At 38.0% G+C, this 72089-nt stretch overlaps 2 protein-coding genes and 1 pseudogene across 2 annotated transcripts; 1 reads left to right on the top strand and 2 right to left on the bottom strand.

Moving 5' to 3' along the window:
• Positions 1–29142: 29142 nt before the first annotated feature.
• PDE312 (Nucleic acid-binding, OB-fold-like protein) lies at positions 29143–48391 on the bottom strand. Its single transcript, XM_086565086.1, has 12 exons — positions 47562–48391; positions 44969–45028; positions 44834–44863; positions 43915–43988; positions 43060–43141; positions 42064–42137; positions 41823–41892; positions 32206–32298; positions 31603–31779; positions 31430–31480; positions 29736–29887; positions 29143–29623 (listed from the first exon to the last, which is right to left on the bottom strand). Exons 1-12 carry the CDS (start codon positions 48288–48290, stop codon positions 29182–29184), a joined length of 2034 nt encoding a protein of 677 aa, XP_086421212.1. The 5' UTR covers positions 48291–48391; the 3' UTR covers positions 29143–29181.
• Positions 35023–37603, top strand: LOC147493746 (uncharacterized). Its single transcript, XM_086565287.1, has 2 exons — positions 35023–35790; positions 36058–37603. Exons 1-2 carry the CDS (start codon positions 35173–35175, stop codon positions 36508–36510), a joined length of 1071 nt encoding a protein of 356 aa, XP_086421413.1. The 5' UTR covers positions 35023–35172; the 3' UTR covers positions 36511–37603.
• Positions 48392–65138: 16747 nt separating the features above from the next.
• Positions 65139–65233, bottom strand: LOC147493744 (small nucleolar RNA R71; annotated as a pseudogene).
• Positions 65234–72089: the final 6856 nt, after the last annotated feature.

Below are 72089 nucleotides of genomic sequence, written 5' to 3'. Positions count from 1 at the left end.
AAGGTTATTTCACCTTGTTTCCTACACCTTCTACAAACCCTCAACTCCTTTCAAAACCTTCAATGGCTCTAAGACGAAGAATTCTGCCGGAACAAGCTATTACGGGCGACCACTTTGGGCCATTTTTTCGTGATGAGATGATTAGGAGGAATTGGAATAGGTTGTGGTACTCAACAAATGATTTCTACCACTCCGATTTAGTCGAACAATTCTATAAGAAGAGAGAGTTGGATGGTCGGAAAGTTTTCATGAAGATGGCTTGGGTTAGGAGAGAATTATCGAGAGAGAAGTTGGCTGAGATTTTAGGCATTATGCCTGATCGCCACCTCGACGCCACCGTACAGGAATCCCAGTATACTGGAGTTCTTGCATTGATGAACGACACTCTCATGGAAGGTCAATACAATACGACTTCTCATTGTGCTCGACAATCATCTCTGCGAACCAACCAACTGGCTGTAGCTCAGTGGATTGGTAAAAACGTCATTATGAAGGAGAAAGTGAGCGACATCGGTTTGACATGTCTGCACGTTATCTAGATATTGCAAGAGAAGAGGTATGAATTCTGTATCCTCGAGTTTTTGATAACTATGATTAGAGGAGTTGGGAAGAGTATTGCACCATTCCCTGCTTTAATTACGAAGATAATGCTGTCTTAGGGGGGGGGGCCAAGAACTGAGAGGACTATGTTGAAATTGCATTCAAACAAAATTATTTATACGGAGTGTATCCAAAAGACTTGGATGTTACCAGAGGACAGGATGGTTGATTTGGATGAGGAAAAGGAGGACATAACATGTTTGGATGAAGATGCCTTGGAGAGGTGTACGTCTGATTCAGAACGCATGTCAGTGTTGCATACTAGCGTGCGTTGCATTTATGATATTTGTGAAGATATACGAGATAGGCAGATTAAAATTCGAAGGAAACAAATTAACTTTCAGACGAATTTTAAAATGCTCGACAAGAGCCAGTCAGATCTCCATTATAACATGGAGACAGTCCTACAGCGCCAGGTTGCGCATTATATAGAGATGAAGGCAGAAATGGAAGCACAGCACTTGTTCCGAGTAGAGATTCTACGACACATGCCACCCTTGGAGGTTTCTCTTTCAGATGAGTCTGAGAGGCATGAGCGTCGTCGTCAAAGGATGGATGGCTCGGGCCCTTCTTCATCCCAAGCCCAATCTCCATCTCAAAGTCCATCTTTATCACGTGGCTAGGTTTTCTAAAAATATGTGGTTTTGATGTTATTTAGTTGTTTTTATTGTTTTTCTTAGTTCGGATATTAAGTTGTTTAAATTCAGTAGTTAAATTTAAATTCGGCAGTTAATTGTATTTGAATTTGAATTTTAATATAATTTGGCTCTTTTCAAATTGTCCATTGTTTTATCGTTAATTCCACCTTCCTGAATTGTTTGTGGGTGGTATTATTTATTCTAGCATGATTTGTTATAGGATCCTCCATTTTAGTTGTTGTGTTGGAGTGAGGGTTGAGAATATTGCTGATATGGGCATCATTATGAATAGATATTGTGATAGGATGAAATCTCGATGAATTAGGCAGTATCTATCCTAAATTCAACCTAAAAGATATTAGGTTTGTTTTGGAATAGAGAATATGGGTTGTTTCCATTTTCGATTTTGGAAATTTGTTGTTTTCGGCAATTGCCTTAAAACTTTTTGGTAACTTTCCAATTCGTTTTAGCAATTTAAAATCTATAAAAACTTCATTCATTCTACACTCACAACCCACACTACATCTCACTTTCATCTCTCACCTTTTACTTCCACGATTCCCATCTTCTTATCCATTTTAGCACCTTTAGCACCTCGGAGCGCACCTGCGCCCCAGTGACCTGCACCCTAGGCACCTTCTGACCGAATTTCATCAGAGCGTGACCTGCGCCCTACCAAGCCCTAAGCTGAGCGCGACCTGCGCCCACAACACTGGAATTCCAGTTTTCATCCTGAGCGCACCCCGCGCCCAACCCAGGCACAAAGTGAGCGTGACCTGCGCCCAAGTGCCTGGAACTCGGAAATCACCAAGGCGCACCCCGCGCCCTATCCAGGCATAGGTGGAGGGCACCTCGCGCACAGAACTCTGTGGGCAAGAAAAATTCAAATTTTCTGTGGGTTGTTCCAGGATCATTGCAGCTGTTCTAAACAGTAGGTTTGTGATGACTTCTCCTATAGTAATACCGGAGTAGTCTTTTGAACACTTGTTGGGAAGCGAGACTTATGGACATTGGTTCCGCGAAAGGATCATGCAGTTCGGATGGAGGCATCTTCTGGTAAGTGAAGACGACTTGTATTCACCTAAGCTTACTGAATTTTTTTACAATAATGTTAAGTTCTATTGTAACCAAGATGGAGAACAAGAATTCTCTATCACGGTTGATGACACACCACTTGAATTCAATAAGTATGTAGTAGCATTAGTTTCGGGAATACCAATACCTGATCCTATCCACACGTGGGGATATATGACCGATAATGCATACCTCTATGACTATACATATTTCCATGAGTATTATGGGGGAGGGGTAGTTCGTATAATGGACCAAGGGCGTTACAATATAGCCCTTGGTAGCCTGTCCCGAAATGTAGGCACCACTATGTTATTCATCCTAATGAATATTTTAAGGGATTGGAAGTTTAACTCTGCAAATAGTACCGCTGGTGACGTTTTCCTTGCTTTAGCTGAGGGACGTCACTAATATGACATTCTCCGAGTATTAGTGGCTAGTATTAAGAGAGCCCAAAGCATGCGACATAAGTATCTTCTTATGCCTGTTTTAGTTTGCCGCATCATGCTCAGTTGTCTACCTGAATTATGTACCCATTTCACGGATTGGAAAAGGGTTGAAGTCATGAGACCCACCAATTGGGTAGTTCGCTCATTTCGAGTAATGACTTGGCCGGGATGGCAGGTGCAACCACATTTGGTTGCTCCTTACACCCCATCAGACATAGTAACACTAGACAGGTTAGCACAAGTTGACGACACACGGCGGCGGGCTTGGCAAGTTATCATGGCATGGCAGGATGCGAAGGAACCTACTCTCTTTGGAGAAGGTGAGGAGGAAAATGCTTAAACGGGAGTTAAGGTTAGTTTTTATTTCAGTTAGTGTCTACTTATGTCCCAAACAATCTATTTCTCATTAACCCCATAACGGGTGGAACTCTTATAGAGTTGCATCAGTTTTTCTTTTCTATATTAGTATGTTTAACCTAATTTTGCAGATGCTCCGGAATTTCACGCGTTTCCATGGTATTTCTCTACCCTAGTTATTTAAATACTTTGAGGACAAAGCATGTTTTTTGTTTGGGGGGGGGGCATAGAAACACATGTAATTAAGGCATCTGTTAGGATATAGATATGTATAATATGCACTTGTTTTCTAGTTAAAAAATTCAAAAAAAATTTAAAAATATAAATAAAAAGTAAGCTATACATTTAGGAATATTGGTATTGTTTTCTTTCTCTATGCTCGCAATAATCTAGAATTTTCAAGTAGCTTTTGCATTAGAATAGTTTTTAGAAACTTAAGCTAATATGTAGGCTAGAGTAAGTTCTGAAATCTAGGCTAGAGTACTTATTCTACAAATCCTGTGAGAATATAGCCTAAAGCCTTATATGAGTGAACATTTGAGAAATGACACAAGGGAGAAGTAAAATCCAGATAGAGAAATCACACGTCAACTTGCTTGATTACTATATCATATCCTTAGCGAGAATTTAGGCCCTCTTTTGATCGATATAGCCAGAAATTCCAACCTATGAATTATTTTCCACTAGTCGCCCCTCTGAGTCTTTCTTTAGCCTTTCATAAACCACAAATCCTTTACCCTATTACAAAATAAAACAAAATAAAAAAATCAACCTATCCAATTCTTTGAATAAGTCTGAGAATATAGATGAAGAATAGAAAAGAGAAGAACCTTTGAAATCAAGAATTTGTTAGTCGCTTCAGAAGAGAAAAGTAAGTTTCCGTCCAAATAAAAATAAAAATAAAATAAAAGGAAATAAAGAGTTAGAACTCCAAAAATAGAATCAAGGAGTAAAAAGCCAAAGAAAAAGAAAAAAAAAATGGCTAAGGATGGAAACAAAGTGTAGAAGTGAAAGTAAAGAATATGATTCTCTAGTTACATAATATGAAGACTCTATTATCTCAGACTTGTCCTCTTTGAATATCCATTTTCTTCCTTCTTAAACCATCTCCTAATTCCCGCAACACCTAATAAAGACCTCTAGCTTAATTAGAAATAGGTTAGTGTGATTGTAAGTGGCAGATGTGTTTGATCGACTCCGGCTTCCTTGTGTGTCATTGAGATTATAAGGTAAATTGTGCCCACTGCACACTGGAGTAGTGAAACTTGAGCGAAAAAATTAGAGTGGTTTTTATCTTGACATTTATGTGAGGACCTACTTAAGGACGCTATTCCGAGTTTCCAGAAACGGACCTGCTAGTTCATCTCATAGTATTACTCATTGTATATATGTTTATTCGTAGATGATAGATTATTATGCATATATTAGCTTAGGTTTCGACTTGATTATTTTGTATTCATTGCTAGTGAGATGTATAGATAATTGAGACATAGATAAGGAAACAATAGTTTATTTCTATGTCATTGTATTATATAGATAAAGTTTGTGAGTACCTTCACTGGAAAACTCTCACGAGGCTATAACTCGTCCACTAAGGAATTCCTAGTGGTTTAAGGCCTTGTTGCATATGGTCAATGCAATCGCACTCGGCGAAACGAGATTAGTTGGAACTCCATTTTTTGGTCACTTATGCTAATTTCTCATATTTGCTTGAGGACAAGCAAAATGCTGTTTGGGGGTGGTTTGATAAGAGCTCAAAACTGTAGTTTTAACCCCCTTAATAATATTGTTTTTAGACCAATTATGCTAGTAATAAATAAGAGTTAATGCTACTTACGTGATTTTATGTATTTCAGGCATGGAACTCAATTATATGCAGAAATGTGCCACTTTGGCGATATAAAGGAGTAAAGGGTTGGTTGCTAAGAAGTTATGGGATTAAAGGCCAAGACGGGCAGAAACAGCACACAAAAGTCAACAGAACTTCCGAAGATCGTATATTTGGACTCAAGCCTCTGAATTGGGCGTAACTTATGTCAAAACGACTGGATCGGAAAGTGCTTTCCAATGGTCCAAACTTTGACCCAATCAGAGAAGCAGAAGTAGACGAAAAGCCTGTTGAAGTTGAAGCCAACTGAAACCTGTGGACTGAAGAAATTGGGCTTTGGGCTCGATTTTTCGGCCCAAAACATGGACCCTCAGCCCATGCACGAAAATTTGGATCTGGTCTCCTCCATTTCTACACACAAGACTTAGCTTTTAAGTATCAATTAGCTTAGGGTGGAAAGTAGCTATTGTAGTATCCATTAAACATTAGTTCTAGATCTAATCTTTGAGTTTTGAATTAGTTAATTAATTAGTTTCCATTTTATGTTATTGTTTCATTCCTTATTTTACATTAAGTATTTGAATCATTGTTTATCATTGATTAGATAAATAAAATAGTTAGTTCTTGTTAAATTCGATTTTGTTATTTAATATTATTTAGATCTAATTCCAATTCTTGTTATTCAGTTAATTCTTAGTTGTTAATTTAGATTTCAATTATTGTTTAGTTGAATTTAGTAAAGTTAGAATCTTTATATGATGTCTAGTTTTAATTCAATTGGAAATGATAGTTTGATGAATCAAGGCTAAACCTCCATTAGAGGAATTTGGTGAAGCCTTGATGAAAACTTGATTGTGTAGCGTAGAATCGTTATAAAAGACTATTCCACTCTAGAAGGAAGTTGATTCGCCATGAGAATGGGTGGACTTCCTCACATGCTAGTTATGAATTGATAGAAATGTCATGTATAATTAGGGATTAGAACGACCAATTCTTACCGTGAGAACGTAAGAATTGGATTACAACAATCTATGATAGTTTCTGAAGTTGGATTCCAGGTGGATTCAATTCCCCCCTAATTCTTATTCTAGATTCAAACTTTAGTATTCCGTAGCATTTCGTAGTTGAGTTATTCATATCTTGTTAGTTAAATTTGAATCGTAGTATAATTCGTAATTTTCTCATTGACTTTGGTAGGATTGATAGTCGTAGGAAACTTGAATGCTTAAGAACTAGGAGTGGAACGAATCTTCTATTCCAACTCTACTTCAATGGATTCGAGAGTAGAAAACAAATATCTTTGATAAGTCTAGTATAAGTGAAGTTTGTAGTTTTACTTGCGTTTAGAGTTTCATCGCTTTATTCATTAGTAAAACTATCATTTTTACGATTGATATGACCAAAGTGAAATGCTACAACTATAAGCAGATGGGACACTTCACTGGTGATTGCACTGAGCTGAAGCAGGTATCCATTTCCCCTGACTTGCATTACATAAGTGTATGTACACATGTTTTAGTTGCTGATTCTCTCCCTGAATAGATTGTAGATACAGGAGCAACCAGGCATGTAGCTCGAAAGCGAGTAGGGTTTGTAGATTATCGTTGAATTCCAGCAAACTCCCAGAAGCTTTATATGGGAAATGGCACTAGTGAAGATGCATTAGGAATTGGTACATACCAACTCTCATTATGCACTAGGCACGTACTTCTTCTACATGATGTGCTTTATGTTCCTGGAATTCAGCATAATTTGCTTTCTGTTTTAGCACTTCTTTCTTTTGGATATTCTTTTGATTTTAAGGCTGATAGGTTGGATATTAAGTTGGATGGTATTGTTTTTGGACATGGATTCCTTATGAATAATTTCTTTAAAGTTGAATTGAATGATTCTTTTTCTTTATTATCTTCCATGGCTAGTGCAAGTAAAAATATTGATTCTGTTACTTGGCATGTGATAAGAGCCCAAAACTGTAGTTTTAACCCCTTAACCATCATACTTTTAGACCAATTATGTGAGTAATAATTAAGAGTTAATACTGATTACGTGTTTTTATGCATTTCAGGCTTCAAAGTCCATTATGTGCAGAAATGTGCCACTTTAGCGAGATAAAGGAGAAAAGGTCGGTTGCTAAGGAGTTCTGTGAATAAAGGCCAAGATTCAAGGAGACAAAGCCTTTGTAAAGCCCGGTCAAAAGCTGAAAAGTCAACATGGGCAGAAACAATGCACAAGTCAGCAGAACTTCCGAAGGCCGTATCTTTGGACTCAGACCTCGGAATTGGGAGTATCTTATGTCAAAATGACCGACTCGGAAAGAGCTACCCAATCAGAGGAGCAAAAGTGGATGAAATATTTGTCGAAGCCAACTGCAACTAAAGAGCCCATTTTGGACTAAAGAAATTGGGTTTTGGGCCCGATTTTCTGACCCAAAACATGGCTCCAAGCCCATGCACGATTTTTGGATCTGAAAGTATAAAAACAAAAGCTTGACTCTTTGTTAATGGTATATAGTTAGGTTAGAAAATAAATTATGTTAGGATAAGAAAAGTAGCCATTAAACCTTAGTTCTAGATCTAGTTTTAGATTAATTAATTAGTTTATTTCTTGAGTATTGAATCATTGTTTTTATTGTTCATTAGATTAATAAGTAGTTGTTATTCATTCAATCATATCTTGTTCTTATTGTTCTATTAGATTTATAAAGTTAATTACTTATTTCATAATGACATGTTCTTATTATTATTCTTGTGTTGGGAATGGTAGTATAGAAATTTCACATCAAATCATTACTCTCACCATTGTTCCTTTTGGGTTTGATTAGTTGAATTCAATTTAAGTCTAGACAGTTAAGAGTGGAATGAATCCTTACTCATTATATTGCATGATTATGTTTTGAGAGTAAGAAGAATTGATTTAAACGTAAGAACGGTAGGATTACGTATTAGTGTTTTTAACATTAATATTTAGGATTCTATTATTTTTACGGTTATCAAATGGCGCCGCTGCCATCTTAATCTCGTTCAAGACAAGAATTCAATTGCTTGAATCCAAGGGGCAATCCCCCATTCTCTACCCACCCACTCTTTTAATTTTTCATTCTTATTTCTTGAATTTTCGGAACTGTTCACTGTTTTAGGCATAGGGGCTGCGGATTCACAGAGAAAAACACTGCAGTGAAGATATTTCTTAATTTTCGAAAATTCTGAAAATTTTCAGACATAATATTTAATATGTTGTTGATTTACTGGAATATTTTCAGATTTTTCAAAGTTGGTTTACCTTGTGAAAAAAATACGATCTTTACAGTGCTGCATTTCAGTTTTCACACCGTATGTTCTTGAAAAACAGACGAGTAAGGTTACTTAGGGAGTTCTAAAAATTCTATAATTTTTACAGGAGTATCTATCCTAAGTCAGGAGTTTGTAATAAAAATTTGACGAATTTTTTATTTGTTTTGACCTCCTAAATAGTAGAGTGTTTCCAGTGTGTTTCTGCAGTATTGCAAACACTTAATATCTGGAACACCAGCCAATAAGGAGAGGTTGTAGAACTCCAATTGCTCTAAATTTTTTACAGGAACAAGTAGGATCTGTCAGGAGTCTCCAGTAAAAATTTGGAAATTTTTGGCTTTCTTTTGATAGGTTAAACATTCGGTTGTTTGTATTGTGTCCGAAAACTGTTTTGAAAACTTTTCAGGGCAGTAGAGGGAATTTCATAGGTCCGATTGACCTGAAATTTTACAGGCTACTTTATAGACGTCTTAGCAAATTACTATAAAAATTTCAAATTTTTTGGAGTAAATTAAAAGGTCTAAAACTTGAAAACCCTTAAGCGCGACCTGCGCCCATACCGAGCGCGACCCGCGCTCAAAACACTGGACATCTGAAATTCCTGAAGCGCGACCCGCGCCCTAAGCAAGCACACCTGCGCTCAAAACACTGAAAGTTGAACGCGACCTGCGCCCATACTGAGCGTGACCCGCGCTCAAAACACTGGAACTCGAATTTGCACTGAGCTCACTGCCTAGTGAAGTGAAGCGCACTGCGCCTCTCCAATGATTTTGCCGGATTTCCGCAGGTTTGATTCAAATTTTCAATTTTCAAGTTTTTCAGTGTTCTAACTTGTTATATACACTGAACACGTGTGAACAAAACGCTATTTATAAGCGAAGCAAGGACGCAATCAGGTATTCCCTTCTTCCACTCCTCGTTTCTTTTGTTAGAGGAATTTTAATTCTAGTATAATCAGGCTTGTTTTTCGTAGACATAAATACCACACGCCTATCTAAGAATTTCACACACACCACCTGATATAATAGTTGAAGAAAGAGAGACTCATCTCTCTGACTTCTACAAAGCCTTGAGCGATAGCCCCAAATCTTGCATCGTTCTAGCGACCCGATGGGGGGATTCGAATCCCCAAATATTTTTAATTTGTTACCCGTTTTTCATGGTTTAGACCATGAAAAACCTTATCAGCACATGCGTAGGATTGAACAAGTCCTAACAACATTCCACCATCCCACGGTTGGTGCGAAACAAATTAAACTGAGGGTATTCCCTTTCACCTTAGCCGATAAGGCGGCGTCTTGGTTAACTGTCCAAACGCCAAACTATGTGGACTCATGGGCTCAACTTGTTCAATTGTTCATGGAACAGTTTTACCCACCACTGAAGACAGATGAAATGCTTCACAAGATTCATTTCTTCAGCCAAAATCCTCATGAATCCTTTTCAGAGGCCTGGAATCGTTTCACTAATCTTCTCATTGAATGCCCGCATCATAATCTTGCGAAAGACACGCTTGTTCGTGCTTTTTTCAAGGGGCTTTCACATTATCATAAGGAGGTTCTAGATATCATGACTGGGGGTAGTTTTCTTAGTAAAGGAGCCTTGGAGGCTTATAAATTCTTAGAAGATCAATCTAAGAAGAACAACAATTGGGAGGTAACGATTCCTCCCGGCCTCTCCTTTTCTCTTGAGGTTAAATATGATCCCGAACTTAAAACTTTTATCGATGCCCTCTAAAAGGTAGATGCCATCTCTGTTCAACAACAACCCACTCCAGTCATGAATATTAACTCTACTCGTTGTAATGTCTGTTTGTAGTCTTGAGCATTCCGACTTCTATTGTCCTCTTGTCTATGCACAAACACCACCACAACCATCACACTTCAACCAGTTAACTCAACATCAAGGACAAGGGAACTTAGGTGACCCGAGAATAGAGGTTTAATACCCATAACCCGAACTATCAACATCAAGACATGAACGCCAACAAGCTTTAATTCCAATACAACCATCTACGACAAAGTAGTAGTGACCTTGTTGGAGAAACAAAATCAAATTATGCAACAAAACTCCAACTTGATGAAAGATCAAAGATGATCAAAACTCTAATATGATGAAACAAACGATGCAAATGATGTAGTCTTTGTGCCAAAAGGTTATTGACATGTCTTATAACCAAAATAATAACCAAACCAACAGTTTCCAAGTCAAGCGATTACCTAATCCAAGTCAACAAACACCGCCTTTGAAATAAACGGTATTTACTTGTAATGGTAATACAAACCAGGGGGACTCTACAGGTGATCACTACCGCCCGTTCGGGCGGTAGTTGATAACCAAGTGACTATGCCTAAAGATTACCCGCAAACTAAAAATGATACCATACCAAATACTATAATAGAAACTGAAGACCCTATAACTGTAGAAGTACCAGTTAAACCACAACCAAAAGGGAAAACATTACAAGACCCAATAATAGAAAGTGAAGACCCTACACCTGTAGAGGTTCCAATATGGACACCTAGATGTAAAACAGCTAGAGATAAAGCAAAGACTAATAATACTTTTATCCCTTCTGCTAAAAATAGCGATAAAGCACCATCTCCCCAAAGACTAGTTGTGTTTAAAAAAGACGAGAATTTTGATAAGATTAGGGAAGTGTTTAAAAATTTGACTATAAACCTACCTTTTCTAGAAGCTGTAAAAAGTCTACCTGGACACGCTAAGTTTCTAAAAGAGTTGTGCACCAAGAAGAGGAAAACCAACATACCCCACGAAGCATTCTTAACTGAACAATATCCCTCTTTATCTGGACATAACAAAATTGTTAAGTACAAGGACCCTGGTCGCCCTACTGTACAATGCACCTTAGGTGATACCTTCATAACAACTGCTTTATTAGACACGGGAAAGTGTTAACTGACTCCTTTTATTTATATAAACAACTAGGTCTAACAAAACTTCAACCAACCAAAATGACTTTGTATTTAGCCGATCGTTCTATTAAGTATCCCAAGGGTGTAGTTGAAAATATTCTCATTAAAGTTCAGGATTTTTACTATCCAAAATTTACTTTGTTATTCTTGACACGAAGTTGCTCATGATTCCATTCCCATCATCTTAGGCCCTTTCTTGAAACCCCAATGCCCAAATCAATTGTCGGGATGGCTCAATGACTCTTTCTTTTGGAAATCTTTCTGTAGAAGTTAACATGTTTAAACAAAAACAGGGACAACTAGGTTTGCCTGTAGAAGGGGAAGTGAAGTCCATTGAGAGCTTTGTACCTCACATTAGTGCGGCTGACAATTTAGTCCCCACACTAGTAGATACCCCTCTTATGGAAGAAGACAAGGATCACAATTTCTACTCCCTAGACGTAGATAACATCAAGGAGGATTTCCTTCGACTCTTTTGCAACCCTTTCTTTGCCGCCTCGCATGAAGTTCTCTCCTATTGACATCCATTCATCTCTTGACCATGGCATGACGGAAGAAGAATTTTTCGCCCTATCCCAGTGATTCTTCTTACCCACCTATTGAGTAATGTCTTGCATATCTCAAGGCCTCTGATGATATAGAACTAAGAACACTAGTTGAACACCATTCACCCACCTCACATCCTCATGTCACTAATTCACCTTCCATCACGAATGTTCCTCGCCCTCTACCTTTTCAAAGAACCATTGAGTTTGTACTTGACCTTAGTGTTTCTCCTATGCTTCATAACTATCTAAAACCAACTGGTGAAGAAGTAACACCCAAGGACGAGCCACCTGACACTTTTTCATTTTTTCTATTTTTTCTATTTTTTCCTTCTCAAAATTATCCACATCCCACGTATCTTCCACAACCATCAATTTTCTCACGTTCATTTACTTGGGATCCCCTTCGTAGGAGGACAAAGAAGAAACTGTATACTCGATTAGGTGTTAGATCTATAAGGCTTTGCTCTCATTCCACTAAGCTACGTCATAGGAAATCTTGGTGCTTAATTCTGTTTGATGGTGCATTCCATGTTAATTATTTGTGGAAAGACCCACAACTTTTTCGATTGTTAATATATGGTAAACTGCATTTTAATACATATATATTAGTAAGTCTAGGGAATCTGACTTTAAAAAACCCAAGTTTTCATACAATACCAACTTTCTGGAGTATACGCCAAACAAAATTTTCAAACTTAAAAAGAGTTTTCCAATTTTGTTTGGGGGTGTGATTTTTGGTATTCATTTCAAATCATGTTGCCACCCTAAGCATGTCATGTTTACTCCAAAGAGAGTTTGTGTTTCTTTTAGCGATACCACTTTTAATTGTGCTTCATATTATCATATCATCTTTACAATATTTCATTCTACAGTGCACGCCAATTTTTGCCACGCTTCTATGGTAAATTCTTTCCTTATCTCTTTACACTTTGAGGACAAAGAGTTCGATTGTTTGGGGGTGGGATAGAAACATTTGCAAAAATTAGACACTTTTAGGATGTAAATTATGCACTTTTATTTATAAAATGTTAAAAAGTATAAAAATTAGTTAGTTACATAATTTAATTGTGCTATTGAATTGTTTCATGAACCCCCTTCTCCTAAATTGTTTGGGGGTGGTATAGAAACACGATGTAAATGTTAAGCACATATTAGGTTGTATATTATGTATTATTTGTCTTAAAAATAATAAAAATAAAAAGTTTATGCTATACACTTAGGAATATTGGTATTGTTTCTTTCTCTATGTTCTTAATAATCTAGAAGTCTCACGTAGCTTTTGCATTAGAATAGTTTTTAGAAACTTAGGTTAATATGTAGGTAATAATCTTTGCATCTATCTATAAATATGTTACATGAGTATCTATGATTGTTTGGCAGTAAGTTTCTGAAATCTAGGCTAGAGTACTTATTCTACAAATCCTGTGAGAATATAGCCTAAAGCCTTATATGAGTGAAACATTTGAGAAATGACACAAGGGAGAAGTATATTCCGAATAGAGAAATCACACGTCCACTTGCTTAACCACTATACCATGTCCTAAGAGAGAATTTAGGCCCTTTTTGGATCAATATAGTTAGAAATTCTGACCTAAGTATATTTTCCGGTAGTCGCCCCACTGAGCCTTTCATTAGCCCTTCCATAAACCACAATTCCTTTACCCTATTACAAAAACAAAACAAAATATAAAAAAAAAAAAAAAAAAAAAACCTACCCATTTTAGAATAAGTCTGAGAATAGGATGAGTGAAGAAAAGATAAGAGAAAAACCTGTGTAAACAGAAATTAGTTAGTTGCTTCAGAAAAGAAAAAGAAAAGAAGTTTCCATCCAAAGAAAATAAAATAAAAAGAAAAATAGAAATAAAATAAAAACTCCAAAAATAGAATAAAATGAGTCGAAAAGCCAAAAGAAAAAGGCTAAGGATGGAAACAAAGTGTAGAAGCAAAAGAACAAGGTTTTCTCTAGTTACGTAATATGAAGACCCTATTATCTCAGACTTGTCTTTTTGAATATCCGTTTTCTTCATTCTTAAACCATCTCCTAATCCCCGCAACACCTAATAAAGACCTCTAGCTCAATTAGAAATAGGTTAGTGGGATAGTAAGTGGCAGATGTGTTTGATCAACTTCGGCTTCCTTGTGTGTTATTGAGATTGTAAGGTAAAGTATGCCCACTGCACACTGGAGTAGCAAAACTTGAGTGGAAAAATCAGAGTGATTTTTGTCTTGACTTTTATGTGAGAACCTACTTAAGGACGCTATTCCAAAGTTTCAGAAACGGACCTGTTACTACATTTCATAGCATTACTCATTGTATATATGTTTATTCGTAGATGATTAATTATTATGCATATATTAGCTTAGGTTTCGACATGATTATTTTGTATTCATTGCTAGTGAGATGTATAGATAATTGAGACATAAATAAGGAAACAATAGTTTTATTTCTTAGTCGTTGTAGTATAGATGAAGTTTGTGAGTACCTTCACTGGAAAACTCTCACGAGGCTATAACTCATCCACTAGGGAATTCCTAGTGGTTTAAGGTCTTGTTGCATATAGTCAATGCAATCGCACTCAGGGAAACGAGAGTAGATAGAACTCCATTTTTGTCACTTATGCTAATTTCTCATCTTTGCTTGAGGACAAGCAAAATGCTGTTTGGGGGTGGTTTGATAAGAGCCCAAAACTGTAGTTTTAACCCCTTAACCATCATACTTCTAGACCAATTATGTGAGTAATAATTAAGAGTTAATACTGATTACGTGTTTTTATGCATTTCAGGCTTCAAAGTCCATTATGTGTAGAAATGTGCCACTTTAGCGAGATAAAGGAGAAAAGGTCGGTTGCTAAGGAGTTCTGTGAATAAAGGCCAAGATTCAAGGAGACAAAGCCTTTGTAAAGCCCGATCAAAAGCTGAAAAGTCAACACGGGCGAAAATTGATTGCACAAGTCGTGAGAACTTCCGGCGGCGTATCTTTAGACTCAGACCTCGGAATTGGGAGTATCTTATGTCAAAACGACCGACTTGGAAAGAGCTTTCCAATGGTCCAAGCCCTGACCCAATCAGAAGAGCAAAAGTGGACGAAATATCTGTCAAAGCCAACTGCATCTGAAAAGCCCATTTTGGACTAAAGAAATTGGGTTTTGGGCCCGATTTTCCGGCCCAAAACATGGCTCCAAGGCCATGCACGATTTTTGGATCTGAAAGTATAAAAACAAAAGCTTGACTCTTTGTTAATGGTAGATAGTTAGGTTAGAAAATATATTATGTTAGGATAAGAAAAGTAGCCATTAAACCTTAGTTCTAGATCTAGTTTTAGATTAATTAATTAGTTTATTTCTTGAGTATTGAATCATTGTTTTTATTGTTCATTAGATTAATAAGTAGTTGTTATTCATTCAATCATATCTTGTTCTTATTGTTCTATTAGATTTATAAAGTTAATTACTTATTCCATAATGACATGTTCTTATTATTGTTCTTGTGTTGGGAATGGTAGTATAGAAATTTCACATCAAATCATTACTCTCACCATTGTTCCTTTTGGGTTTGATTAGTTGAATTCAATTTAAGTCTAGACAGTTAAAAGTGGAATGAATCCTTACTCATTATATTGCATGATTATGTTTTGAGAGTAAGAAGAATTGATTTAAACATAAGAACGGTAAAATTACGTATTAGTGTTGTTAACATTAATATTTAGGATTCTATTATTTTTATGGTTATCAGCATGCTAGACTAGGTCATATAGGACAAGATAGGATGACCAGATTAGCAAGAGAAGGCCTTTTGGGCCCACTCGCTAAGGTTGACCTACCTATATGTGAACCATGTTTAGCTGGTAAAGCATGTAGAAAGCCTTTTTGAAAGGCAGTAAGAGCTACTCAGCCTCTTGAGCTAATCCACATAGATATTTGTGGGCCTATAAATGTTAAGGCACGTCATGGCGCCTCTTATTTTCTCGCTCTTATAGATGATTACTCATGATATGTTTATGTCTATCTGATAGCTCACCGCTATGAAGCTTTGAATTGTTTTAAACGCTTTATAGCAGAGGTTGAGACACAGAAAGAGAGGAGCTTAAAAACTCTTCGAACTGACTGAGGACGTGAATACTTATTTGATCAGTTCAAGGAACTATGTGAGAAAAAGGGGATATGCAGACAATTAACTATTCCTTATACTCCACAACAAAATGGTGTAGCGGAGAGAAGAAATAGAACTCTTTTAGATATGGTTAGATCAATGATGGCTCAAAGTAATCTCCCTATATCATTTTGGGGGGATGCACTTTTGACTGCTGCCTACATACTTAACCGAGTGCCTTCTCAGTCAGTTCCTTCAACACCTTATGAACTTTGGAAAGGCGAAAAGTCCCATTTGGAACATTTGCACCCATGGGGCAGCAGGTTTTGTTCACAACATCTCTCATAAGTATGGGAAACTAGGCCCTAGAGCTAGAAAGTGTATCTTTGTAAGGTATTCTGATAGCTCAAAAGGTTATGTTATGTATGGTGAACATCCTGATGGAGGAATGACAGAAATAGAGTCTCGCGATATAGACTTCATTGAGAATGATTTTCCTAGCATAAGTAACGCAAAGAAAGATCTTCACCTCTATGAGATAGAGGAGTACGAAAACATCCTACCATTTTCAAGCGACGGTGGGGAATTAATTTCTCATCTTGTAATCATTGAAGATAGTGGGAGTGGTTTTCAACCTAGTGGGAGTGTACCAGACAGTGGGAGTGTACCACTAGATCCTCCACAAGATCCTCAAGTGCATAAGAGTAAATGTGGAAATATTCCCCGTCGTCATTTCGAGATTGAAAGGGATATTTTTCTGTGTACTCCATTAGATGAGGAAGAACCTACTTCTTTCAAAGAAGCAATTTCTTCTCCTGCTAGAGACAAGTGGATGGTTGCTATGCAAGATAAGATGAGCTCAATGGGGAAAAACGAGGTTTGGGAGTTAGTTGATCTTTCGCCTGGGCGTAAAACTATTGAAAATAAATGGATTTTTAAAGTTAAACGCAAGGCAGATGGTTCAATTGACAAGCATAAAGCACGCCTTGTGGAGAAAGGTTATACCCAACAAGAGGGTATAGACTATGAAGAGACATTCTCCCCTGTGGTGAGATTTGCTTCAATTCGCCTCATTCTAGCTATTGTCGCACGACAGGATTTAGAACTTTTTCAAATGGATGTTAAAACTGCATTTCTCAATGGAGAATTAAAGGAAGAGATCTATATGGCTCAATGACACGCGCTCTTTTTTGTGTTTATGAGATGGTATATGGATGATGTAGATATATGATGGTCGTTGAACAAAATAGAAGCATACCAAAACCTAATTATCCCTCAATAAGTAAAGGATGAGTAAGGTATCATTCCACTTTTAAGTGTATGTTTATATGAAGGACTAGACTGGAAAGAGGGTTAGAGGGATTAAAAGCTATTATTATAGATATTGTAGATTCTAATGCTAAACTAAACTATACTAAATAAACTATTGAGAATTTATAAGAGAGGGAATTCAAGAGATTAGAATCCACCAATACTTTTGATCTGTGACCTTCTGCTTCATGGTTGTTCTCACAAGTAAATTACAATTAGGCAATCGAGCGAGTGTCGATGCCTTTTTGGACAAAATATCATAAACGAATAACTTTACTTAAAGTTGTTCCTATGTTCATATTACTAGTATCTTCTTTCCTTTTAGGTGAGCTTGGGCAGCTATTCAATGAATCACCATCTAAGGCAAACACAATAAATATTTCCCTTACTCTAAAACACTACACAACTAGAAGAAAAGTAGATAATAATAGTATAATATTCAATTACAATAAATAAAACCCTATTCTAGCATTATATTCAATTACAATAAATAAAAGCATGTCACTAGTAAATATTCAATTGCAATAAATAAAACCCTAAACTAGCATGATATTCAATTGTAATAAATAAAAACCTTAATCTATACTTCCATCCCCTAGTCTGGGCAATGGAACTAATAACTAAAATCATAAATAACTAACCTGATTAAAGAACACCATGAACCAAAAGAATCATCAAACCCTAAGCACCGGCTTCATCTTCTCCCTTGAAAGAGAAGATTAGCCTCCCATAAAGAAGGAAGAACATGAAGAATGAGAAGAAGAAGAGTCGAAGAACATAAGACTAGAAAGACTAATTTATTAAGACTCGGCTAGTTAAAACCGAATATTTTATTATTAATCTCTCTATGCCTCAAGTTCTAGAGACAAGAGTATAAGTGAATTGGCCAATTACATGAGGCACTTAGGTCCTCTATTTATAGGGGTTACAATGAGTTCTAGAAGCATTCCAAACCGCCATTTGTTTTCTAATACAAATCAACTTCTTTCAGAGTCCAACTTTGTCTCCAAAACTGGGAAGGAATTGGCTACAGTGTCGTTTCATGCGTCCAGACGTACGATCCATGCTTCTCAAATGCAAGAGTCGCATCTGGATGAACAATAGTCGCGTCTCAGACGCGAGACTCTATTTTTCCTATTTTGCTCCATCCTTTTTTCCTCTTTTGCGGACTTTGGTCCAACCAACGAATTCTTTTGCCTTGGGCTTCCAAATAGGCTTTAAAATAGGTCCAAGTCGCATCTTTAATAGTTTCAATTCCTTAGCCTTCTCCATAATTATCCACGGGCTTTCCATGTGATCCTTAATGCTCCAAATTGCTCTTTTTTACCCCTTTTTCTCTAATATTCTACAAAACTCTCTTTTTCACCTGTAGAATCATAAAACATAACTTACAAACACTATTAGTCCACTAAGATGGCTAAATAAGAGGCATAATTGAGGGTTAAATTGCACTTTTTGAGCACTTCTCACAACTCCCAACTAGCCTTTTGCTAGCCTCTTAGCAAATAAGATAAAAAAAATAGATAAGTGATCAAAATCACATCCTAATAGCAAAAAATAAAATCCTAACTCACTTTCACAGGCATCGGGATTGCATTTACCATATGCAACAAGGCTTTAAACCTTTAAGTTCCCAAAAAATGACGAGTTATAGTCTCATGATGGTTTTTAGGTGATATACCCACAAAATCAATCAATAACATGTTCAAGAATGATAGAATTTTTCAGAGAGAGAAATTCCTTACCCACTTAGTGCTTACTCCAACAGACGATCTTCATTGCTAACTACATTGCTGCAAAGACTCATAGATTATGATGGGAGATGGTAAAAATTGACAAAATTCTCAATCAAGACTTATATGTGTACTCAGTCAATCTCCTGTACTCTCCTATCCAAGAAACGGAATCCCTAGTTTACCTTTAGACAGATAATCTCGACTTTCAATCCCCACCGGTCATACTCTCATAAAAGAATCTCTCAGAATATGGTATACTATTTTACCTCATATATATGGGGAAAAGAATAATGAATACGAACATCCCAAATACTACCTTGAAATACAGACTTCTAGATGACAGTAGTCTCATGGAAAGAATGTCAATCACATATGAAGTGTTGGGTCCTTCACTTTAGCACCCTCTCACCTATTCTAGACTTCGTACTATATTGTAGTAATAAGTCATGGGTTGTAACTTGGCTTGGGAATTGGTTTATGAAGGAAAGGTAAAAAGGATTCAAAGGTTGTTTCTGAAAACACTAAAGATTTTGCTTTTTTCTTTGGAAGATTTCTTCAAATTCTGTATTGCAGAGAAAAATTTTCCTTTGTCTTAGATTTTCTATCCATTCTGTTCAACTTTTTTTTTTTCTTTAGCTTAGTGGTATATCTTTGATTAGTACTGGATATGCTTGTTTTCCACTAGCTTCTTTCACTTAGAACAGAATGATGGTCTTTATTGTATCTCTCTGGTATTTCCTTGTAATTTTCCTTTTGTGCTATTTCTTCCTCTTTGTGCCCCTCGTATTCTCAAAAACATATGGGTATGGCTGATAAAGATTATGGCTATACTCCTTGTCTAGAGTTGGGTAAAGGGTAAAGGGTTTTATGAAAGAAAATGGCTTATTGTAAGGCTCAAAAGGGTTTAACATGATGGTCCTACTAGGTGGGATAAAGGCTGAATGGGTTCACTACTTGACTTATCAGTATGATACTCTGTTTCGAATAGACTATAAGACCTAATGGCTATCTCCCCAGTTGATGCCACTTCGTGATTAACCAAATCAACGAATAATGAGACTATATTACAACAAAATAAAGAACTGAAAGAGGTTAAGTCACGCAAACTTGGATTTTTCGTAAGAACTCTCCAAAGAATGGGTATAAAGCTCAAGTCTCACGGGCTAAGTCTAAAAATTCTACTTCCTGTTTACTAGGGGTTTAAATATCTCTTCTAGCAAAAGTACACAAAACTGACCAAGTACTATGGTGGTGCCTTGATAAAGAATTCTATCAACAAGAACTATTTTCGATCTTAATAAATAGTCTAAGTGGTAATGAAATCAACAATATCAACTATCTATCAAACTCAACACTAAGCAGTATAAAATCTATATCCCAGACTCATCATTAAAATTCATTTTTCTCATGCTGCTGATATAGAAACAAAAATATTTTTGTTTTTGAAAACTAATTTTTGAAATTCATTTCTCAAGTACACCCTCCCCCAACTTAACATATGCATTGTCCTCAATGTATAGAAATTAAGTAAATGAAATGAATGAGAAAAGGGGAAGATGTTACTATTGATGTCGAATATCAAAATTAATCCCAAAAATAAGAACATTTCCTTTTACCAAGATTTTTTTTTTTTTTAGGTCTTTTTAAGTCAAATCCCTAAGACTATATATCATGCATTATCAATTTGGAGTGAGGAGATCATATTTTCTTACCCAAATCTGACGAATATTTGGAGGACGAGGAGGTCTCACCTTGTGGGTTGTCAAAAATACTCCTTGATATGCTGGTGAAGTTGCTTCTCTACCTTGAACTATTTCAAGTCTGATGATTATATGATAGGCCTTTTGGTTCCTCTGTGTAGAAGATTGACGAAAATCTTTCTTTCTAACAGGATAATAGTATCTGATGTGCCCTTTACTACCATAGTAATGATAATGGATGTCTGGCTGACTGCGCTCAAGGTGGGTGGTAGACTGGTTCACATACTTCTCTCATTTAGACAATAATGGTATAGAAGAAGCTTCAATAGTGCAATGCTTCTTATCAATATGGTCCACTTTCTTCTTTAGAAGACTCATTTCAGTTTCTAGATTCTGTTGTTTTTCTAAAACTTCTTTAAAAATGATTCTCTAGCAACCCGATTTTTTCGGTAGAAGTATGTTGTTCATCCTGAAATGTAGAGTTCATCTTCTCAAGATATGATACTCTCTCTGTTAATTTTCCATTCTGCTCACTTAAATCCTGAATTTTCTGCAGAGATTCCAAGAACGTGGCTAGCAATGCCTCTGTGGTGGGGTTCTCAGATTCATCACAGTTTTCTGTAGATTGAGCACTCTCAATTGTATCTTCGAATGGAACGAATTCTTGTATCATGCTATCAAGGAAGTACACCTCTCCACCTTCGGCGTCATTACAATCCTTATGCAACAGGTGAAAGATATTTATGTCCATGGACATCTTACCAAAGTTGATCTTCATTTTATCATTGTAATAATTTATCAAAGCTTTTGCGGTAGCGAGGAAAGGTCTGCCTAGAATAATTGGAATTTTATCAAAGGCCTCCTTGGTGTCTATCATAATGAAATCCACTGGATAGTAGAAATCAGCTACTTGAACAAGAACATCCTCAACTATGCCTCTGGGAATCTTGATAGAGCGGTCAGCTAACTTCAATTTGACTTGTGTAGGCTTTAGGTTCTCCAGGCCCAACGCTTGGTACACATGATATGGCAAGAGATTAACACTAGCACCAAGGTCTAAAAGAGCATTACCTGTGAATTTTTCTCCTATCTTGCATTATATTGTAGGACTTCCTGGATCTTTAAGCTTGACTGGAGCTTGCTGATGGATAACAGATGTTGTTTGTCCAAATTAGAAACGCGTTAAACTTTGGAACATGAGTACTTCTCTTTATGTTGCATGCATCCTTCAAGAATTTGGCATATGATGGCAACTGCTTGATCGCTTTGAGAAAGGGGATATTGATGTTATCTTTCTCAAATGCCTCCTTCATCTCTAAAAATTGCTTGTCCTTTTTGCTTTGAGCAAAAAACATAGGAAAAGGTTCTTTCAGTTCAAACACATCAACATGTGTCTGCTCTTCTCTCTCTTCGGCATTCATGCATATCTTGTATTGGTCATCTTGACAAATGGGAGTGGAAAGGATTTCCCCCACTTCCTTTTGAACTTCATTTGAAATCTTGACCGATTGCTCTATAGCAATGTCATCATGAGAAGGTAAGTCAACCTTGTTGTCTATCTTCAATCCTGATCTGAGAGTAGTAACTGGGTTGACATGATCATGGAGGTGATCAGTACTAGAAGTTGTCCCCAATGTGGCATACATCTTCACTCCTCAATATTAGTTCCAATAAGCTAAGTTGAGTGGCTTGTGTCTTTACAGACAAAGCAGTGGTGAGTTGGTCGACCTTAGCCTCGAGAGACTCCATTCTAGAATATTGACTTGCCTGAGATTGCTGGAGATTGAGCTGAGACTATGCAAGAAGCTCTAGAACACTTTCAAACTTCTGATTTTTCTGTGATAGCAAAGTAATAGCATTCTCCAGGTTGGAAGGTGCGGCATAATTTCTCCTAGGATCAGGCACTAACTCTCTACTTGTATTGGGAGCTGATAAGAGTAAAATTGTTGTTGAGGAACTAAATGTGAAGCTTGACTTGTCTATGGAATATAACTTTGATCTTGAGAACATGGGGGCCCAGCGTTCTGTCTCCAATAATTACCTTGAAAGTTATTACCACCTTGGTTGGGCCTCTGAAATGAGTTTATATTGTACTCTCCAACTGATCCATGTTGATAGTAACCAGGACATTTTAGAGTTGCATGAGAAGTGCCCGAACAGACTTCGCAGTATTGGCTAGCTTGCATGACTGGGAGAGATTTAGCTTGAGACTTGTTGATCTTAGAGGGATTCATGGAGAACTGGTTGAATTTCTTACTCAGAGTTTCAATGCTGGTGGCCAGGCTGGCCAATGTAGACTTCAGTTCTTGATCTACTTGTTCATGTGCTTGGTAACCAAATTGCTTTGGCTCCCCCTCCATGCTAGCGACATCCTCGTTGCTAGTAGTCCATTGTTGTGTTTCTTCAGCTAAATTCTCGAGAAAGTTGTAAGCTACCGCTCCATCCATTGATATAAACTTGCCTTTGTGTATTGACTGTATCATCTGCTTCTTCATCATCGAGAGTCCTCGATAGAAAAAATGAGCCAATGTGATCTTGTCGTATCCATGATGTGGACACGAGACTAGCAGATTGTTGAATCGCTCCCAACTATAATGATATTTTTCAGTCGCTTTTCCTTTGAAATTGCTGATAGCTTGCTGCATGGCATCAGTCTTCTAGGGTGGGTAGAACTTGTTCATAAACTTCGTTCTGAACTTCTCCCATTTGTCTATTGAATTGATCGGTTGTGCAATTAACCATTCGGAGGCTTTACCTTCGAGTGAGAGCGAAAAAAGAATCAACTTGATACTCTCATCTTTGATATTCTGGTTCTTGAAAGTTTTGAGGACTGATAGAAATTTGTTCATGTGAACATATGGCTGAACATTGTCTGAACCGTTAAACTTTGGAAGCATAGAGATTATTGATGCTCTAAGTTCAAATTGGTTAGACTATGTCTCTGGAAAAATAATACTGTTGGGTGGGTCTCCAATGATTGGCGAATAGAAATCGCTCAGCTTCTTCCTCTGATGTGCTTCCATGGGTGGGATAGCTTCAGGATTATTGGTGTCCATAACACCTCTATCATTGTGTGCAGCCATTATATCAATCTCGACTAGTATTCTTGCTATGCGAAGATGATGAAAAACTATCCTACTATGCTTGAATGCAATTAAACTAATATGCAACTATTCTAAATTATACTAATATGCAACTATTATAAATTATACTAATATGCAAAACTACTTTCCTTCAATTGGGTTAGGCTTTGCAGCTATTATCTCGCCCGTTGTCTAAAGCTGTCTTTTCTAGGGTTATGGTGAATCACTTGGATTACTTAAGTACCACGGCCCACAAACGATAGTCTGTTTGTCAAGATTCAGACAAGAAACACTAGAGTTTGATGTTTCGTTGTGTTGGCTTACAACTTCAATTGTTGAAAAGGTCCTAAATGCAATTATACTAGAAAGCAATAAAACTAAATTATGATGCAACTATACTAAGAATGAAATAAAAAGAAGGAAGATTCGACTAACCTGGATGGTAGATCTTGTCTTCAAGATGTTCTTCAAGCTTCTCTCTTTCTTAAAAGGATGGATGATGCTGCTAAAATTACCTCAAGATCAAAAGTTCTAATCTTGAAAGAAATCGTTAAACATAAACAACTTAACCTGGCAGCTGCGCCATTTGACACGCGCTCCTTTTTCTGTTTATGAGATGGTATATGGATGATGTAGATAGATGATGGTTGTTGAACAAAATAGAAGCATATCAAAACCTAATTATCCCTCAATAAGTAAAGGATGAGTAGGGTATCGTTCCACTTTTAAGTGTATGTTTATATGAAGGACGGGACTGGAAAGGGGGTTTGAGGGATTAAAAGCTATTATTATAGATATTGTAATCTAAATAAGAGGGAATTTATAAGATAATTTATAGGAGAGGAAATTCAAGAGATTAGAATCCACCAATACTTTTGATCTGTGACCTTCTGCTTCATGGTTGTTCTCACAAGTAGACTACGATTAGGCAATCGAGCGAGTATCGATGCCCTCTTGGACGAAACATCGTAAACGAATAACTCTACTTAAGGTTGCTCCTATGTTCATGTTACTAGTATCTTCTTTCCTTTTATGTGAGCTTGGGCAGCTATTCAATAAATCACCATGTAAGGCAAACACAATGAATACTTCCCTTACTCTAAAACACTACACAACTAGAAGAAAAGTAGAGAATAATAGTATAATATTCAATTACAATAAATAAAACCTTATTCTAGCATTATATTCAATTGCAATAAATAAAAGCATGTCACTAGCAAAAGAGGTTGTTTTCTAATATTCAATTGAAGAAGATCACTGCTTGTACACTAAATGATCCAGAAAGAGTTTTCTTATCCTTTCGTTGTATGTTGATGACATTCTTTTAGCTGGGAATGATATGGATTCCATTATTGCCACTAAGAAGTGGTTGTCCTCCAATTTTGAGATGAAGGATATGGGTGAAGCAGACTATGTGTTATAGGAGTTAAGATCACGAGAGATCGCAAAAAGAAATTTCTTGGTTTGTTTCAGCAGACTTACATTCAAAAGATTCTTAAGCGTTTCCGTATGCAAAACTCCAAACCAATAGACACCCCATTGGAAAAAAGATGTGTCTTAAGCCTTGATCAGTGTCCCAAAACTAATGAAGAAAAGAATCAAATGTCCAATGTGCCATATGCGGCTGCAGTTGGTAGTCTGATGTATGCCATGATGTGTACTCAACCAGATATCAGCTTTGCAGTTGGGTTAGTCAGTCGTTATCAGAGTAATCCTGGTCCAGCTCATTGAAAAGTTGTGAAAAGGATACTCATATATCTACAAGGGACTACTGATTTTGTCCTAAGTTACCATGGTGGAGACTTGAAACTGAAAGGTTACACCGATGCAGACTGGGCTGGTGATAAAGATGAGCGCAAGTCCATTTCGGATTATGCTTTTGTGCTCGGAGGTGGAATTATTACTTGGTGTAGCCAAAAGCAAAAATGTGTTGCTTTGTCTACAATGGAGTCAGAGTATGTTGCTTGCTCAGCTGTAGTCCAAGAAGCTATTTGGCTAAGGAAATTCTTGATACACTTAGATATCACAGCTCATGCAGAGGATGCGGTATTACTGTATAGTGATAGCACTGCAGCTCTGGCATTTGAAAAGGATCCTAAGTATCATAGGAAGGCCAAACACATAGAGACTCGTTTTCACTACATTCGAGATAAGATTGCAATAGGAGAAGCGGTCTTGAAACATATCTCCATGCATAACATGTTGGCTGATCCCATCACTAAATCTATTGCACAAGATGCGTTTAAATCTCATCTTAGGAGTATGGGACTTCGTAGGATTTGATATGTTTGGACATCTTTTATGTAATTGACATTGTTTTTTATATATTTCATTACTTCAGATTTTTTAGAATATTCTTTTAATTACACATTCTTGATTTGTTTTTATCACTGGGCTTGAATCGACCTACTCACATGGGTGATTCACCTTGGCGCTTGGAAAGCGAGCAAGATGAGACATCTATATTCGTAGCGCTAAAAGAGCGAAAAGAATAAATATATATTTTTAAATTCTTGAATGTCGCCTTAGTTGAACTAAGATGAGACCTTATAAAACAAAGGTCGAATATAAAATTTGTCCTCAATTTTATGTAGCATGTAGTTAAGCCAAATATGAGTGTTTTTCTTGACAGACGCTAGAGAGTGACTGGGATAAAACTCAAGTTAGGCGCTTGTTTAGCGACTGACTAAGATTCATATGGTGTTACAGTTTAGGAAGTGATATACCCATTTTAATGGATAACACCATAACATACATAATATATTGTATGTGCTTTGCCGACCAATAGTGAGAACAATGAATGAATCCCTTCTTCATTGTTATGTGAGCCCCTGGGATAATTAAAACATTTTCCTATTGTATGCCTTTCTTAACCTAAGGTTATGTCATGAAGAGAATATTTGGTGGCTTTTTTTAGTGTGCTTCTTAAGTCTGACGAGATTTTGTTGTAGATACGGGGCATTTCTAGGAAAGCGTCTGAATATAATTGAAATGGCATGAATGTTTAGGGAAGACTTTTTGATATTACATCTATTTTGTGACTCATAGCGGGCCCGCGACTATATTTTAATATGTCATGAGTACAAAACAAGGAGGGGATGTAGCACTGCTTTATACGAGGGATTAAGAGTGCTGATTCCAGTATAATCAACAATGTCTAAGGCATATACGAGATACTTATGGGTGATGTGTTTTTATTAGTTGGGTGAAAACTTAATAATATCGCTCATGTTGCTCTTTGTTCTTCTCATGAGGTCGCTCACCTTATTAGATTTTTTTTTTTTTTTTTTGGAAAAAACTAGGGGTTAAGGGTACCCCAACCTTTATTTGATCATGATCTCAAGTACAACTTACCCTCTTCATCCTCTTTGACCAAAATATGTAGCCTTTGGTCTAAAGGGATTGTAGCCTATATGCAAAGATGAGTAATAGAGATATTGAGATTTGCCCTATGTGGGCGAGTGGGAGATGTAAGTGGGTTGGACCACTTAGGTCCGCCTACATGGATCAAGGATCCATCCCCAATTTAAGCTACTCCCTGGATCGTAGTATTGTAGTCCTACTGGATAGAATATAATCTATCATGAATCTCTTGTTGCGCAACAGTCGTGGGAGTTAGCTATTTGCTTGGTTGGTTTTATATACCTTACGTAGGTATTAGAAGCAACAAAAAAAAAAAAACATTCTCGACTCTCTTCTTTCCATTCACCAAGGGGGTGGGGCTTAAGGTGTGGATACAAAGGGGATTGATTCTAGTAACAATTCTTCTCTAGAGACAAGGCTAGTAACAACTCTCAAGGTTATCATTCTTTGACTTCGGGTTTCTTCCGCTGGACAAGAGGTATGTTCTATAACTCGAATAGCATGTTAATGTAATACTTACAGTAAACATCGATATTGAATAGATGGTACGAGTTATGTGAAATCGATACAAGTTGTTTCCTGAAGACTTAAAGTTTTCCCACTCCCTGCTTACATTTAGAGCACATTTTATTACTTCATCATAACGTCATTATGCCCCAAAAATAATAGGGTACCCGAATAATATTCACTGAAACTAAGGTACATCGTTATACCCCTTAATTTTCACATCTCATCCAGTTGTATAGAGTGAGCTAGGTGTTTGATTTGCCACCCAAGTGAATTGTATGTAAAATGTTATATCTTGGTTTCAAGCACCTAGCTCACTTTACACAAATTAATTAACTAAGAAGATGCTATCCATAATTCCATATACATGTAATTAAATTACTAAAGCAGACCCTTTCTGATTTAATTGCAGAGTGCTTTGTCCAAGAAGTGCGAGCGGAGTTGCGGTGAAATCCTCACGCATAGAATTCTTGATTGAGTGGCTATCTAATGAATGAGTAGTCTTTTGCCCGGTGCCACGCGCCTATTCTTCTTTAGGATTACCAATAGTGTTTAGATAATTAGATCACTTTGTTTTGGGCTTGTAGAATCCCGAAGGCAAGACTGGAAGAAGAAAATAGAAAATCCTTATATTTGTGTGTGTTCGTTCCTACATACACTTCTTGTTATGGAATTAACTCAATTAAGTGTCATTAGTGATTTATTGTTGCACTGCATAACAATTACTTCTTAGAACATTCATGTTGCAACAACATGCTTCGTGAAATTTCAAAACAAAAGAAACATAGAGATCACCTAGGAGTTTTAAAGTCTAATAGTAGTAGAAATAAGAGACCACCGAGTTTGCCTTGTAGAATTCTAAGACAAAACTACAAAACGATATAGTGATATACATCGTAGTATCTTTTTTCTTCTGAATATTGTATTCCAATATCAATATACTTGCTCCACAACTTGCAGCTGGTATGAAACAGTTATTCAGTGCAGATCACAAGTAAGGTTTCCCTCGTGAAGTTTTTGAACTTGCATGGGTGGCAATACTCTAAACCACTTTGATTATACCTGAGAACGTTAATACTGCTTGCAGATATAGCAGGAGTAGGATCGCCCAAATGTACTCAACTCCTTCTGTGTTTTATGGTTGTCTTCTTTTTATTTTCTGAGATTAATACAAGAATTGGTTTAGAGCTTTTGTGTCTCAACCATGTATGGGACTCTGATTAAGTACCGTAAGTAAAAACACACAATCGGTTAAAACTCAGAAAAACACTATCAAACATACAACTCCTTGGGGAGTCCGGGTTTGTTGTCCTTCCACTTTCCAATGAACAAATGAAACTTAAGTGCGAGTCAAAACCACTTCTTTCCCACTCTTAGCAACTCACTCACACAAAGTCACCAACAAAAGACCAAACGAACACGATTCATAAACAAGGTAGTCCTGACATATACAAGGAGCAGGATAAAGAAAGGATGTATTTCCCATTTCCACTTGTTTTAGCGTCACTTTTACATTGCATATGGACTTGTCCGAAGTCAGAACCTGACACAAGATGACTCGTGCATTCACAATGTATTTTTGCTTAATAGTAGAATGTCATTTATCCGTGTGATCCTAACTTGTTAAGAATTGCAGTGCAAGCAAAGAGGATAGATAAATTGGAATTGGGTTAGGCTAATTCTCAAACATGCCTTCATCCAACAATCTAGAAGATTCAGTTCCATTCACAACAGGCTGATTTGATGAATTTACAACGGAATTACCTAGAATGCTGTAATCGAAATCATCGTCATCGTCATTGTTGTCATTTTTGTCTAAATCAATATCTTCTTCCTCAACTTCTTTGGCTGTCGTTCCTTGAGATTGGGCATCCCTTTGCATACGCTGCTTGATGGCATCTTCATAAGACATTTCATACCAGACAGTGCCCTTGCCAACAATAGATTTGTTGTGGGCATCTGTCATCCGCTCTTGTTTGCTCTTCTCTGAGTTCTTAGGTTCTCCCCAATAGTCATAACGATATAGAGAGCTTGATGGGTCATACTGGTCCTTCCCAAAATAACTGTCATCAACATACCTCCCTGGTTCTTCCTGCGGGAGACCAAGAGCCTGACGGCTGCAAAGACAGCATATATGTCAAACTATAATGGCTTTAAACATAAAAGAATTGACATTCAGCATACAGGAAGACGATTTCTGGTAGAGAAAAAATTAAGTCCAACAAATACCAGCTAATATCCCTGAGAAGGGCTTCCCTTTCTTCATATGATCGGCGCCAATGGATGAAGTCATAATCATCCATCTCAACGTTTCTTCTCAACTTTGACACTTTATATTCTTCCCCTCGTTCTTTTGCTTCCGTTTCTAATTTTTTGTTGAGCTGAGTCAATAGATTAAAATCAAATTTAATATAAATAACAGTAGAAAATCGAGTGCATGTGCTGACTTAAAAGGGGGATGCAAAGAAGCTGCCCCGCCTAGAAGACATTCAAAGGCAAGACACTTTACCAATCACCTGTATTATTTGCATTTGATACACAAACTTATAAAACTTCAATAGCCGTAAAAAGTGCTTCAATGGTTTTTACTATCAACCAAATGAGTAACAATTTTATAAGCCAATGAAACATCTTAGCTGTTTGTTTAACAAAGTTCAAAGACTATAAAAATTACAATTTTTCTGCAAAGAGTAATAATTCCCATATACCCCTACTCTCCAACCTTTTTATAATAGACTGTACGCAAAGTTGTGAGACTAAACAAGATTTTTATACTCCTAACAGATTGACAAAGAAGCATGAATTTTTCATTCACCAAGAACTGATGAACTAGCTCTTCCATAGTACCTTTGTATCTTTAGTATCGTTCCTATGAAATCTCAGCATCAAATTCTTTTAGTGCAGTAGGAGCTTGGGATAATTACTTTGACCGATGTGTGTTTGTGCACCTGCCAAATATCTGGGCTCTGAACATTAATACTTGGCACCTTACTGCTAACTTACTTTACAGTGCCTCTGCCATCTTCCACATACTTAACTATTTTGACCTTTATCAGTTCTCCTAGCAAGTGAATAGCACTAAGAATTATCGATATCAACTCTTCCGTAGGGTTGATTAGTCGATAGCTATCTATGGCACGTGTTACGTCACAGAGGTGCTAATTCTACGTGCTACTTATTCCAAATTCTGTCTTCATTGATACCCACTTTGAATTATGCTTTCAAAAGGTGAGAGAATGTAAACGTGGAACTACCCAGGATTCATTGATAAAGTTACAACTGATTAGTGTCAATAATAGTAAACAATCGTCAATTTTGAAAGTGGCGTTTCTCGATGGCCAAGGAAAAAGCAAAAAACACACAGATAATTGCCTGAGAAGTTGATAGAGAGGAGACATTTGTGATAGAAGAGCTGATCAAGAGAGAGTGGGTTAGGGAGAGTCTGGTCGATGAAAGGAGGAGTACGGCTTGTGGCTTCTTAATTTTTTGGGAAGAGAGCAAGCTACGGTTAGGGTGGTTAGTTTCTATACTTTTCTTTTACCAATTTACTCTCATAACTACAAGTCAAGCAATTAAATCTCATTAACCCTGAAAAAGCTCATTAAATCGACAATCCAAATCAAGTATATAGGGGAGACTAAATGGGGAGCGCACGATTTCAGGGCTGACGATTAGAGACCACCCTTCCTTATTACATAGATGTGTCATGTTGTCGAATCTTTCCATCCAAACCTTCGATGGGGTTGGCAACAATCTCTCAGGTTTATTTCAGACCAAGAGAAGATAGAGAGATCGCCGTGTGCCATATATAGCACATAGAATAGCGCCTGATATGTTCATTTGAAAGTACAATTATATCGCGTATCACCTACCAGCTTTAATGTAATTAAGGACATGACAATAAAAAAAAATTAACAGTTTACCTGATGCTCAGTGCGGGCAGCATCCATGTCGAGTTCTCTAATGTTTGTTTTCTGCCAAAACTCTTTATCAGACTCAATAACAGTGAAAGTAAGAATAAAAGTACAAAACTATCTATGATCAGGAAAATGCACTGAAGAACCCATTTTAAAGTTACAACGGAAGTGATAATCACCAGAATCATCTTGGGAATTAAAGTCTTCTTATAATAAGCTTTGGTGTATTCGACACAGTGTTCTTCATCGAACTCATCATAATTATTTAATTCCAAAGCTTTTTTGTTTTTGTATCTATCAGGATTAGCCTCCTCATCATCCAAAATCATTTGCTCAGCGACATGAAGCTGCCACAACTGCATAGAAAGCAAAAGATGCAAAAATAATCAGTATAAGAAGAATAATGCTGATTCGTGGCCTATAACATGCACCACATACCAATTGATTAATTGAAGAAGCTAAAAAGTAACTGAGAATGTCGTAGGTCATATAGGATTCAACCTCCTCCACAAGCCACATAATCTCAAGGGTATGATTTCAGAAAGAGGTCACGTAAGTTGGACCATGGCATACTGTATATAAGTCAAAACACATTTTACCAGGGTTACATGCTCTCAGACACCATTCACATGACACTTAAATTCAACATGTACAGCTTTAACCTCAACATTTTTGTACTGCTGAGAACTCATCAGCATGTGGTCAACTATATTTGCTAGCATGATACCTGTTTTCATTGTGGATATCACATAAATCCTTGAGAAACATAGAGGTAAGCAAACCTTATCAACGTAAGGATGATTCGACAATAAAGGTTCCTCTTCTATTTTATCTTTGGGATCTTTTCTAGGAACAGGAGGTCTTCCAGAATCCCGCTGCATAGATTAGAACAACGCAGTTAAAACCAATGATAAATCCAGTGGAAGGGATGTACATGCTTGTAACATAAATTAACCTATAAAAATCAAATAAGTGTTTATGCTGATTAGAAATATACTATGTTACATGGACACACCATATTTCAAAAATAATCTGTGTCGGATACGTATCCACGTGTCCGTATCACACACACATGGACACATATTGTGTGTGATATACCTTAGTTTTTTATATTTTGCCGTGTCAGACACTCCATATCGGTGTCAGATATGGACACACGTGTCCGTGTCAATGTAACTTAGGAAATATACAAGTATCAATATATTTGACATTCCGAACTATTTCTAAAGGGGGGAGGTTGACTTTGATCAAATCCAATCTTTTTAATATTCCAAACTATTATCTTTCACTTTACCTAGTTCGTTTGGGAGTTGTGAAACTCATAGAAAAGTTATTTAGAAGATTCTTATGGAGTAGTGAAGGTGACAAGTCGAAGATTCACTTTGTGAAATGGGATAGAGTGCCTTTCCAAAGAAGAGGGTGGTTTGTGTTGCAAACATATTTTGTTTACTCTAGCTTTTTTGGGCAAGTGGCTTTGGAGGTATGGGGAAGATGAGGATCATTTGTGGGGAAAAGTGGAGGTGGAGAAGTATGGAGGAGAGAAGAAGTGGTTGATAAAGGAGCCTAGAATCCCATTTGGCATCACTCTTTGGAGGGGTATCACTAGTGGATGGGATACATTTGCCATTTTCTCGCTTAAAGAAAGATTTGGTGGAATCTACATACTTGCCTCCAATAAAAAACAACACTTATTTCAAATTGCATGGAAAGAGGTACTTGTATGATTAGATTTCATGACCACTAAGCTCACATGTCTTGGGCTCCTTGATTCTTGTCGATTTGGGTTTTCCATATGATGGACTTGACCTTTTAGATTTAGTGGGGAAGAATGAACTTGAATCATGAGTGGCTGCACCATACTTGATTGCCTACGTACCCCTATTGGGGATCAAGCCACCGTAGTTCTTTTCTTTCCTCCCTCCTCTCGCTACCGCCTTCATCTCTTGTGGACTAGCCTCTCTTCTTGGAGAAGAAACCTTATTTCTTATGGGTTTTATACCCGTCCTTTGGTCTTTTCCTAGCCCTTGATCTCTTTTCCCCATCTCATGGTTCAAAAGTTACCCACTTGTCTCTCTCAGTCTCTCCACACATTTTGGGTTAAGTTCCTATGCTCCTATTTTATGTAAGTGTTATACTCTTGGGGATCTTATACATGTGATGTTAATGGTAATAGATATAGCTACTACATTACTAATGGCGTGGAATGGAACGTGATACTTAAAAGAAGACTACTTTGAAGAAGACTCAATGATTGGGAGATTGGAAGATATGAAGACCGTAATATGTGAAGTGGGTAGAAACTTTGGAGAAGCGGATAAGAGACTATGGGTGTGGGATGACAATGATTCCTTTATCATGAAATCCTTTTACCAACTTTTGGCTAAGGAATATTCATCGGTGGTGCTTGAGGAGAATATAAGGATCACCAATTTTCCATATAAGCGGATTTGGAAAAACTCTATCCCATATAAAGGTGCTTTCTTTTGTTGGGGTGCTTACTTGAGTAGGATTCAAACCATTGACAATCTGAATCAGAGGGGTATGAATCTTTCCAATTTGTGCATATATTGCAAGGGGGTGGAAGAAGATGTGGACCACCTTCTCCTCAAATGTCCCATCACTTTCGGAATTTGGGTATTATTCTATGCATCCTTCAATATGGCTTGGGTGCTACCATCAAATATCAAGGAGGCCTTGGGCAAGAGTATTATCATGGGTCCACTCTCTAATAAAACTAAATGGCTAGCGGATCATCTACCAAATGTCAATGTATGGACACTACGGAAAGAAAGGAACATAATGATTTTTGAACAAAAGGAAAGGGACATACATAAGTTGGTAGGGGAAATCAAGGAACTCTTATTTGATTGGAGGCGTGCTACTCCATTGTTTATGGGTGTAAAATTTGGGATGGGTTAGTGAGATGAGCGAGTTTGTAATTGTCTAATTGGGGTTTTGGGGAGGTTGAGTGTAGTTGAGTAGCTACTTGCTACTTAGACCCTTGAACATTGTAGCACTATTATCTTTATATGAATACAAAGTGAATTTTACCGATCATATATATATCTGACATTTATGAATGCTAACAAAATATCATATGAAGTAACAGGATGGGCTAGATATATGATTTTACTGTTCGTATGCGAGGATCTTTAGGTACCTTTTCCAACAACGCGAATAAAGGTATGTTAGAGTATGTGTATTCTCTGATGTGGTTATTATGTCATAGTGTAAGGCTTATTGTAATAGGTCCCTTATATGGGTGCCCTCGTTGTATTTCTCTCCTCTCTTCTAAGAAAACCCAAGTTTGATTTCAACTTGGTATCAGAGCTTTAGGGTTGGATCTCTTTCTTCTTCCCCATTCTTCTTTCTTTCCTTTTCTCTATCCTTAAAAAGAAAAAGTGGGAAAGCAACAACAACAAAAAAAAGGGTTTGTTTTTTAGTAAAAAGGTTCGGCTAGCTCACTATGGTCTAGAACTCGTCTCTTGATTTCCTCTTACTTGAAACTCGTATCTTGATTTAGTGGTTTCTCGGTGTGTTCTCAATCTAGTGTTGTTTGAAGCCTCAACTTTGAATGATTCTTGACTCTTTATTGGTGTTGGATTTCTTCTCTTTGTTACTAATTTATTGCTGGAACTTGTGAGGTGGTTTAGCATATGTTTGATGTTATGCCCTCATTTTACTGCTTGTGGATTTCTGCTTAATTTCTTGTGATATCATCATCCTATCGATCTAAATGTTGAATTTCTATGGCCCGTGAAGCTGACACCTCTATACCGCCACTTGCTATCCCACTGCCTAAGTCATTGCTTAGGGATGATGATTTACCCAAGTCTCTTACAGCTAAGAAACTAAATGACGCAAATTATTTAGCTTGGTGTAATGCAGTAAAAGTGTGTTTACGCGGAAAGAGGAAACTGAAATATCTTACTGATGATCCGCCAGATCCACAAGACGACAAATATGAAGATTGGCTGTGTGAAGATTCATTGGTTATGAGCTGTTTGTGGCATAGTATGGAGCCTCATATTGCCACTACTGTTGAGTTTTGTGAGTCCTCCAAGTCAATCTGGAACTCTTTAAGTGAGTCATTCTCTCAACAAAATAATGTTTCTCGTGTATTTGAGATATATGAAAAGATTTTCTCCATGAAGCAATCTAGTAGACCTCTCACCGAGTATTATAGCAATCTTAAGAATTTGTGGGAACAACTTTTACAGTACCGTCCTTTTATTACTGATCTTGAATTACAGAAGTGCTATTGGGAGGATTTTATTATCGCTAGCTTGATGAATGGTCTTGATCCTTCTTTCCACGGATTTAAAGACCAAATCCTTGCGAATGATACTTTGCCCACCGCTGCCAATGCCTATTCTTGACTGTTAAGGTCCTCACTGAGCAATACATCTCATGATACATCCAATGCATCATCAGCACTAGTCACTAGTAGCACCACTCGTGGTGAAGCCCGAGGTGGCTTTCGTGGTGGATGTGGAGGACGAGCTACTCATGGTGGACATAGTGGAGGACGTTCAGGTGGTAGGGGTGACAAAAAGTGTGATCACTGTCGGAGAACAAATCACACTGAGCCTTATTGTTAGGATAAGTGGGGCAAGCCGCAATATGTTCATTAGGTGGCTAATGGCTCTACCTTATCTAACTCTCATGATGCTTCAACTAATGATGCTCTCACTACTCAACTAAATGAGTTACTTCAGACCTTGAAACATACTGCTAGTCCCTCAACTTCCTCCACCGCTACTTTGGTAAATTCAGGTAATGTTGCATGTGTGGCCAAGTCCTCCCCATCATGGGTCATTGACTCTAGAGCTAGTTCCCATATCTCTGGTATTTCATCCTCCTTTTCTGATTTAAATTCTACTGAACACCATGTTATTTTAGCCGATGGATCCTCACGACCAGTTAAGGGAGCAGGTGTATTGCACCCTAGTCCCTCATTGTCTTTGCCCTCGAGCCTTTATGTCCCTGTTTTTCCCTTTAACTTGCTTTCTGTGAGTCAGTTAACCAAACCATTGAACTGTTCAGTCACCTTTTCTCCATCTTCTGGTGTGTTTCAGGACCTCTAGACGAAGACAACGATTGGTTTGGAGCATGAGAAGGATGCCTTATATTTTTTTGATACTAGTAGTGTTTCTCCATCATCATTTACTCTGAGTACTACTGTCACACCACTTCAGTGGCATTTTCGATTGGATCATCCATCTCTAAAGAAGTTGCAGTTTGCCATTCCTAGTTTGAGTCGTATATTGAGTTTAGAATGTGAGGCTTGTCAGTTAGACAAACATCACCGTGTCTTTTCCCAGTAGTGACCATAATCGTCAATCAGGATCTTTTGATGTAGTCCACTCTGACATATGGGGTCCATGTTGAACTAAAAGTACCAATGGATTATTTGTATTTTGTTATATTTGTGGATGACTTTTCTCGCATGACTTGGTTGTTTTTAATGAAAGATCGTTCTGAATTACCTCGTATCCACTTAGTCTTTTATAATGAAGCTTTTGTTCAATTTAATAAGCGTATTAAGATTTTTCGATCTGATAATGCATTGGAGTATAGTCAATCTATTATGCAGTCCGTTTGTGCTGATCGAGGCATTATTCATCAGACTACATGTGCCCACACCTCGCAACAAAATGGGGTGGCTGAGCGCAAACACCGCCATTTATTAGGTGTTGCACGTAGTTTGATGCTTAATATGCATGTGCCCAAAACCTTTTGGGCTGATGTTGTCCTTACTGCTTGTCACCTTATTAATCATATGCCATCTGTTGTTCTTGATAATAAGTCTCCATTCTCCTTGTTGTATCCCCACCTTTCTCCTTTTTCACTTATTCCCCGTGTCTTTGGTTGCGTTGCTTTTGTTCATGTCTTAGAGTCGGGTCAAGATAAATTATCTCCTCGTGCCCACAAATGTGTCTTTCGTGGTTACTCTCGTACTCAGAAGGGATATCATTGTTATAGTCCAGAAAACCGAAGATACTTTGTCAGTGCTGATGCTACCTTCTTTGAGTCTACTGCATTCTTTTTAGTTGAGGGTCGAAATGTTTCCGAAGAGAAGAGGGGGAGTTGACTGTACCCTCACCCTCACTGCCCATGCCTATTCCATTTCATTCTGATTCTACAACACACACTTCATCACCACCATTGTAGGTTTATCGACACACCACCAGAACTCGTGGAGTGGTTCCTTATGCTCCAAACCCTTCATCTTCGCAATCGGAGGCTCCTGATGCTTCTGTGCCAATATCTTCAGTTGCCCCTGTGCTTGATGATGCTTCTCTTGATCTACCTATAGCCTCGAGGAAAGGTAAACGTTCATGTACTCAACACCCTATTTCTAATTTTGTCTCTTATGATCGTCTTTCCTCTTTGTTCCATTCCTTTGCTTGTACCATGTCTTCGGTTTCCGTTCCTTCCTCCTTTAAGCAGGCACTCTCCTCTCCTGGTTGGACTAATGCAATGAATGATGAGATAAGTGCTTTACACAAGAACCACACATGGGAACTACTACCACTTCCACCTGGGAAGCAGATTGTGGATTGTCATTGGGTGTTTACCATTAAATATCTCCCTGATGGTTCTGTTGAGCGTCTCAAGGCGCGGTTGGTTGCTAAAGGGTACACACAAACATATGGAGTTGATTACTTCGAGACCTTTTCACCTGTAGCTCGTCTTAACTCTGTAAAAGTTCTTCTGTCTGTTGCTGTAAATCGATCATGGCCGCTATATCAACTTGATATCAAAAATGCATTCCTCCATGGTGATCTACAAGAGGAGGTGTATATGCAACAACCACCTGGTTATTTAGTCCCTAGTAGTGAGCACCTTGTGTGCAAATTGCAGAAGGCTTCATATGGCCTGAAGCAGTCTCCCCGTGCTTGGTTTGATCGTTTTAGTGCTGTGGTACTGGCCTATGGCTTTCAACGATCCCAATCTCTGTTTTTGTTCATCACTCATCAGCTGGTACTATTGTTTTGATTGTTTATGTGGATGATATAATTATCTCTGCTGATGATGCTATTGGGATTGCTGGCCTTAAACTACATTTGAGCAAGAAGTTTCATACCAAAGACTTGGGGCATCTTCGATATTTTCTTGGAATTGAGGTTGCTTGCTCTCGTCAAGGGTTAGATCTATCTCAACAAAAGTATGTCCTTGGTTTATTGTCTGAAACAGGGCTTTTGGGTTCTCGTCCCGCGGATACTACTATGGATTCCACTCTCAAGTTAGATGGCGAACAAGGGGAGCTATTTCCAGATACTGGTCGAGTGGTCGATACAGGAGGCTGGTTGGCAAGTTGATTTACCTCACTGTGACACGACCCGATACCACTTATGTTGTTGGTGTGGTGAGCAACTTTATGCATGCTCCTCGTCAACCACATTTTGATGCTATTTGTCGTATTCTTCGATACTTGAAGTGGACCCTGGCAAAGGATTGTTGTATAAATCTTCTACCATTCCTTTATCCATATCGGGCTATAGTGATGCTGACTGGGCTGGCAGCCATTCTGATCGGTGTTCCACATTTAGTTATTGTACCTTTGTTGGGGGTAATCTTGTTACTTGGCGTAGTAAGAAGCAAATGATTTGGGTTCGTTCTCTTTTGCGTGACATGGGTGTCAATGTTCCCATTCCGATGCTGATGCATTGTGATAACCAAGCCGCCATCTTTATTGCTAGTAACCCTGCCATTTTATCCGTGATCTTGTAATGCAGAAAACTATTGCCACTCCTTATGTTCGTTCTGGGAATCAATTGGCCGATATTTTGACAAAGCCCTTAGCTCGCAATGTCTTTCAGACACTCTTCCAAGCTGGGTATGTTTGACTTGTATGCTCCAACTTGAGGGGGAGTGTTAGAGTATGTGTATTCTCTGATGTGGTTATTATGTCATAGTGTAGGGCTTATTGTAATAGGTCCCTTATATGGGTGCCCTCGTTGTACTTCTCTCCTCTCTTCTAAGAAAACCCAAGCTTGATTTCAACTGGTTTGTCGACATGTGTAGTTCTGTAATTTTAATATATAATAAAAATTATAGAATACAACGTGGAGGCCAACATTTTGTGAGGGGACGGGCGGGCGGGGGGGGGGGGGGCCTAAAATACTAGTGTTATTAAAGGCCCACCGTGAATAAGGTACAAAATAGCCCAGCCATTTCAAAACGTCCTCTTTTATATTGATAGCTGATAGAAATACTTATACGGGCCCATTGTTTGCCTCTTACATTAATCACAGTTGGAACAATTAGGCCCTGTTTGGTACCCTGGATAAGGAGACCAGTAGACTGTATAAGAGGCATGATAGTGTATTTGTTGTTTGGTTATTTTTTTACGTGAAAAACGGGTGTAACTTAATGTATAGTGAAAGCACAAAATTGTGGTATAACCGGGACAATGGTATCTTTTGGGAGAGGTTGGATTTCGATCTACATCTTTAGTAAATAAAAAACAGATCGAGAAAAAAAAAAAAAACACCCTTCTCTTACTGTTCATAGCTGATCTCCACTTCTAGGTAAAAAAGCTGCACAATTTTCTTCCTTTTCCACCATCTTCTCTCTACACCCTTCTCTTATTTCAAGCAAAAAGGGAAATTGCAATTCCTCCAAAACAAAATCCACCATTTTCATCTCACAAAATCTCCAATTTCTGAAATTTGAACATCTCCCTACTCACAACTTCTCTTGATTACTCCAAATTAGATTAAACCCACTCGAATTTGGTGATTTCCGAATTGTTGCTATCAAAGAAGTTGATGTAATCTTTTTCTTTGTAAATTTCTTTGAAAGAAAATAGAAATATTTGTGGAGTTGTTTTGGTAAATTAATTTCGGATCTTGATCAGCAATCTATTTTCAGATTGAATTGCAATGAGATTTCAATTTCAAGCCTTTCAGATTATTTTGTGTGTAATTTTCCAGCTTTTTTTTCGTTGATAAGTAATTGGGGTGCAATATATTTTGAGGAAGAGCTATGCAAGAACCAAACACCTTCTTTTACTGATCATCTCTGGGACATGAACCACTAGAATTGGATACTCCAAACTTGGTTGAGTACCACATTATACAGCTTACATAGCTACTGCCAAACAGAGCCTTAGTAAATGGCTCATTACTTCAAAGATCCATATTCTATAATTTAGGAACATGGAATAGTAAGTGAATTTTATTCTGCAAACAGACGAAAGAAAGGAAGAACTTTTAAATGCCCATTAATTCATCATACGCGTGTTCATCCACTTTGATGTAGTTGTATACCTAGGACTCTGACACTCTCAAGTCTCACCAAATATCCTCTATCCTTTCTCTCCCAATTAAGTTTACGCTTGGTTTACAAAACAATCACAAATCTGTATCCTGTTGATGTCAGAATTTACTAAAACATTCACCTCATGGCACTTCTAGAATTCTGCCGTATCCTATATCCTGATGTATCTTACGGGTTTTAACTATATCTTTTAAAATATATTCATCAGTGAAAGATAATATACTGATATAAATTTAGCAAATACATCAACACCAAGAGTCATATCAACCTATTGTTCAAGGACCAAAACCCGACCCCACACCTAAGGGTTTACAACCCGTTATCATCCCTAAATTAGCTGCTACTATTAAAAAATTTAGGGATTTCGGAAATAAGGTTTGCTTAGTATTTTAGTATTTTAGGGTGTTTAAACTCATAGGCCTTTTCTATATTTATAGTATTTTTAATTACGAATTTAATGTTTCGAATTTGCTTAGAATTGCTTTTAGACTAGGTTCATATTTTCAAAGTTGTGTTAGCTTATAAATTGAGTTGTAGGCCTTTGGCCATAGTTAGAGTTGATGAATAATATAATTTGAGTTTAGAGAAAGTTTTCTCTTCGTAGATTCTTGTGTGGGAGTTTGTGTACTTACCGAAAGAAAAAGGTTGTCAAATCCAAAATCGACATACACGTGTCCATCATATCCATACAACCTAGCTTTTCAGGATGACAGGAGTTTTAACCTGTGAATTGTTTTATAAAAGATGGAAATGGAAAGTTCTTAACTGAACTTTAAAACAAGTGTCACTAGTGATAACTTTTAGTCAGTACGCATATAGTATTGCACACAACTTTCAAAGTCCTCCATATCCATACAACATAGCTTTACAGGATGACTGGAGTTTTTAATCTGTAAATTGGTTTGTAAAAGATGGAAATGGAAAGTTCTTAACTGAACTTTTAAAACAAGTGCCCTTATTAGTGAGAACTTCAGTACACAGAGTATCGCAAACAGCTTCCAAAGTCCTCCACTACGCATATATGCATATCAAAATAAGTACAAAAAGAAACCACGCTAAGACGACACAAAGAAATCATTTCAACATATGACTAGGAATGAATAAAACATACACGTAATTCGTCTGGATTAGTATTCTCTTCGTTGCGATGAAATATTGGTGGAAAGTCAAACCTGTTAAAGCTGTGGTGTTGAAGCAAAAGCACAAATCCAAAGTCAGCAACTAAGGACTGATAATTCTAAACAACAGCATATTTAAAGCATCAAGTAATGATGAAATATTTTAAGTATTACAGATAAATTTTTAGAACTAGAGAAACGTGTAAAAACACTGTTTAGAGCTAGAATACATACATGAGGTGATCGATATTAGGACTAACAAAACGCATTTCAATAGGAAAACGGAACCGATATGGATCTCGTTTGGCCTGCAAGATAGAAAAGAACCTTTGTAATTAACCCCATGCGAAATAAATAGAATAAATATTTGAAAGCTACAGAAGCAAAGATAAATAAGACAACTTGATAAGTAAACTGATTAATTTATAAGATTTCACCAAGGGTGTGTTTGATTGATCACATGAAAATCCCTTTTCTAAGAGTTCATTCTTTATAGCAATAATTTCCCATCAATCGGACACATTACAAGGGTATCCCCATCGATGGAAAATATTGCGGAAAAACCTATTCTGATCGATGGAACCACAACAGTATACTAATGGAATCAATGAAAGAACTTGAAATGGAATAAGAATGGTCAAAATCTGATACAGCAAAACAACAAACCAGAAGAAGAGTTTTGGTCAAGGACGCTCCTTAACCCATTGTTTGATTCAGAGATCACTCACAGGCTTTATATTAGTAACTGATTTTAGAAGAGTCCCTCTAGAACATTAGAAACTCAGCCCCACAGATACTTCCTGATGTGTTTTCAGTCATCAAACAATTGTTACTCCTAGTTTTCTGTGCGTGTGTTTTGCCTTAAAAGAGAAGGTTGCAAAATAAGATGCGCATATCGGTTGCATTGAGTCATCGGATAAGTCGCAGATTTTTGGTTTGATCCTATGTTACATGGACATGACATAGTTTGAAAGAAATCCGTGTCGGATGAGTATCCACGTGTCCGTGTCGGACACATTTTGTATGTGACTTACCTCAATATTTGATATTTCGCCGTGTCGGACATGGACACACCCATCCGAGTCAATGTAACTTAGGTTTGATCCATTTATGCTATAGATGATCTTTTTTTTTATCGAAACTATATGTTATATTCAAAATACAAGAAGTTCATTCCACTGAACAAAGTACGAAAATAGGTTTGGCTGTGACAATTAAATGCTGACTTACCAGAATTTCAACAATGACATGCATTCCAACTTTTATGTGTTGACGGATCCAGTACCAATCATTCCCTTTTATTGGGACCCACCTGAAAACATCATTTACTTAATAAAGGTAGCTTGCAAATTGAGTATGAGTTGAAAATTTTACAGCTCATGTTCTACATAAAGATGTACTTACGTTTTGAGGAGTGATAGGCTCAATTTATAAATTATTTTCCAGACATATGTGAGGTTCCGTTCAGAAATGTGTCTCACACCTTTGACTAAAAGATAAAAGCTAAAATTGCAGACTGAAAGTCACCCAAACTGATTTTTTTTGTGAATGGCCGCCAATGGGTAAGGAAATGTTAATTGTCTCACTGATGGAGTATGCCCGGGATAGGCTATCACAAAAATGGTTAATTTTCTATTTTTCTGTGATCCTGAGAATAATGTCTATAATTGTCCTCAACCAAATATCTTATTTTTTATGAAGACACACATTTTGATATGATTTAGGTATCATAACAATTAATTAGGCTATTTTCTTTTTAGGTTATTTCTAGCTACGAATTTCGGTTTGATTTTAGTTCATTTTCAATTAGTTTCTAAATTGTGAGCCTTCTAAGGTTATAAATAATCATGTAGGCCTTTGCCCATAGTAGTTTTTTGGATTGAATTGAATTGATTTTTAGTGGAGAATTTGTTGAATATTCGTTCTTGCAATTGCAAATGCATTACATTTACATGTTAATAAGGAGAGCTTGGCTCTGCAAAATATCAACCAAGGTGCATAATTGTGAACATATGAGAGAAGTTAAAGGAATCCAACTAGCAACCACACCAATTTAAGCACATACAAATGACAACTGAGACTTACCCATCGTAGACACCACCAATGTCAACAAATGCGCCCTGGTATAGGTGCAGAGTAGTCACTTTCCCTGCACAAATCTGCATAGAGAGGTCAGCTTTTCTTTTATCATGAAGTCATTTAGAGAATTAAACAAAATCAACTCATATATGTTATAGAAAAGTGGGAATAAATATCTTTGTTGTGTTTTATTTGTCTTAATTCTTTATCTAACAGTGAAGACTGATCCTCTTAATTAATTTTCCCTGATGTGAACTAACATTATGACCAACAAAGGTTTCTCATAGGAAATTGCAAATAAAATGGTTTCAATTCCAGGAATATGAAACTCGCTAAGATTATCGCCGGCTAAAGTTTTTCTGACAGGATTATTTATCAATCTAGCCAGCATGCAATAAAACCTCGACAATTCATCCGCCTAGTCACCTTTCAGATTGGGAGTGGCTAAAAACCAGGTAAATTGTCATGTACACCCACTCTTTTAGGAAGATGTCTATTAGGAACGATTCAAGATTTCCAAATAATAATAAGATCATCATTTTCTCAAGGAATATCAAATACAACAAATGATATGATAAGAGACGTTTATCGGTTTTTTGTGTTCATAAAACGATAAAAAATAGATAAAATATGAAGGAAACTATCTATAAACTCTTACATTTTCTATAGCGATACTATAATTGACAAATTTGGTGGTTTTAGTATCCTTTGCAACAACTAAAATAAAAACAATTTTATATACCAAATATAGGAGTTGGCTGAGCGAAGATTCAGTAATTTAACTGTTTTTTTTATTATTATTACATCTCCTAGTACATAGTAAATTAGGTTCCCATCTTTTTAGTTTGATTACATATTGACATATCGGATACTCAAAGTTTCTGACCATGCGAAAACACTGATAAACTTAGTGCGAGTGACTTACTTGTCCAGGATAATAAAATGGAAGCTCGAGCTGCATATGACAACAAAATTGGTTAAGAAGATCAATTTTGATATATATGATAAAATGAAATTTCAAAAAAGGAAAGGAAATGAAATGAAAAATGTAATACTGTACCATTTCCTCTTTGTAATCCTTGCCTCGCTTCCTTCTACCAGGATAGTAATCTTGGTCATACTGTATTGGAAATATAAGTTTTCATGTTAATCTCCCAGCAGAAGTAAAACAACTTGTTCAGCAGAATATTTATTAAGTCAGAGGCTAAAAAAAACCGTAGTAACTTGAACCTTTTCAAGTTTTAAATAATGATTTAACAACTTTCACAGGGTTTTTTTGTTTTTTACATAGAACATTATTGTCTGATGGATGGGGTTCTGCTTATATTGAAACAATCTTCTCAAACAAAGTAATAAATTCCAATTTGCACTCTTGCTCAATCCATAAAAGGCAAAGCTATAGATAGAGAAGATACTTTTTCTTTTTCTTTTTTTTTTTTTTGGTTTTTTTTTCGATAAAGCATAAAGAAGATAGTTGTATTACAATCAACACTTGGAAACAATGTAGACCACTAGCTTTCAAGTTTAAGCAATAACAATGAGATTCGTACAGCATCGAGTCAGAACATATTACGTACTTTCTTAACACTTTTTTATGCAATCTCCCATATCTACAAATTCTCATTCTGAGCAATAGACTCTTCCATGCATGGATTTCACCTGGATGAATCCATTAGTGCTTATGTCATGTCGTATGCGGTTTTTTTTCTGGGGTTGAGGCAGGCCCCTACTTGTATCATTAAAGTACTAAACCAAATAAAAAAACTTATAATCGTTATAGGAGGTTGAATTACAGCAATGACAACATACAACACATCCTAGAGGAATGTTTAGACCATAGTCCATACAACTAAAGGATGCAAATCATTTAATTAAACAACTGATTATTAGTGCAAGGAAATCAGTTTTCAGCGACAAGGATTCTTAACCTTGTGCTCCTGTTGTTTTAATCTACTTTAAGATAATAAGGGATGGTAAGGGGTATTAAAGCACAGTAACACTCTTTTGTGTGCTAGGTGTGACCTGCAACTAATTTTCAATACTTTTCAACTCAAATTCATAATTTCACTTTCAAAAAGTAACTTGTTAAGAAGAATCACTATAAACTTAAGCAGGTCAGAATCAGTGACCAGGGAAACGAGGAAAAATACACCCGAACACACAGTTGACTCAAATAAATAAAAAGGTCTCAGAATACTACAAGCCACCCAATACTTCAGAGAGGAGCATCCCATTTTAAGACAGAATACTGATTTTCCTTAAATTTATCGATATAAGATCTTATATTATTATAATAGATAGTCAGAAATTATGACATCAACACCAAGATCAATAACAGCTACTATTGTTCGGGGACCAAGCCTGAAACCCATGTCCCCACCTAGAAAAGGAAAGAAAATAACACAAAAAAACCAGAAAAAAAAAAAAAAAAAAAAAAAAACAGCAGAGGAAGAAAGGCCAAAAAACCAGAAATAGGGAAGAACCTAAGTACCACCACCAAGGTGGTAAGACCACAACAGCACAGTCCACAACTGAGCAACATCCACCCAGCTGCTACCCCTCCTCCACCAGGGAACCAGCAACAAAAAGTGGGTTTACATGACAATTTCACCCACAAGGAATGGAGATACTAGTCATGAAAATATTTAGAGTGGACAAATGCCATAACACGCCTAACAAGTAAGACCATAAAATCCAGTGGAAACCCTTTGGATGGTTAAGAACTAAATCCATTTACCTAATGAATTGCACTTAAGCTGGGTATTAGTAAGCTTATCCTCTTCTTTGATGATACATGAATTGGAAATGCTACTCCTGAAATGGAATTTTAGGACATTTACAATGTCGTTGCAACAAAAAGGCTCTTATTGCAGATTATGTTCGTCTGGAATCAATGGTGTTAAACAGGGTAATTCCTTTGAAATGATCTAGAACTTCGGCTTATAATTGCCTCTTACGGCTACATGACACAAAGTGTAGGCTTTGGGGAGACTGATTGAAGAAGATTGCTGATGGAAAAGAAAGGAAGATTCAAGCTGCGTCTGGTCACCTTATTTGGTACATCTTAGTTCCATACAGGCACCTGTTGTCCTGTTAGTTCCATATAGGTTTCTCTCTTGTTGTTTATGAAGTCATTTGCTTCATGGCTTAACAAAATGATTTTATATAGTTTCATAAAACCTGCTCTCAACACTCATTGTTCATCTCCTCTTTGGTGTACCCTTACAGAGTTTTCAACCGGTACACTCCTAAATAGAGTTGTTAATGGCCCATCCTGCACATGGCCATCCATCTCATGCTGATACCCTAAGTCTATGAAGTGTGTTTTCTCTCTTGTACTAAATGTAGATAATACCAGTAGAACTCTCACTCAAAAGTAGCGTAGTCAACTAAAAAGATGAAGTTATAAACTATCACATATGGTTTTCACCGTTACATAATGACGTGGTAATCAAACTAACACCTAAGATCTAATGCAAAGTATAATATATAAATCTTCCTATCTGTCTCAATTTATACGACACGAAGGGTTATGAATCCTATTGCTTGACATCATACCTTACGTTTTATATTAAGTAATACACATCAAACTTTTATAATAATAATAATAATAATAATAATAAAATAATTTTTAAAAAAAAAAAAAATCTAACCTTATATGACTCTTCCTCCAATCTATCCTTATTCGCAGCAACCCACTCTTGATACTGCTTCAAAAAAACCTTATACCTCTCCAAACACAAATCATCCGTATTCTGCCTGGATTCCTGAACCCCCGTCTCTAAATCCACCCTAACAGCCTGTAACTTATGTGCTTCTCTAATAAACTCCAACTCATTCTCATCAACAACCCAACCTCTAGGTGGCCAATCACGAGGCGCCAAATGTCTTAAAACTAATGGCCCACTCCAAGTAGTCTTTAAAGGTTCCATAATCTCACCTTGTATCTCAAACTGCTTAGCTATAAACTCATCTTCAGTCAACCCACTCTCTTCCATTTTCTTTTTCCTATAACTCGGACTTAACATTTTAAATGCTTCTATTGCTTCTGGACTTTTAAGTGGGACCTCTTCACCTTCGTTTAAACTCTTTCTTGCAAAGTCAGCTTCGGGTGTTAGTATTTCTTCCCATGGTGCCCAACCACGTTCCACCCAGTTTCGTTTACGTGCTTCGTCTTCGGATTCTTTCTCTTTGGGCCCGAAATTTTCGAGGAATGTTTCGTCCACGGGGAATTCGTCGGAATTGTTGAATGCTTTTGTTTTTGTCATGAGTGATGGGAATGGATGGTGACGTGGCGTTTGGAGATTGGAGGAGAGTTTTGTGGAGTGAAGGGTTTTAGGAGATGGGAAGACAAGGAGTGGAGGGGTTTTGAGGATGTCCATTCTTTGGATTGGGTTTTTGGTTGGGGGAAATGTTTTTTTTTATGGTGACTCAATCGGGCACTCATCAAATTGCATTGCATTGAATTGGGTAACCTCCCAATAAAATAAAAATATTACAAATTTGCCATTTCCTAGAAAAAAAAATATTTCCCGTCCAAGTCCAAGCCCAAGCCGAACAAACGGTATAACCGGTCTCGCCATGTTGAAACCACTTGGTCATTTGAGAACGGTCTCGCCATATCGTTTGAGTGTACACTTAAACGGTCTCGATGTGTCGTTGTAGTATATATCGTTTGAGTGTACACTCAAACGGTCTCGCCATGTCGTTTCAGTGTACACTCAAACGGTCTACGCATGTCGTTTGAGACAAAGCTCTCGGGTTTTTAGTTAGACGATATGGCTAGGTTGTTTGGGCAGTCTCCAGAATGACATGGCTGGGTCGTTTGGGAACTCTCTTGGACGACATGGCTGGGTCATTTGGACTAAAAACGATCAATTCCAAATACAATGTCAAACAAGTCAGTGGAGAGAACAATTCAACATCCTAAATAGATTTTAAAAAGGATGCTAGACGATAAACTAGCCCAACCAAAGTTCTTGTTCTTATAACAACAAAACATCAACTTAAATCCTATAGGATTCTACTGCGTCTTTCAGCACATTTTGTTGTTGACTACGAGGAATCTTATAAACAAGCTGCATACCACTATCCTCAAAGTGTCAAGGAATACAACAAAGATGTTGAAACCCATTTACAAGAAAGATGTTGAAATTCGAGTGTTGCAAATGGGTGAAGCCATTGGGTGAAGTCGCCAACTTCAATTCCCATTGTTGATTCACAACTCAACACTCGAAGTATGAACACGACAAAAAACTTTTTTTTTTTTTTTTGAGTTCAGTCTCGCGAGAGAGATGATACCGGCTAAAATGGTTTGAAAAAATAGTAGCCGGTATGCGTTGAGGGAGGGGGGGGGGGTGTATTGGGCTATTGTTGTTGGGCTTCGTTATTGGGCTTGGGCTGGAGGCTGCCCAATCAAATTTGGTGGTTGCCCAATACAGAACCCTTTTTTATTTACGTTTTACATGCGACTATCTGTTTATAGGAGTAAATTACTATGTAGGGCATCCAACTTTAGGCTAATTCATAAAGTGGCGGTGGTATTTACACCCCATAAAATAGGACTAGCACCCCTTTGGTTTGGTTAACTATTCCACATATGTCCCTTCTTCGTATGGGTTTACACCCTACACCAAGCACCCACCCTTTTTTTTTCCAAATAGGCACCCCAAGTTTAAAAAACAAAACTTTTTATTTCTAATTTCTCATTCTCATCTTACCACTTTCCGTCCATTCCTACAGTAACTACTCGTGCCATAGCGAAACCAAACTCCCGCCACTCTCCATTCCACCAAATTTTACTTCCTTCAAATATAAGTGATGAATATACAACGCTCACTTCCATAAACCCCACAATGAAAATCCTAATGAAATTGAAGAAGACTCAATGATTACAAATTTTACGTTTGGGATTTTGGAGAATTCGACGTATGATTTATTCGAGAATGACAATGATTCATGATGGGTTCTAGAGAGAGAAGCTCTGGCCTTGTCTCTCTACAAATTCCTTCTTTTAGTTATTCTTTTGGATAACCTTAATCTTTCAGACAAAGTTCCTTCTTTTTATTTCCTTTTTAAGTAAAAAAAGGATGGAAACTTCTCATCTCTCCTCCATTCGTTCTCTGTTTTTCTCTCCCTCCACCACTTTTCTCGCCTCTAGCTATTCTCTTCTTTATTTGTGTTCTTCACATCATGTCTTCTATCCCTCTTGATTTGGGATGTGGAAAAAAATCAAGTGTTCTTCACTGGTGAATTGTCGATACAAGGTGAGAGAAGAAACATGGGTGTCAATTTGATTCCTACTATTGAAGCTGCCTCCTACTCAGCAATCTCTAGAGAAAGGATGAGACATTCAGTAGATCTATCTAATCTCCCCATTCCATCTACAAAAGGGGGTAAAGCAGCCATCAAATACCTTTGAAAGTGGAAAAAGGTATTGGAGCATGTAAGCACACGTTGGTAGGACGATTGGATATGCAACTAGTAAACTAGAAGAATATCAACAAGTTGCCAAAAAAATTTAAGGTAATTGCCGAAAACAAAATATTCTAAAACCAAAATGGAAACAAGTTAGGTGCATATTCCGAATATAAACCAATAGCTTTTTGGTTAGTTTCAAAATAGCATTTTTCTAATTCTATTCATTGAAATTTCATTCTACAACAATATCTAATTTTAGCCACACCCATATCGGCGACATTCCCAACAACTCATATTTTCACGATTTGCAAGATTTAACTTCTAAAATGGTGGACAAGATAAAAACAATGCGAAAAACAATAATACCACCCCCAAACACTTCGAGAAGGTGGGATTCATTCAAAAATTACCGCATGCTTAGACAAGAACCAAATTAAATTCAAATAGAAATTCAAATAACAATTAACTACATGATTCAAATTTAACTACTAAATTTAACAACTCAATATCCAATCTACTAAAAACAATAAAAACAACATCAAAATAACAAATTTTTTAAACCACTAGCCACGAGATGAAGATGGGCCCGCATCATCCGTCTTTCGGCGACGACACTCATGCCTTACAGACTCCTCTAAGGAAAAACTCCCCACGAGTGGCATGCGTTCTAGAATTTCCACTCGGAACCGGCGTTGTGCCTCCATAAATGCCCTCATCTCTTCCCAATGCTCATCCTGGCGCTGGAAGTTCATCTCCACAGTCTTCTACAGGTTCACATGTTCATCATGAATGGAAACCTGCCTATTCCACAAGTCTTCACATATATGGTTTAGGGAATGCAAACCACGATGCAGCACTGGCATGCGTTCCATATCCGAATTACAGTTCTCCAAGGAATTAGCATCAAAACATGTCGTAACCTCCTCATCATCCGAATCACCCTCTTCCACAACCCTTTCTCTCAGCAATCTCCAAACTTTCTGAACACATCCCGTATAAGCAATTGCATTTGCATGCAACTCCAACATCGTCCGCTCAGTTTTGGGTTTCTCACCAAAAGACAACATAATTTTCATAATTAAAGCAGGAAAGGGTGCGGTACTTACTCCAACTCCTCTAATCATAGTTAACAAGAAGTCGATGATACAAAAATCATACCTCTGTTGCTGTAGTACCCAGAGTACGTGCAGACAGTTCAGACCAATATCACTGAAATTCTCTTTTCCAATCACATTCTTATCAACCCTCTTGAGCTCTGACCCGGTGGTTGGTCCTCGAGACGAATATCGGACGGACGAATCGATTTCGCGTGCATCCGCCCCTCCAAAATAGTATCTTTCATCAACGCCTCTAGCCCCCCATCTTGGGATTCTTGCACGGTGGCTACAGGCTGGCGTTTTGGCATAATACCCAGAATATGAGTCATCTCCGAAGCATGCACTTCTCTCCTCACACCATTCGACTTCACAAAAATCTTCCTCCCCTCGATTTCCCGCTTCTTATAAAAATTTAAAACCAAATCCTCATGGTAAAAATCATCCTCCGTATACCACAACCATTGCCAATTCTTACGTGTCATCTCGTCATCGTAAAACGGCGCAAACTGTTCCGTTTTGAAAACTTGTTCCGGAAGGATTTTGCTTTTTTGGGCCATTGAGTATTGGAATTCGAAATGTGAGTTTGAATAAGGTGGGGGAGAGGTATTGAAACTAGATATCAAACTTTGGTGTTCAATGGTCGTTTGATTTAGGAAAAATGTTTGAAAAAAATTTTGTTTTCGAACTGTTGGAGAGAGAATGAACTGGAGGGGGCGAAATTCGATGTGGGTGGGTTGTTTTGAGGTGGTTAAAATTGGTGGTGGTGGTGGTTTTTTTTTTTTTTTGGTTTTGGTCGTTAATGGAGCTTGGAGGCGTGAAGAGGAAGAAGAACGCGATGCGTTCTTGGGTTTTACTGTTGACTTGGGCCCAAGCCCAACAAATTCGGAAATACACATTTTGTCCCTATGCGCGCAAAATTAAAAATGAAATTCTAGACTCGTTACCGATCTGATTTTTGCGAATGAGATATGAAAATGATCAGGAGAGAATTTCCTATCTAATGATCCATAAAACATTCTATTCTAAACGAGATTGACATATAAAAAGATGAAAAATGTCTCAAAGTGTGTGAATGATGTAAGTTATTCGAACAACTGAAATCTAAATTCCTAGATAAAGTCAACCCGAATCAAATTACGATTAAACGGCATAAGCAAAAAAAATGAAAAGTCGAGCAATCACGGATGGAAATACCAACACCCCACCCCCAAACAAATTTTATAGAACAGAGTTTAGAAAATTCGTTTTAAACGTGGGTCTTTTAAAGTCAGATTCTCGAGACTTCCTAAATTACTATTTTTATGGTTTTGATATTTTTATGAACAGAATTAGTAGTAAAGACGTAAATCACTCCATAGATAAACATGACTCAAAAACCGAGAAAACATGCAAAAGTGGAAAACATGAATTACGTTAAACGTAGATTTAGGATCCGGTACTTACAGCCACACACTCCATAGGGAGGGTCCGGTTACCTGAATGGTGCACTTACCAAAATATAAGAATGGAATAAAGTACACCAAAGAATAAAATGAGTCGTTTATAGTCAGATACTTGATAACACGATAAAATTGAATATAATTCTACCTACGAATAAAAGATGAACTTCTAAACGGAAGTAAAACTAAAACTTTATACGCAACATTTCTTATCAAAGATTTCTACTCTCGATACTATTGAAGTAGAGTTGGAATAGAAGATTCGTTCCACTCCTAGTATTTTAGCATTCAAAGTTTTCTATGACTATGATCAATCCTACCAAAGTCAATGAGAGTTTTACGAATTATACTACGATGCAATTTATACTAACAAGATAATGGGATTCAACTACGAAATGCTACGGGTTGAATCTATGATAAGGAATTAGGGGGGATTGATTCCACCTTAACTCGACTTAATTTACTAACGATGAATCGTCGTAATTTGAATTGAACTGCTTTCGCAGAACAATTGGTTCTTCCTAATCCCTAGTTTTGCTTATCTGATTGGGTCAAGGTTTGGACCATTGGAAAGCTCTTTCCGAGCCGGTCATTTTGACATAAGGTATGCTCAATTCCGAGACCTGAGTCCAAGATACGGTCTTCGGACGTTCTGCTAACTTTTGTATGCTATTTCTGCCCGCATTGACTTTGACTTTTCAGCTTTTGATCGGGCTTTACAAAGGCTTCTTCTCCTTGAATCTTGGCCTTTAATCACAGAACTTCTTAGCAACCAACCCTTGCTCCTTTATATCGCCAAAGTGGCATATTTCTGCACATAATTGACTTCAATGCCTGAAATACATAAAAGCACATAATTAGCATTAACTCTTATTTATTACTCGCATAATTGGTCTAAAAGTATTATTGTTAAGGGGTTAAAACTACAGTTTTATGCTCTTATCAATACTCGAGACTTTAACAAATACTACATATATATATATATACCCTGCAATTTGCCATATATCAACAACCGAAATAGTTGTAGATCTTGCCATAAATAATTTTCAGATAAAACACATCCAAACATAATCAAGCACCATGATTTCCCATGACGTGGCGTAGCGGAATTAGAGTAAATGCAGATAGACCTATAACCTAACCTAGCATGCAAAGTCTTCTTTTTCCTCCAACGAAATGGTGGCCAAGTGAATGATTGTGAGAAAATTAATTGATGGTTGTGGAAGATATGGTGGATATAAATGAATTTTAAAAGTAAGAAATGGAGGAAATGAGAGAGTGGGTTTGTCATAATATTCATTGGTGGAGTGGGTTGGTATAATTAGACAATTGAAAATGAAAGTATCTAGTGGCTCTGTAGGTAGTAATGGCGTACAAAGAGAATTTAGAAATTCATGAAGCACGGGAGAAACAAGAGGGTCAAGTGCAAACTCAAGGTTCTTTTGAAAAGGTGGAGGGCAGGGAACATTAATCGAAGGTGAATGGGTGACAGGATAATGTGAGGTGGGTGAATGGTTCTCAGCTAGAGCTTTCAGGTCTATATCATTAGAAGTTTTTAGATATGCAAGACATTCTTCAATAGGTGAGTTAGAAAAATCACTGGGATAGTGGGTAAAAAATTCTTCTTCTGTCATGGCGTCAATGTTGGAACTTCCGAAGGTTAGAAATTGGTGCATCTGATTATCAGGAAACGTGTTATTAAAATAGTCTTGAGCTAAGCTCTCGATCATGCTAACCTCCCCATCTACAGACGAATCTGGTAACTGTTTCATCATTTTATAAACATTTACCTCAACAAAAAGATGGCAAAAAGACATGGACATCGAACCATTGCGGCAATTTATAAGCGCGTTGGCAGTTGCTAAGAACGGACGCCCTAAGATTATCAGAACAGAGTCATTAGCGACTTCTGTATCGAGATTAACAAAATCAGCAGGATAGTAGAAATCTTGAACCTTAACAAGCACGTTTTCAACCATGCGCTTAGGATACTTAATAGACCGATTCGCTAATTGCAACGTCATTTTAGTAGGTTGCATCTCCTGTAGACCTATTTGTTTATATAAATAATAAGGGAGTAAGTTAACATTTGCCCCAAGGTCTAATAACCCTAAGGTGTATTGTGCAGTAGGACGACCAGGGTCCTTGTACTTAACGATTCAATTATGTTCGGTTAAAGTTGGAAAATGTTCAGTTAAAAAGGCATTTTTAGGAATATTTGTCTTACGCTTAGTAGTGCACAACTCTTTAAGAAACTTAGCATGGTGAGATAACTTTTTAATCGCTTCCAGGAATGATAGGTTTATCGTTAGATTTTTGAAAACCTCCCTAATCTCATCGAAATTCGTATCCTTGGTTAACATGGCTAATCTCTGGGGAAATGGTGGTTTCTCTCTATATTTAGCATATAGGTCAACAGGATGTCTAACCTTGGCTTTTTGTTTCTTAGGTTGTGGTTTAACTGGTACCTCTACTAGGGTAGGATATTCAGTTATTACTTCGGTATCTAGTACAATATCCGGTGTAGGAACTACTAGTGGGGTAACTACAGGCATAGTTACGATGTTATCAACCACTCTGCCAGAATGGAGAGTGGTGATGGCCTTTAACTCACCTACGTTTCCATTTTCATTACTAGTATTACCGTTTACTTCAAAGGCTGTGTTTGTTGTTTTAGGATTAGGTATCGCTTGACCTGGAAACACACCTTTGGGTTGTACTTTCTCTTGGGCTAACTGCTGAAAGGAAAGTTGGATGGACTATAAAATTTGTTGTTAGGTTTTCATAAAGGCGTTAAAACGATCCGATTGTGGAGGAGTGTTTGTTACAGGTTGTGTGACAGGAACTATGTCACGTTGATTATTAACAGGAGGGTTGTGATAGTTATGATTAATCGGAACGATACCTCTATTAACATTATACAAGTGGGCGCACTCCGAGCTGCTGAGTTGTTAAAATGGAGAAGAAAAATGGGAAACGTGGGAGTGAAAGGTGACAGATGGAAGTGAGGTGTAGTGTGGGTTGTTAGTGTAGAATGAATGAAGTTTTTATAGGTTTTAAGTTACTAAAACGAATCGGGAAGTTGCCAAAAAGCTTTAAGGCAATTGCCGAAAACAAAAAAAAATTCCAAAACTGAAAACGGAAACAACTCATATTCTTGATTCTAAAACAATCCTAATATCTTTTAGATTGAATTTAGTATAGAAACTGCCTAACTTATCGAGATTTCATCCTATCACAATATCTATTCATAGCCATGCCCATATCGGCAATATTCTCAACTCTCACTCCAACACAAATTCTAAACTGGGGGATCATATTACAAATCAGGTTAGAGTAAATAATACCACCCCCAAACAATTCGGGAAGGTGGGATTAACGATAAAAACAATGCACAATTTGAAAAGAATCATATTATATTAAAACTGAAATTCAAACAATATTTAACAACCAATTTCAAATTTAACTATGGAATTCATAAATTAACATCCAAACTAAATAAAAAGCAAATACAAAAAAACATCAACTCATAATATTCCTAAACCACTCGCTGCTGGTAGTGGAAGGGACATGGGAAGGTGATGGCTCTCGAAGCTCTGATGGGCGAGCCATCCGATCTCCTAACGGCGCCGTGCCTCACAGACTGCTCCACAGAAGAAGCACCCCCCTGGGGTGGAAAACGTGAAAGCATATCGTCTCGGAACTTGCGCTGAGCTTCCATCTCAACCCTCGTATGTTCTGACCGCTCATTCTCGCACTGGGCACGAGTCTCAAAGTTATGATGCATGGTAGCCTGCCGAGTCCGGCGGTCTTCGCAAATAGTATTGAGAGAACGTATGCGACGATGAATCACAGTCATGCGTTCTGCATCCGACCTACACCTCTCCAAGGCATCGGCATCAAAACATGTCGTGTCCTCCTCATCCTCCAAGTCATCCTCTTCAACTACCCTCTCTTCAGGCAACCTCCAAACTCTTTGGATACACTCCGTATAAATATAAGGATTTCAGTGCTCTTTCAGGCAAATCCTATCAGACGTCAGAGTCGCTCTCAAGGTCATCATGATCTTCGTTATCAAAACAGGGAGAGGTGCAATACTCTTCCCAACTCCCCTAATCATGTTACTCAAAAACCCCAAAATACAGAACTCATACTTCTGCTCCTGGAGTATCCATAGAACGTGAAGGCAGTTCAAACTGATGTCGCTGACTTTCTCCTTCTCTATGACATTCCTACCAATCCACTGAGTTACAACCAGTTGGTTAGTTCTGAGAGATGAATGGCGAACACAATGCGAGCTCGCATTGTAGTTCCCTTCTGAAACAGTCGTGTTCATCAAAGGCTCGACCCCAATAAATTGGGAATCCTGTAATGTGCCATCGAGATGGCGTCTAGGCGGAATGCCTAAAATCTCAGCTAACAACCCAAGAGATATTTCTCTCCTCCTCCCGACCACCTTAACAAAAATTCTATTCCCATCCAACTCCCTCGTCCTATAAAACTGTCAGACCAAATCTTCGTGGTAAAAATCGTCTGTCGAGAACCACAAGCCACTCCAATCTCTCCTAACCATCTCGTCACCGTAAAACGGCGCGAAGTGGTCGGCAGTAAACGCGTGCTCCGGCAAAATCCGATGTCTTTGAGCCATTGATATTTTAGAACGATTTGGGGGTTTAAATGGAATGTGGGGATGGAGTTTGAGATTCCCTCACTAACAAAACAATGGTGGTGTCGCGGTGGTAGCGCGGCAGTTCCAAATTCTTTGAGTTTTTGGTGGTTTTCAGTGGTGGAAATTGTTGGGATTTGTGGAGGAATGTTTTGGAGAAGATTTGAAGTTGGAATTGTATTATGGGCGTGGGTGTATTGAGGTTTCTTTTTATTTTTATTTTTTATGTTAGGGTTTGAAGTTGTTAATGGCAGAAGTGGGAAGATGAAGAAGAAGAACGCGATGCGTTCTTGGGTTATACTGTGGGCTTGGGCCCAAGCCCAATTCGATCCAAAAAAAATTTCGATTTTTAGCGCAACTTCAAACTAAAATTGCCGCTTTGTTACCGGTCTGTTTTTTGCGAATGAGATATAGAAATGATCAGGAGAGAATTTCCAATCCAATGTGAACCATAAAACACTCTATTCTGACCGTGGATGACATATACGAAGATAAAAAATGCCTCATAGTACGTGCATAACGTAAGTTATACAAACGAATGAACTCTAATTTCATAGATAATGTCAACCCGAATCGAAATACAATTAAACGGCCTAAACACAACTAGAAAGTTGAACAATTCAGGACGGAAATGAACACCCCACCCCCAAACAAATTTTAGACACAGAGTTTAGAAAATTTGTTTTAAAGTGGGTCTTTTAAAGTCAGATTTCCGAGACTTTAAATATATATATATATATATATATATATATATATATATATATATATATATATATATATATATATATATATATATATATATATATATACCTTGCAATTTTCCATATATCAACAACCTAAAGAGTTGTGGATCTTTCCATAAATAAATAACATGTAATGCACCCCCAAACAGAATCAAACACCAAAATTTTCTACGACGCAACTTATTGAATGGAAAGTGAAGTCTGATGGATCTAGAACGTAACCGCGCATGCACCTTCTTTTTTGCCTTTGAACGAGAGGGTGTCCAAGTGAATGATCGTGAGAAAATATATGTTTGTGGAAGATATGTTGGATATTGATAAGTTTTAGAAGAAACGAATGGAAAAAATGAGAATGTGGGTACTGTCTCAATTCGGAAAATGAAGGTGTTAAGTGTCTTTCCCTTGGGAATTATTCTTGTATTAAGAGGATTTAGAAAATCATTAAGTACAAAAGAAACAAAAGGGTCAAGGGCAAACTCCAGGTTCCTTTGAAAAGGTAGAAGGTGGGGAATATTGGTGAGGGAAGATGAATGAGTGTCAGCTAGAGCTCTCAGGTCTAGATCATTAGAAGCCTTGAGATATGTTTGACATTCCTCAATAGGTGGGTCAAAAGAATCACTGGGATAGAGGGTGAAAAATTCATCTTCCGTCATAGCGTCAAGGGATAAATGGATGTTGGCAGGGGACTCGCGAGGTGGCAGGGAAGAGTTGCAAAAGAGTTGAAGGAAATCATCCTCAATTTCCTCTATGTCTAAGGAGTATTTGTCAAAGTTGGAACTTCCAAAGGAAAGGAATTTGTGCATCTGGTCATTCGAAAACGTGGTTTTGAAATAATCATGAGCTAAGCTCTCAATCATGCTAACCTCTCCATCGATATTCCTATAAGGCAACTGTTTGATCATTTTAAAAATGTTTACCTCAACGGAAAGATGGCTAAAAGACAAGGACATCGAACCATCGTGGTAGTTTATAAGTGCGTTGGTAGTTGCCAAGAAAGGGCGCCCTAAAATGATCAGAACAGAATTGTTAGCGACTTCTGTATCGAGGATAACAAAATCCGCAGGATAGTAGAAATCTTGAACCTTAACCAGCACGTTTTCCACTACACCCTTAAGATACTTGATAGACCTATCAGCTAATTGCAACGTCATTGTTGAAGATTGCATTTCCTGTAGACCTATTTGTTTATATAAATAATAATTGAGTAAGTTAACACTCACCCCGAGGTCTAATAAAGCAGTGTTTGTGTGAGTATCCCCTAAGGTGCATTATACAGTAGGACGACCAGGGTCCTTGTACTTAACGATTCCATTGTGTTCCATTAAAGTTGGAAACTATTCAGTTAAAAAGGAGTCTTTAAGAATCTTTGTCTTACGCCTAGTAGTACACAACTCATTAAGAAACTTAGCATGGTGAGGTAACTTTTTATTCGCTTCAAGAAAAGGTAAGTTTATCGTTAGTTTTTTAAAAACTTCCCTAATCTTGTCAAAATTTGTATCTTTGTTTAACATAGCTAATTTCTGAGGAAACGATAGTTTCTCTCTATATTTAGCATATGGATCAACAGGATGGTTAACCTTGTTTTTCTGTTTCTTCGGCTGTGGTTTAACTGGTACCTCTACAGGGGTAGGATCTTCAGTTTCTATTTCGGTATCTACTGTAATATCTAGTGTAGGGACTACTGGTGGGGTAACTATAGACATAGTTACTTTGTTATCCACCACTCTGCCTGAATGGAGAGTGGTGATGGAATTTATCTCATTTACATTTGCATTTTCGTTACTAGTATTACCGTTTACCTCAAAGGCTGTGTTTGGTGTTTTAGGATTAGGTATCGCTTGTCCTGGAAACACATCTTTGGGTTGTACTTTCTCTTGAGCTAACTACTGTAAGAAAAGTTAGATGGCTTGTAAAATCTGTTGTTGAGATTGCATAAAGGTATCAAAATGATCCGATTGTGGAGTAGGATTTGCTACTGGTTGTGTGATAAGAACTATGTCACGTTGATTATTAATGGGTGGATTTTGGTAGTTATTATTTCCCGAAACGATACCTCTATTAGTATTATAATTATTATAATTACCCTGACCTTGTCCCTGTCGTGGTTGAGCTTGGTTGTTATAATTATAATTACCCTGACCTTGTCCATGCCTTGGTGGACCTTGGTTGTAATTGTTTGTTAGCCTAACATTTGGGTTAAACAACCTTGGAGGTTGTTGATTATTTCGCCAACCGAAGTTGGGGTTTTGTCGCCAAGCTGTGTTAGGTTCGCTATTAATGGAACAAACATTATCTTATTGTGATTGTTGTTGTTTATAGGCGAGAGGACAATAGGAGTCGAGATGCTCTAGGACTTAAACAAAAATTACATGGAATGGAGTCGACATTCATGACGGGGATAGGCGTTTGTTGAACAGAAATAGCCTCTACCATTTTAGTTAGAGATTCGATCAAAATTTTAAGTTCCGGATCGGGTTTCATCTCAAACATACCGGCGACTTTAACTGTTGTAGAAGAACTAGCGGAACAGGAGAAATCGTCACTACCCCCCAGTTATTATTACGCTTAGTTTGATCTTCTAAGAATTTATAAGCCTCTGAGGCTCCTTTACTTAGGAAACTACCCCCATTCATTATGTCAAGGACTTTTTTATGGTGGTGTAGAAGTCCTTTGAAAAAGGCACGAACTAGCATGTCTTTCGCGAGGTTATGGTGTGGACACTCTATAAGAAGATCGGTGAAACGATTCCAAGCATCTGAAAATGATTCATGAGGATTCTGTCGAAAGAAATGAATCTTGGAAAGCATTTCATCGGTCTTCAGTGGTGGGTAAAAATGTTCCATAAATAGTTGAACAAGTTTAGCCCACGAGTCTACAGAATTAGGCGCTTGGGCAGTTAACTAAGACGCCGCCTTATCGGTTAAAGTGAAAGGAAATACCCTTAGTTTAATTTGTTCAGCACCAACCGTAGGATGGTGGAATGTAGTAAGGACTTGGTCAATCCTACGCATGTGCTGATAAGGTTTTTCATGGTCTAACCCATGAAAAACGGGTAACAAATTAAATATATTTGGGGATTCGGAAATCCCTCACTGGGTCTGATATAACGATGCAAGATTTAGGGATATCGTTCAAGGCTTTGTAAAAGTCAGAGAGAAGAGACTCTCTTTCTTCAGCCATTATTTCAGGTGGTGTGTGTTGTATATTTGCTAGAGGTGTAGTAAGTGTTATACTAGAAAGGCGTGTTTGTTGGCGTTCTTAGGTTGATTACGTTAAGCGCGTTTTTTCTTGGCGACCTTAATCTCATGCAAGGCTAAGCCAATCTTAATGAAACACAACAACACTCAAAACAATCCTGATATGCTAGTATGAACCTCTAATAGGAGATGCGAGGTGTGGAAGAAAAGAGTACCTGAATGCCTCCTTGCTTCGCTTATGAATAACGTCTTGTTTACGCGTGCTCAGTGTGTATAACAAGTTAGAACACTGAAAACTATGAAGAAATGGAAATTTGAAACAAACCTGTGGAAATCGAGCAGTTTTAGCAGTGGGCACAGGTCGCGCTCAGAATAGGCCTAAGTAGGGCACAGGTCGCGCTCATGTCAATCTAGAGTTCTAGGCGTTTGGGCGCGGGTCGCGCTCCAATTTAGCCTTGGTAGGGCACGGGTCGCGCTCAAGGAAAAACTCAAGGTCCAGGCACTTCAGCGCGGGGGGTGCTCGTGTTTTGCCTTGGCAAGGCGCGGGTCGCGCTCAGCCAAAAAGTGGAGTTCCAAGCGTTTGGGCGCGGGTGGCGCTCCAATTTAGCTTGCCCAGGGCGCGGGTTGCGCTCCTTGTAATTCTCATGAGGAAAATTTTTTCATCTTTGAAGCGGACAACTACTGATGAGAATCAAACAAGGGTGGGTGGGTTATGGGACTTTGGAAAACTAACAATTCTAAAGAAAACAATACTAAAGGGAACTAAGATGGCAGCGGCGCCATTTGATAACACGATAAAATTGAATAATTCTACCTACGAATAAAAGATGAACTTCTAAACGGAAGTAAAACTAAAACTTTATACGCAACAGTTCTTATCAAAGATTTTTACTCTCGATACTATTGAAGTAGAGTTGGAATAGAAGATTCGTTCCACTCCTAGTTCTTTAGCATTCAAAGTTTTCTACGACTATCAATCCTACCAAAGTCAATGAGAGTTTTACGAATTATACTATGATGCAATTTATACTAACAAGATAATGGGATTCAACTACGAAATGCTAAGGGTTGAATCTATGATAAGGAATTAGGGGGGTGATAAGAGCCCAAAACTGTAGTTTTAACCCTTTAACAGTCATACTTTTAGACCACTTATGTGAGTAATAATTAAGAGTTAACATCGATTACGTGTTTTATGCATTTCGGGCTTCAAAGTCCATTATGTGCAGAAATGTGCCACTTTAGTGAGATAAAGGAGAAAAAAGGTCGGTTACTAAGGAGTTCCGTGATTAAAGGCCAAGATTCAAGAAGATAAAGCCTTCCTAAAGCCCGTCAAAAAGCTGAAAAGTCGATTACCGGGTGAAATAAAGACACAAGTCAACAGAACTTCCGAAAGCCGTATCTTTGGACTCAGACCTCGGAATTGGGCCTACCTTATGTCAAAACGACCAATTCGGAAAGAGCTTTCCAATGGTCTAAGCCTTGACTCAATCAGAGGAGCAAAAGTGGACAAAAAGTCTGTGGAAGCTAACTGCAGCTGAAGAGGACTTTTTGAATTTGAAAAATGGGTTTTGGGCCTTCGATTCTGCGCCCAAAAACATGGCTCCAAGCCCATGCACGATTTTTGGATCTGAAAGTATAAAAACAAAAGTTTAGCTCTTTGTTAATGGTAGATCTTTTAGTAAAGAATAGTAGATTTTTAGGTTAGAAAATAAAGGTAGCTTAGAATAGAAAGTAGCCATTAAAATAGCTTCTAGATCTAGTTTTTCATGTAGATTAATTAAGTTTAGTTCCATTTCAATTATTGTATTAGATTAAACCTTTGAATCTTGTTCTTCATTTTGATTAGATCAATAAAGTAGTATTTTTATCAATTTCGATTTTGTCATTTCCATTTCTAGATCTAATTTCAATTCCTGTCCTTATTTCATTTGAGTCATTAAATTAGATTTCATTATTGTTTAATTAAGTAAATTTCAATTCTTTATATCATGTTTAGTTTAAAAGTAATCGGAAATGATTGCGTAATGATTCTCGGCTAAACCTCCATTAGAGGGGGTTGAGAAGCCTTGATGAAAGCTTGATTCCGAATATCGTAGATTCGTCGTAATTTCCTTTCCACTCTAGAAATGATTAGTTCACCATGAGAATGGGTTTAATCGTTCACATGCTAGTTATGAATTGGTAGGAATGCCATGTGTAATTAGGGATTAGGAAGAACCAATTGTTATGAAGCGATTCAATTCAGATTCTGACGATTAAATGGTTAATAGGATTAAGTCGAAGTTAAGGTGGAATCAATCCCCTCTAACTCCTTATCATCGAATCAACGTAGCATTCCCTTAGTTATTCCCATCGTCGACTAGTTGCATTTTAGGTGGGTAGTTGCATCGTAGTCTAGTTGCCTTTTTTTAAATCTCTCATTAGACTTTAAGTTTAGAGTACTTACACTTGAGAACATAGCATCTTGCGGAAGGACTAAGAGTGGAACGAATCACTCTACTCCACTTATATCTCATAGACTTGAGAGTAGAATCTTTGATAAACATAGCAACATAAGTTTAAGTTTAGTTTTACTTGCGTTTGTAAGTTTCATCGCTTTTTTTTTAAGTAGGTAAAACTATTCATTTCATAATATCAAATGGCACCGCCATCTTAGTTTCACTTTCGTATTGTTTTCGTGTAGTGTTAGTACTTGTTCTTAAAAGTCCCATTTCACCCACCCACCCTTGTTTGATTCATACGTGGTTGTCAATTTGAGTTGAAAAAAATTCGGGTAAAAATTACATCGGCCTTGCGACCAGGCTTTGAGCCATTCAACTTCAGCCTACCTCGATCGACCTCCAACCCTTCAACTCTCAACTCGAATTCTAAAATATACACCGACCATCACTATCTATGCGACCAGCTCTTAACAAAAAATTTTCGGTTTCGGCGGTTTTGATTTGAACTTTGATCTTTCATATTTTTCGTGTTTTTAACACGCTATATACACCAACAAAAGCGTAAACAAGACGCTATTCATAAAGCGAAGCAAGGGCGCAATCATGTATTCCTTTCTTCCACACCTCGCATCTCTGTTAGAGGTTTATACTAGTATATCGAGAATTGTTTGGAGTGTTGATGTGTTTAGCTAAGTTTGGTTTTAGCCTTGTATGAGATTAAGGTGCGGCGAACAAAAAACACCGAGCGTAATTACAAAACAACGTCAACAAACAAGTCTATCTAGTATACCACCCACTACACCTCTAGCTACTATTTCACACATCATCCGACCACAATGCCCGAAGAAGAAGAGGCCTCTCTCTAACTTCTACAAAGCCTTGGCGATAGCCCCAAATCTTGCATCGTTCTAGCGGACCAGTGGGGGATTTCGAATCCCTCAAATATTTTTAATTTGTTACCCGTTTTCATGGATTAGACCATGAAAAACCTTATCGGCTTATCGTGGGATTGAACAAGTCCTAACAACATTCCACCATCCTACGGTTGAGTGCGGAACAAATTAAATTAAGGGTATTCCCTTTTCACCTTAGCCGATAAAGGCGTCTTGGTTAACTGCCTTAGCGCCAAGCGCCCGATTACGTGGACTCGTGGGCTAAACTTGTTCACCATTTGTTTATGGAACATTTTTTACCCACCCCTAAAGGCGGATGAGATGCTTTCCAAGATTCATTTCTTTTCGACAAAATCCTCATGAAACATTTTCAGAGGCTTGGAATCGTTTCACCGATCTCCTTATAGAGTGTCCACATCATAACTTAGCGAAAGACACGTTAGTTAGGTGCCTTTTCAAAGGACTTCTACACCACCATAAAGAAGTCCTTGATATAATGAATGGGGGTAGTTTCTAAAGAAAAGGAGCTTGGGAGGCTTATAAATTTTTAGAGGACCAAACTAAAGCGAAATAACAACTGGGGGTAGTGGCGATTACTCCGCTTCTCTAGTTCTTCTTCAACGATTAAGGCTACCCGGTATGTTTGAGGTTAAATCAGATCCCGAGCTTAAAACTCTAATTGAATCCCTCACAAAAAGGTAGAGGCCATTTACGTACAACAAAAAAGCCAATCCCGTCATGAATGTAAATTCAAATCCATCGTAGTTTCTGTTTGAGCCCACGAGCATCCGACTCCCATCGTCCCTATAGCCTATGAACAGGCTTGTTCCATTAATAGTGAACCCTAACGCCCTTGGAGACAAAATCCCAACTTCGGTTGGAGAAATAACCAAAACGTCACACCTCGAGGGTACAATAACCAATATGTTAGGCTACATGCGGCTTTTAACCAAGCCCCACTCACGACAAGGGCGGTCGGGGAATTTTAATAATTATAACAACCAAGTGCAACCTCAACAAGGTCAAGCACAAGGTCAAAGTAGTTATAATAATTATAATGCTAGTAGAGGTATCGTTCGGTAAATAATAACTACCAAAATCCACCCATAAATAATTCACTTGAAATAGTTCGGTCCACACCACCCGGACTACTACACCCTTACAACCGGATCGTCTTGACACCTTCATACAAGTGAGCCAAAACTTTTCCAAACCATGGCTCAATCTAACCAACGGCTTCTACAATCGGTTAATAATTTAACCAAATAGTTGGCTCAAGATAAAGCCCAACCCAAAGGTGTGTTGCCGTGTCCGCGAAATACCTAATCCTAAAATAACAAATACAGCCTTTGAGGTAACCGATAATACTAGTAATGAATATGAAAATGTAGGTGAGCTAAAGGCCATCACCACTCTCGTTTGGTGGTTGATAACAAAGTAACTATGCCTATAGTTACCCCACCAATAACCCTACACTGCTATATTATTAGATACGAAATAGAAACTGAAGAGCCTACCACTTGTAGAGTACTAGTTACAACAAAACCTAAGAAACAGGAAGCCACGGTTAAACACCCAAGAATACCATTGCTAAATATAGCCGAAACCACCGTTTCCACAAAAATTAGCCATGTTAACTAGGGATACAAATTACGAGGAGATTAGAGATGTTTTTAAGAATCTAACTATAAACCTTCCTTCCTCGAAGCTATAAAAAGCTACCACACCATGCTAAGTTTCTTAAGGAATTGTGTACTACTAGGCGTAAGACCAATATACCAAAAGGCGCCTTTTTTTAACGAACAATTCCCAACTCTATCGAACATAATGGAATTGTTAAGAACAAAGACCACGGTAGATCCCTCTTGTACAATGCACCTTAGGAGATTCTATCACGATGACCGCGTTATTAGACTTGGGGGCTAGTGTAAACTTACTCCCGTTTTATTTGTATAGAAAATAGGTCTAGGCGAGATGTAACCCACTAGAATGGCGTTGCAATTAGGCTGATCGGTCTATTAACTATCCTAAGGGTGTCGTCGAAAATGTTCTCGTAAAAATTCAGGATTTTTACTATCCGGACTGATTTTGTCATCCTCGATCTGAGAAGTCGTTAATGACTCTGTCGATCATCTTAGGGTGACCTTTTCTCGCAACCGCCAATGCGCTTCATTAATTGCGCGATGGTTCAATGTCCATGTCTTTTGGCCATCTTGTTTGTTGAAGTCAATGTTTTTAAAACAAAGACATAGTTACCCGATTAGTCTATGGATGGAGAGGTTAGCATGATCGAGGCGTTGCTCGAGATTATTTCAACAACACACGTTCCCGATAATCATATGCCCAAATTTCTTTCCTTTGGAAGTTCAGGACTCCAACATTTCCATCCCTACACTAGTCGATACACATATTACGGATGAGGATGAGATAGATGACTTTCTCAAAGATGTAGAGGACTATCATAGTAACGAGGATATGACCAATCTAGATGAGCAATTCGATGAGTTTCTTCGAGAAGGTGATGAATCACCCTATCAAGAACTACTTAGCACAAGATCCACCTCGATTCCCCTCCTTCCACCCTTTCAAAGGAATCTCGAGTTTGCACTCGATCCTTTTGTTTCTCCCGTGCTCCATAATTTTTTAAATCCACCTAGTAAACAAATACTACAGAAGGACAAACCACTTGACACCTTCATTTTCAGAATTGAGACAGTCCCTACACACACAATGAATGAGTTTTGTGCTAAAACCACATCCTCATTGTTTTTAGGTACTTTTTCTACAACTTATCCATATCCACCATATTCTCCACAACCATTCACTTTTCCACACTTATTTACTAGAACACCCACTCATTCAAAAATGAAAAATAAGGTGCATGATAGGTTACATAATAGGGTTATCCGACTTCACTTTCATTTCACTAGGTTGAGTCATAGGAAATCTTGGTGCTTGATTGTGTTTGGATATGTTTTCTGTGATATTTATTTATGGAATGATCCACAATTATTTTGGTTGTTGATATATGATAAACTGCATGTTCATACATACGTCTAGATAAAGTCTCGAGTATCTGACTATAAACGACTCAACTTTTGTGTTTGGTGCATTTCCTTTTATTTCCATATATTGGTGAGTGCACCATTAAGGTAACCGGGCCCTCCCTATGGAGTATGTGGCTGTAAGTACCGGATCCTAAGTCCACGTTTAAACATAATTCACGTTTTCCACTCTTGCATGTTTTCTCGGATTTTTTGAGTCATGTTTCTCTATGGGGTGAATTATGTCTTTATTGTTTATTGTTTTTATTTTTAAAATTAAAATAAATATATATATATATATATATATATATATATATATATATATATATATATTAAAAAATAAGCATAGTAACCTAGGAAGTCTCGGGAATCTGACTTTAAAAGACCCACTGCTAAAAACAAATTTTCTAGGCTTCGTTGTAAAAAATTTGTTTGGGGGTGGGGTGTTCGTGTTGCCGTCCTAAAATGTTTTATGCCCCATTAGAGTTGCTTAGGCCGTTTTATTGTATTACGATTCGGGTTGACATAATCTAGGAATTTGGATTTCAATTGTTCGCATAACGTAAGTCATGCACGCACTTCGAGGCGTTTTCCACTATCTTATATGTCATCCACGGTCGGAATGGAGTGTTTTATGGATCATTGGATTGGAAATTCTCTCCTGATCATTTCCATATCTCATTCGCAAAAAATCGGACACCCGACGGCGGCAATTTTGATTTGAAGTTTCGCGAAAAATCGAAAAAAATCACAAATTTCGATTTTGGGCTTGGGTCCAACCCGCGCCCACCGACAGCGTGACCGCGCCCTTACCTTTAGCAGCACTCGCGATCTTCTTCTCCATTCTGCCATTAACGCCAAGCTCCAAAAACCTAAAAAAAAAAAAAAAAGAAAATCAAAATAAAAAGAAAACGAGAATTAACCCACGCCAAATCAAATCCCAACCCAAATCGACTCCAAACACCACCGACCACCACTCCCACCGATTTACATCACTAAAACCACCGAAAATTCAAAATTTTGGTGCTGCCCCCACCACTCCACCACCCACCATTGCTTCAACCAGGTCGATTAAAATCCCACCACTACATCACATTTAAACCCCCACTACATTCCAAACTTCCAATGGCTCAACAATGCCGAATTTTGCGAAGCAAGCTTTTACACGCCGACCACTTCGCCGTTTTCTGATGATGAGATGATCGGTCGAGATCGGAATAGCTTGTGGTACTCAACTGAAGCCTATTACCACGAGGGACTTAGTCCGGCGGTTCTACGATCTGAGGGAGTTGGAAGGGGACGAGGATTTTTTGTTGTTGTGGCGAAGAAGGAAGTGGAAGTGACGACTGGTTGTTGGTGAGATTCTAGGCATTCGCCTAGAATCCATCTAGATGTCACCACAGGAGTCCCAAAGATAATGGGGTAGAACCATTGATGCACGAGACAGTTATTGGAGGGACTACAATGCAAGATCGCGTTGTGTTCGACGAGCTTCCCTTAGGACCAACCAGTGGCTCTGATCCGGTGGATTGGTTGGAACGTCGTGGGAAGGGAAGGTCGGCGATATCGGCTGAATCGCCTCCATATCTTATGGATACTCCGGGAAGCGGAAGTATGATTTCTGCATCTTAGAGTTTTACCGAGCATGATTAGGGGAGTAGGGAGGTCCGTTGCCCTCTCCTTGTGTTGATAACAAAGATCATGCTCAAGTTGAGAGCAGCTTCGAGCGATGATCGGACATACATCACTCTCCACCGTAACCCTGCATCTATAAGGAGTGTGTCCAACGGGTTTGGAGATTGGCTGAGGATAGAGAAGAAGAAAAAGAGGATGGAGGAGCTGAGAATGCCGAGGGAGGCTGGGGGACATCGGGATGCTTCCGGAGGATGAGGAGGACTTGACCTGTTTTTGACGGATGCCTTGGAGAGGTCTTTGGACGGATGCGAACGCATGGCTGTGATCCATCGAGGCATCGTTAAACTTAACACTATCTGTGAAGACCTCCGGACTCGACAGCAGCAACGATGCATCACAACTTCGAGCTCCGTTACCCGAGAGAGGGCGAGAGGTGGGAACGGATGGCGCCGAGAGCTAGAAGCTTCGGCCCCGGTTCGGGGCGAGTTCGACCGCGATTCCCACCTCACGGGGACTCTCCTTCGAGAGGACACACCATCCGAACGGCGTCGTCGCGAAGGGCGAATGGTCTTGGCTCTTGAGAGCTTCGGGAGCGATCTCGGGAGCATGTTCCCTCCGCCACCCGAGTTCGGAGTAGCTAGGGATAGTATAGTTTGATGTTTTATGTTTTATTTGTAATTTCATTATTGTTATTTATTTTAATGCAAGTTTATTTCCGTAATTTGAATTTTGTAGTGTAATGTACTCCGAATGAAAATTTTAATATAAGGGGTTATTTTCAGTATGCGTGGTTGTTTCATATTGATCCCACCTTCCCAACTTGTTTGGGGGTGGTTTTATCAATTCAAGCATTATTTTGATAACCCTCGTGTTAGAATTTATTGCGGAGTCAAGGTGAAAATATGGCCGTTTAGGCACATCTATGATTGAGTATCATTGTAGGATGAAATCTAGATTAAATAGGTACATTCTATCATAAAATCAACCTAAAAGATCTTTGGGTTTGAATTAGAATCAAGGATATGAGTTGTTTCCGTTTTGGGGTTGGAAATTTTAGGATTTCAAAAACTGCCGTAATTAGTTTTGGCAACTTCCCCGATCCATTTTAGCAACTTTAAACCTATATAAACTTGATACAATCTATCCTCACAACTCACACTACACCTAAACTCCATCACTCACCTTTCACTCCCGCGATTCCCTCGTTTTGCTCATTTTCCGAAGTTTACGCAACTCCGAAAGCATTCTTTGCCCTCTGAGGAGCGCGCACTTTCGCTCTCTGTATATTTTTATGAGTTTTTGTCGAGGCCTTTCGCATGAAGATGGCGCGACCAGCTCAAACACTGGAAATTTCAATTTCTTCAGAGCGCTTCAGCGCCACTATCGAGCGCACTCATGCCCTGACTTCCATGGACCAGAAAATTTCCAGTTTTTCGCGCGTAGTATCCGGATCATTCGCAGCTATTCCAAAGCATAATTTTGAGATGACATCTCCAACATTGATACGGAACAGTCTTTTCGAAGATTTGTTCCAAAGCACTACTTATGGTGCTTGGTTTCGCGGCGATCACATTCGCTTGGCTATTCGTTGGCTTGGGGAGCGCTTATGGTAAGACCGGATGCACTTTATTCTCCGACTCTAGCATCTTATTTTTACGATAACTGCATTTTCTTTGAAAGACCAGATGGAGAACAAGTGTTCTCCATCAACATTGATAATGAACCAATGGAAATTACCAGGTTCTTGCTAGCATTTGTTCTTGGGTGGCTATGCCCATTTGAAATACAAGACCCATGGTGCTATTGGATTGATAATATGTATGTCTACACTTACGAGTTTTGCATGAGTCGTATGGTATGGCGGGCATTTTCCGTATTGAGGACCAAGGGGAATATAACGTCGCCTTTGGTAGCCTGTCCATGAACATAGGAACTGTTATGTTTTGGATCATGCTAAACATTTTAGGGGAATGGTGTTTTTCTTCTGTGAATGATGCCACTTGCAGCGTCTTCCTTGCTTTAGCCACGGGACGTATGTGTCATGACCTTCCCCGAACCTTGATGTCTAGTTTAGCTCGATCCCATAGCATGAGGCATAAGTACCTTCTTATGCCCGTTCTAGTTTCTCGTATTATGCTATGTTTCTTTCCTGTTTTTGTACCGCGCTTCCGCGGATTGGATTACGGTCGATTACGCATGCGACCACCAATAATATTATTATCGATCTTTCCGTGCAATGACTTGGCAAGGGTGGAGGATACAACCTCATCTGGTTTGCACCCTACACCCCGTCGGACCAAGTGGCTCTTAATAGATTAGCAATAATAGATGATAAATGGCGGGGAAGCACGGCAAATTATCATGGCATGGCAGGGCGTGAAGGAACCTCATTTCTTTATGGAAGAAGAGAATGAGGAAGATGACGAAATCGCGGGGGGATAAGGTAAGTTTCATTCTAGTTAGTGTCGCTTATGTCCCAAGCAATTTCATTCTTGTTAACCCCATAATGGGTAGAACTTCGTATAGAGTTGTGTCGAGTTTTATTTCCTATATTAGTATGCGTTCTAACCTTGTTTCTGGATGTTCCTGAATTTCACACGCTT

This window comes from Coptis chinensis, chromosome 6 (genome assembly GCF_015680905.1).
Source record: "Coptis chinensis isolate HL-2020 chromosome 6, ASM1568090v1, whole genome shotgun sequence".
NCBI classification, from domain to species: Eukaryota; Viridiplantae; Streptophyta; class Magnoliopsida; order Ranunculales; family Ranunculaceae; genus Coptis; species Coptis chinensis.
Note: the sequence above shows the minus strand (reverse complement) of the source record. Positions and strands in the feature narration are given on the sequence as shown.

Bases quoted from the DNA above. Each gene is read 5' to 3' on its own strand.
- LOC147493746 (XM_086565287.1), top strand. From the start codon at position 35,173: ATGGCCCGTGAAGCTGACACCTCTATACCGCCACTTGCTATCCCACTG. The intron at 35,791-36,057 runs GCCTATTCTTGA...TATGTTCATTAG, and splicing joins CTTTGCCCACCGCTGCCAAT to GTGGCTAATGGCTCTACCTT.
- PDE312 (XM_086565086.1), bottom strand. From the start codon at position 48,290: ATGGACATCCTCAAAACCCCTCCACTCCTTGTCTTCCCATCTCCTAAA. The intron at 43,989-44,833 runs GTAAGTCACTCG...CTCTCTATGCAG, and splicing joins CATTTTATTATCCTGGACAA to ATTTGTGCAGGGAAAGTGAC. The intron at 31,481-31,602 runs GTGATTATCACT...GAGTTTTGGCAG, and splicing joins TAATTCCCAAGATGATTCTG to AAAACAAACATTAGAGAACT.